Source organism: Brassica napus, chromosome C3 (genome assembly GCF_020379485.1).
Source record: "Brassica napus cultivar Da-Ae chromosome C3, Da-Ae, whole genome shotgun sequence".
Classification (NCBI taxonomy): Eukaryota; Viridiplantae; Streptophyta; class Magnoliopsida; order Brassicales; family Brassicaceae; genus Brassica; species Brassica napus.
The window spans coordinates 68,086,165-68,158,253 of NC_063446.1; the positions used below are offsets into that span (position 1 = coordinate 68,086,165).

Here is a 72,089-nt window from a genome sequence, read left to right on the forward strand (position 1 = left end):
ACGGTCTTGCAATCAACTGCAACCGTTTTATCAATGACTCAGCCATGCCATTTTGTGTATGCACATGGGGAACTGGATGCTCCACATCAATCCCCATTGACATACAATAATCATCAAAGGCTTGCGATGTAAATTCACTAGCATTATCAAGCCTTACTTTTTTAATGGCATACTCCGAGAACTACGTTCTCAACTTTATTATATGGGCAATGAAATTTGCGAAAGCCGTATTTCGTGTCGTCAAAAGAGACACACTTGACCCTCAACTAGATGCGTCAATCAATACCATGAAATACTTAAACGGTCCGCACGGTGGGTGGATTGGCCCACATATATCACCATGTATTCTTTCCAAACACATTGGTGATTCATTGCCTACTTTTGCTGGTGATGGCCAAGTTATAAGTTTTCCTTGAGAACATGCATTACATGTAAACTCGCCCGTTTGCAAATTTTTTCCGTTTTTCAACGGATGGCCATTCGAATTTTGCACTATCTTTCTCATCATGACTAAACCAGGATATCCTAGCCTCTCATGCCAAATTTTAAATGTATCAGTAAACTTCATGTTTACTACAGCATATGACTCAGTCATGGTAATTTTCGTACAATATAGTCCAGAGGATAACATTCTTAACTCTTCCAATATATGTTTCCTCTAGGACTTAATGCAAAGAAATTCAGTGCCATCTTTACTCATAGTCTCAATATGATATCCATTTCTTCGGATATCCTTAAAACTTAATAAGTTTCTATGAGACTCGGAGGAATACAATGCATTTCAAATATTGTTCCCTCTGGCATTGAAAAATTCGCTCTTCCAGAGCCCATAATAATCTTTGCATTACCAGATATTGTACTTACGCTTCCAGCGTAATCTTTTATTTTGAGACTGGAGAAATATTTCTTATCTTTAATTATCGTGTGCGTTGACGCACTATCTGCCAAACACAAATCTCCATCCATAGTCTCAAAGTTTGGTATTTTCTCGGCTGGTTTAAGAACTTTCGGATTGATAAGCCTCAGTTGGTCAGAGACTCGTGCTGATAACGTGTTGTAAATAATTAAGTTATTATATTTGTGGGAGAGATGGAGAGTGGACGAGATGGAGAGAAAAGGAGAGTGATATGTGTGTGTGAAAACGATAAGACAAGAGGAGTAAGTGTTTCAACTTTTCTTCTTCTTTTATTTCACGTTGGTGTCTCTTAAATGAGAAGGGAAAAACCTATTTATAGTAAAGAAGAAAACATAGAATAATAGGTTCAGTCGGTTGGTTAAACCGACTTGACTAATACACTACAAGAAAACAGCGGCATACCGAGGAAAAAAATCGTCGGTATGTCGTCGGAATAACGTTATTCCGACGATATACCGACGAAACAAGTCCTCGGAAATAACTCCTCGGAAATTCATTTTTCCTCGGAAATCCCTCGGAAATTTCCGACCGAATTCCGAGGAAATGAATTTCTGAGGACCACCAGTTCGTTGGAAAGGTCCTCGGAATATACCGAGGGAGAACTTCCTCGGGATATTTCGATGGACTTTCCGATGGTTCAATCCTCGGAAGTTCCGACGAAATGTTCCTCGGAATTTTCAACGGGAATTTCCGAGGAACGGAGCCCTCGGAAAATTCCGAGGAAGGAGTCCCTCGGTATATTCCGACGACTTATTTCGAGGAAATGTTCGTCGAAAATTTCCGAGGGTTCATTTCCTCGGAATTTCAAAAAAAAATTAATTTTTTTTTAAAAAAAATAAATTTTTGAAATTTAAATTCGAAAATATAAAATTAAAATTAAAATTGAAAACATATTAGATAATATTCAAAGTTGAACAAATAAAAATAAAACATTCCGAGTTTTCGAAAGAAAAAAAAACTACGGGTCTTGCACGTTCGAGAACACCTCGTTCGGGTACATCCTCTGCATCATCTCCATCATTTGCTGGTTCAGCCTCTTCTGTGCCTCATAGCCCGCCTGTTGAGCCGCCATCTTGGTCTCCAACAAAGATATGCGATCATCCTTGTCCTTCAACTGAGCCGTAAGTAATTCTGGATCAACAAAAGGCGGTGGTGCAGAAAAAGGAGGAACCGACCGGAAGGGACGACCCAAACCGACCAAACGTCCCTTCTTCTTTGGAACCGATTGAAATAGAAAATAGCCAAATTTAAATAATATAAAAAGATGATAAAATAAAAATCAAGAAATAAATGAATTGAACTTTAAAAAAAAAAGAACTTACCGATTGACCGATTTCGTTAATTCGAACCCGAGACAAGTTGGTCGAAGCCGTCGAATCGTCATCCTCGGTTTGAAGCTGAGACACTTCGTTTTGCACCTGAGTTTGGACCAGGGTGACCACTTCCCTCACAAGACCATCATCAATCTGCCCGGTCTTCTTGTTGGTATACGCCCTCTTCATTAGGGCGAGATCATCAACCGGCTCGCCATCATTTTCTTCCGCCTTGAAAAAAACATAAATTAAACAAACATTAGAAATTAGAAGAAATGCACAAAAAATAAAATTTCAAAACTTAAATAATTGAAGAAAAAGCGGTTGAACTTACCATGCGATCCCCCAGAGTGGCAATAGATTGAGCACCCAAGTTATGCTTGAAGACGCCCTTCCCTTTACGCTCGCTCCTGCGGTTGGTGGAGTTGGTGGAAGAAGTTTCTTTTGTCTCTTCCTTATCCCAATGCACACACAACTCCTTCCAGACCGTGTTGTTAATCGACGTTGGAACGTTTTAATAAAAAAAATAGTTTAATAAATTAAAAAATAGTTTAATAAATTAAAAAAACATTGTTTATTTTCCACTTCTTCTTCCACTCGTGCATCTGCTTCCCATAATTGTCCATAACTTTATGGACGAAGTGGTGATTGATAAAGAGCGTATCATCGGAATTCCAGTTGAATTCTTGCTGGAAAAAAAAACACAATTAGTAGAAAATTTATATTAAAGATTAAAAATATAAGTAAAAAATTAGAATACTTACCGCAAACTGACGAAACCACAGATGCTGCTTGTCGTTAGGGAAGTCTGTGAAAGTCGGATGTCCCTTGTCGAGGGCCGAGTACATCATACGGTTGATCCATGCGCTGATCCCGTTCCCGGATCGGTTGAACCTAATAAAAAGAACAAATTATTATAATGAATCAAATTTTAATGAAAAAATACGTTTAATTACCATGTTTGACCCCGTCCATGTGGATATAGAGTGAGATAGTGAAGATGGTCACGACCGGGCTGTCGAACCAACTCCGCAATACCCATCACTCCCAGAGGACCCGGAGGAGCAGGAGCGGGTGCAGCAGCGGGAGTGGGAGGAGCAGGAGCGGGAAATGGAGAGGGAGATGTATGGTAGGAGCTGTGGGGCGAAGCAGAATCCTGAATCTGGCTGAAATCCCAAGACTGGCTCCTTGTACCACCACGACCATGACGCTGTCGAGGCCGGATCTGATCATCATTAGACCTGTAAATTAAAAAAAAAACATATTTAAAAATTAGTTCTAATAATTTTAATAAATAAAAAAATATATTTAAAAAATAGTTTTTAATCACAAAAATATAAATAGTTTAATATATTACAAAAAATAGTTTTAATAAATAAAAAATAGTATAATAATTACAAAAAATAGTTTTAATAAATAAAAAATAGTTTAATAATTACAAAAAATAGTTTTAATAATATTAAAAATGTTTAATAAATATAGAAATTTATATTACATATATATATATATATATTATTTTTTTAAATACTAAATAATTGTTTTTAATCACAAAAAAAGTTTTATAGATATTAAAAATGTTTAATAAATATATAAATGATTTTATAATGCAAAAAATAGATTTTATATACAAAAAACGTTTTCATATTATATATACATAATTATCAATTAGATTTTTATAACCACAAAATTAATAAAAACTAAAAAAAAAATTCTAAATCAAGTGAATACCATAATCAAACTCGATTTTACACAATCCTACCATTCACCCTAACAAAAATCTATAAATATCATTCCAAAATCATCAAATCTACTTAAAAACCTAACAAATCTAACCTAAGAGAGTGGGATAGGGTTCATACATGATGCAGTGACTGAAATTGAGGAGGATTAGGGCGGATTCGCCGGAAATCGCGAGAGAGAAGGGAGGAAACGCCAGAAATCGCGAGAGAGAAGAGAGAGCTCGGCGGAGAGGAAGAGAGAAATGGGGAAGAAGATCTGGTTCGACCTAATAAAATGAGGTGTCCGACGGAAAATGTCCGTCGGAATTTCCTCGAAAATCATTAATTCAATTTTCGCGAAATATGTGGCGGCTTGGTTTACTTGGTTAAATGAAAATATTCCGAGGAAACAGGGTTTGAGGTTTCAAAACATCGATTTTTTTTGCCGTATTTCATTTCTTAAACAATTGTAATGCATTCCATTGAGGATTCTTTGTATAGATGATCATAAACCATGAAATAACAAAATTTCAAAACGAATTGTAAGTATTCCCTTTACCGTTCATTAAAGTGTATAAGTGTTTCTCTTATGTTGTGGGGATTTCGTTCATACAATCGGAAAAGTGTTTATTATAGGGTAAGAAACAAATTTTTGACTACATAATAAGTCTAAGACACTTAATAAGGGTTATATAAGTGTTATTCAAACCGAAAAACGTTGTTTTCGATTTAAAAACCTTGTTTCCTCGGAATTTCCTCGGAATATTCCGAGGGAATTCCGAGGAAACCCTTATCTTCCTTGGAATTCCGTCGGAATATTCCGAGGAAATACCGAGGAACTAGTGTTTGGGGTTTCAAAACATCAATTTTTTTTTTTGCCGTATTTCATTTCTTATACAATTGTAATGCATACCATTGAGGATTCTTTGTATAGATGAGCATAAACCATGAAATAACAAAATTTCAAACCGAATTGTAAGTATTCCCTTTACCGTTTATTAAAGTGTATAAGTGTTTCTCTTATGTTGTGTGGTTTTCGTTCATGCAATCGTAAAAGTGTTTGTTATTGGGTAAAACACCAAAGTTTGACTTCATAATCTGGTTAAGACACTTAATGAAGGTTATATACGTGTTATTCAATCTGTAAAACGTTGTTTTCGGTTAAAAACCCCTAGTTCCTCGGAATTTCCTCGGAAATTACCGAGGAAATTCCGAGGAAACCCTTATCTTCCGCGGAAAAAGATTCTATAATCAAATCCCTGAATCGACAAGGTCTATTCCGAGGAAATTCCGAGGAAAACCTATCTTCCCTCGGAATTTCCTCGGTATTTCTATTAAAAAAAAAAAGTCGATGCTAGTCTGTTTCCGAGTCATCATCACCAGATGAATCTGAATCTGGATCTTGGTGAAACTCTCCAATCACTGGTTCATCCTCTACGTGAACGACGGCTTCCTTTTCGAAGTCGGTTAAATCGACTACAAGGCCAACTCCAGCTAAATCTTCTGTTGCACTTAAGCTGCCGGATGTGCTTGGTTGTAGTGGGTCTTCCAGCTCAGAACTTCCCTGAACTCGGCCTCTCGGGTTGAGTCTTGTAACAGTAGCCCATGGATCATCTCTGTTCCTTATCCGGGGGTACTTGATATAACAAACTTGTAACATTAAAAAAATTATTAGTAAAATTATAAATTAATACACATGATGATGAATCATTCTGAATAATTAACATTTAATTACCTGATCGGCCTGAGAAGCAAGAATGAAAGGATCATAATATTGCAGCTTTCGCCTCAAATTTACTGATGTAACACCAAATGCATCTGTTCTCACACCTCAATCTAGAGTGTTGTCGTGCCTATCAAAATAGAAAACAGTATAGCGCAATCCAACCATGCCCAAATACTTGATTTCCAAAATCTCATGTATGTGTCCGCAGTATACATCATCTCCTGATGCAGAACAAACGCCAGCATCATAAGTCGTACTCGAACGTCTCCTCTTCTGAGTTGTGAATGCATATCCTCGAGTACAAAATCTCGGATATGACTTCACAACAAAGTTTGGTCCAATGACCATCTCGCGTATCCAATCGTCAAATGTTTCACCTCTGGCCAAACCAGCAGACACCTATTAATAGCACATATATATGTTATATCAATAAATGTGAATTAATATAAATATGTGATAAATGATATTTTAATTTGTTTAAAGCACTCACATAAGTAAACATCCATCCAGCAAATTTTCTCTGCTTCATTTCTTCTAGTTCGTCCTCTGTGGCGTATCTATATTCGAACCGCTTTTCTGCCATGAAAATCCTGTACATATGATGACAATAATGTAATTAATTAAGATTTAAATTTCAACTTTTTAAAATAAAAATTTGTAAGCTAATTTATTTACCTCTCATATTGAAGAACATCTTCGCAGTTGGTGAGCAAATATGTTTGCAAATTACTGCGCTCCTGCTCAGTAAGTCGGCGGTCCTTTGGTTTTCCGCTAAGTCGTCCAACGTCTGTGAAAATGTCTGGAACCGTAACATGATATGTTGCCCGTTCGCCTCTATCATCATGCCGAGCAGGTCTTCTGTTTTTGGTCTGAACTTCTGCTGGAAAGTAGTACTCGGCAAAGTTTGAAGTTTCTTCATTGATCATCTGTGCGACTATAGAACCTTCCACCCTACTTAAATTTTTCACCATCTTCTTCAAATGGAACATATACCGCTCATACAGATACATCCATCTATACTGTACAGGACCACCAAGTTCCAATTCTCTTGCCAGGTGAATAACAAGATGCTCCATAACATCAAAAAATGAGGGAGGAAATATCTTCTCAAGGTTGCACTGAATCACGGCTATGTTAGTCTTCAAATTTTCAATACCTTCAAGAGTCACTGATCTCGTGCATAAATCGCGGAAGAAACCACTTATCCCTGCAATTGCTTCATGAACATTTCGTGGTAATAGTTCCTTGAAGGCACACAGAAGGAGGCGCTGCATCATTACATGCAATCGTGGCTTTTCAAGCCAGTAAACTTTCCTTCCTTTCTGTCGATATAGTTACGCAAATTAGATGCGTAACCGTCTGGAAATTCCACATCGTTTGAAATCCAATCAAAGAACGCATCTTTTCCCTCTGCATCAAGTCGGTATATGGGAAAAGGAGCCCTACCATTCTCATCAACATGAAGTTCTGAATGAGCACATATATCGACTAAATCCAGTCTTGACTTCAAATTATCATTTGTTTTACCTTGAACATTAAGGATCGTGTTCATGAGATTGTCAAAAAAGTTCTTCTCAATATGCATGACATCTAAATTATGCCTTAGCAGAAGATCCTCCCAGTATGGCAGATCCCAGAAAATACTTTTTTTGTGCCAGTTATGTAGGTCTCCAACAGCATCTACCGGAAAATGCTCATGTCCACCGACGTCTGGCGTCCTTTCTGCACCAAAATCTCTTAGTTGTGTCTTCAAATCTTTCCCACAAATTTTCGGAGGTGGACTGTCAAACACCCTCTTGTTCTTCGTAAACAAATTCCTACTCCTACGATATGGATGATCAGGTGGTAGGAATCTCCTGTGACAGTCAAACCAACACGTTTTCCTTCCGTGTTTTAGTTGGAAAGCATCAGTGTTATCTTGACAATATGGACATGGTAGCCTTCCATGCGTTGTCCATCCAGATAACATACCATATGCTGGAAAATCACTTATTGTCCACATTAGTACTGCCCGCATTTGAAAGTTTTCTTTACACGAAACATCGTATGTTTCAGCACCTTGATCCCATAGTTGTTGCAACTCATATATTAGTTGGTGAAGAAACACATCAAGTGATCTCTTAGGATGCTCTGGTCGGGGAACGAGAATCGAGAGAAACAAAAACTCTCGTCGCAAGCACAAGTTTTGGGGTAGGTTGTATGGTGTAAGAATGACTGGCCATAGAGAATATTGTCTTCCACTCTTGCCAAACGGGCTGAAACCATCAGTACATAATCAAATGTAGACATTTCTTCTCTCATACGCAAAGTCGGGATAGTTTGATTGGAAATGCTTCCAAGCTTTTGCATCTGAAGGATGTCTGATCTCACCATCTGTTGAGTGCTCCGCATGCCATCTCATTGGTTGCACTGTGCGTTCAGACAGATACAACCTCTGCAACCTTTCCGTCAAAGGCAAATACCACATCCTTTTATATGGCACTGGAACTCTTTCACTCGTATCTTTATAACGAGGCTTCCCACAAAATTTGCATGTAACCCGTTGTTCATCCGCCCTCCAATAAATCATGCAGTTGTCGCTGCATACATCTATTACCTGATACGATAAACCAAGACCAGCTACGAGTTTCTGAACCTCGTAGTATGAACCAGGAGCTACATTATCCTCGGGTAGAATACCTTTTACAAAATCAGCAATCGCATCCACACAGTCTTCAGCCAAATTATAATATGTTTTAATGCCCATCAATCTTGTAGCAGATGATAAAACTGAATGACCATCTCTGCAACCTTCGTACAATGGTTGCTTTCCAGCATCCAACATATCATAAAATCTCATAGCTTCTGCATTGGGTAAATCTTCCCCTCTAAAATGATCATTTACCATCTGCTTAGTACCTACACCATAATCTACATCTGTTCTAATTGGGTCTTCTAATCTAACTGTTGGCTGAGGTTCGCTAGTACTACCATGTTCATAATCAGTTTCCCCATGATGATACCAAATTTTGTAACTTCGTGTAAACCCACTCAAATATAGATGAGTCCAAACATCTCACTCTTTAATAACCTTTCTATTTTAACAATTAGAGCAAGAACATCTTAACATACCTGTTTTTGCTTCCGGTTGTTGGTGAACTAACCCCATGAATTCGATTATACCTCGTTGGTATTCTTCCGTAAGCAATCTCGTGTTCGGATCCAAATGAGGTCGATCGATCCAAGAACGAAAATAATTTGAAGAAGACATGTTTTTTATGAATCAAATTCGTGTGTAAAGAGAGTAAGAGGGAGAATGAAGATATGGAGTGAATGAAGAGGAAAAGGGGTGCTTGTATTTATAGTTGAAATCCTGCCGACAGACCGAGGAAATTCCGACGGAATTCCGACGCCAACGGCTAGTTCGTCGGAATTTCCTCAGAATTTTTAAAATCCTCCAATGGCTCTCTAACGGCTATAATATATCCTCGGAATTCATCGGTTTTTTCCGAGGAATACATTTTTCCTCGGTATTCCATTAGAATATTCCGACAGATTGATATTTCCTCGGAATTCCGTCGGTATATTCCGAGGAAATTCCGAGGAAACCAAATTTTGTGTTATTCCGAGGATTTCATTTTCCGTCGGAATGTCCGTCAGAATACCGCTGTTTTCTAGTGATAAAGACAAAATCAAAGATAAGCATTATCTCTTCGGATAGATAATCATATTTGATATTATCTTTTTAACATCATAATATTTTTCTAGAATAAGACCTTTGAGTTTAAAAGAAAAATACTAGGGTAATTTGAAAATATAGTATGAAGTTAGGGGCAGATTTCTAATTTCATAATTTAAGAACATTATTATACAATATTTAATGTGTTTACATATAAAGAAGTGCGCCGCACGCGTTTGAGCGTATGGAATTAAATCACCGAAAGGAGGGATTTGCCCCCAGAAAACAAACCTAAAACGCTTCTAATGTCGAAACGCAACGCGCCGCCGTCACAACCGCCGCGTAGACCGCTAATAAAGCAGCACTCGTGGTCACCGGACGCCGATCGCGAAGAGGCGTGGCTTCGTAGGAAAGGCAAACGCCAATCGGATCGACTCGGTCGGAGTAAGAGCGTGACGGACGAAGATCTAGAAGAGCTCAGAGGCTGCATCGAGCTAGGATTCGGATTCGAGCCTGATTCGCAAGATTTAGATCCGAGGCTCAACGAAACTCTCCCAGCTCTGGGGTTGTACTGCGCCGTGAATAAACAGTATAGTAGCAGATTGTCACGGACTTCGTCTCTTTCGTCGATCGCGTCGGAAGGTGACGTAAGCAATTCGAGCACGACGATTGTTGATCAAGGTATGTGATGAAAGATTCGTTTTGTTTGTTAGAGTTGTGATCTGAAACTCGTTTTTTTGTTTCACAGGTGATGATCCCGAGACGATGAAGATGAGGTTGAAGCAATGGGCTCAGGTGGTTGCTTGTTCGGTGCGACAATTCTCCGGCGAACCAAATTGATGTAATAATAATGATTGTTGTCTTGAGGAATTTGTTGTTTGTTTGTTCTGATGTGATTGTACAGAGGAATAACAGTTTTGTGAAATAGCTGTGATTTTTAGAAATTTGATTTTAGAATGTGGTCTTATTACATTTATAATGAATTTAATCTCTTCTTCAATGCGGTTCTCAGTAATTGTTCTTTGTTTGTTCTCACTCGTACGAATATGGATCAGAGACAGTTGTGTAATCTTGAAATTGAGAGTGAGAACAACTGTTTATGTGGAGTAAAAAAGTTCATTAGCACATAACTGTTTTCAGTTATTGTTGCTTGTTTGTTCTCATCCTAACCATCACAATTATGTGCTAATGAACTTTTTTTAGTTCAGTTTTGATGTCACTTTATCATGTTGTATCCAAAACCAGATGTTTATGTGGACACGGGTGGTTTTGCTCTTTAGTGAAGTTCACAAAAACTTACATAATTATTTTAAATCCATGCATGAACATATTAGATAAGAAGTTCACAAAATTACTTAATTTCAGATCAGTGTCGCCATATAGTAATATGCTGTATCAACTGTTTTAATAGCAAAAATGGTATACATGCATTAGTAGTATTCTTAATGATCTACATATAATGTAGACGGCCAATATTAGAAAACTATTACTATTGTGGCTGAGATATTTCTCTTGTTTTGTCAAAATATCTCTCTTGTAAACTAGTATTGCTACTATTTTGGCAAGATATTTTTTCTTGGTTTGGCAAAATAAAAAGGCAGGTATTTTTCTTGGTAAGGAAAAGACGTGTCAGATATTTTGAGGCAACCAGTGCCCACGTCAGCAATTACCTCATCTAATACAAAATATCCATTACCCAAATCAGTGACTAATTTTAATTTACCTTTTTCGTATTTATCCAGTCGACTTCTAACTATTATTACTCCTAGAATGCAAATCTTTAAATAATGCTTTGATCCACGAAGATACATAAGCTTTATGTTATCTAATCCTAAAGTTTATCCAAAATCTAATGAGATTTAATTTAATGTTTTAAAATTCTTAAAAAGTTAGAATTAAAAATGATGTAATAACAGAAACACAAGAAACTGGAACATATATATATATATAAAAAAAAAGAATTATCGAAATTCTGACGTATGTAATTAGGAGAAACAAAACACACAACCTCGAACCTCCTCAGCTCCAAAAAAAAATATCTGGCTGATATTTGTCGAAGATATTTATCACTGGCAATGACGTGGCAATTCTCAAACACGTGTAAAAGCGAAGCCATGTGGACCTTTTCTTCCTTTATTCATCTCTTCTCCTCCGAAGGCGAACAAAGTTTTTTGCTCTTTTCCTTAAAGAGGATAGGATCATCGATGGAGAATGAGTACGGTGTGAATATTGTTTCTCTCGAGATGGATCGCGATGCGGAGGCGTCGGGTGAATCTGAGAGCGAGTCGACTCTCTCTAACTCGCCCGAGTCCGGTCATACGGTCGAGAGCTCGCGTGGTGACGCCGACGCGAAGAAGATGGTATAACAAATCTCCCACTTGCTTGCTTATGCTATGGTTCTCGAACTTTTAATGGTAGAAGTAGTTTTCGTGGTTTTAAAGCTAGATTCGTAATGAAAGAAGAAGTATCGATTTGGAAGTTAGCTTTGTTTATATATATATATATATGGTAGGATGCTTCAGATCTGATGCTACGATTAGGTCATATACATTAATTTGAAAACTGATTGATTGGTTCTCGTAAAAACGAAAACTGATTAGTCGCATTGAAAAGTCGTTATCTTTTATAAAACTGATTTGGGTATGTTCTTCTGAGTGAATAGAATTTTGTGCTTAGTGGTTGCAGTTGTTTCTGCTTTGTCTCATCAAAATGTGTGTTTCTTGTAAAATTGTTTGTGCAGGATGAGTGTGGTGGATGGACGAATGAGAGACACAACTCGTATCTTGAATATTTAGAGAACTCATTCGTTAAGCAGTTTTATTCCTTACTTGGAGGAGAGGAGAGGAGGAGACTCTCCAGAGCTCGTGATCTGCAGTCCAACTCTCACAAATCGACTGATCAGGTTTTGTACTCTTCTTAATACTTCTTCCTCTCTGTAATCCATTTCGTAATATGTAGTTCTCTAGTTGAAACTTACTACATTTCTCTTTATGCAGTTTACGGTACTAAAAAATGGTTGCCGCCAGAAGGTTAACTTCGGAAAGAAACGACCTCGTTTAGAGACGTCGTCATCGAGACAGACTCCTGAAAATCCCAACGGAATTGATATCCATGTTAACGAAGAAATCGAAAACTCTGGTGGTGATAAGAGTTTTACTAGAACATCAGTGACAACTTCTTTGAGACATGAGTATCCAGCTCAAAGCACTGCAGGTAACGTTTTGCTTAGCCTAGGTTAGTCGAACTCTTCTTAGGAGTAGTTGTATGTTTGACGTCTTCCCTTTCTGTGCCTTTTTTTCTGAATTGTCTAAGAACTAGGCTGATACTGTTTGATTAGGTTAGTACTTGAGTTAACTATGCATTGGCTTTTAGAAGGCTTTGCTGCCGAAATATAGAGTTGATATGATTTTGGAGGATCAAAGAAATGATTGTTGCTGCAAAGGTCATATATGAGATCTTGTCTGATATCTGTTCACCCACTGATCCATACATGAATATGTTTTGTTTAGAACTTGTGTGCTTGTCTACCTCATAAACACTCCTATTTCAGTCTAAAGTCTAAACTCTCTGACTTCTACTTTTTTTTTGTTTCTTGCAACTGCAGAGGCGTCAGGGCAGAATTTCAGAGAAGAAGTTGGAGAGAAGGGATGTAACTCAAGGGCGTCCAGGAAACGCAGAAGAGAAGCTAACTATGATGATAGTTCATTGAATGATCAGGTATAAAAATATAAAAAAGAACACATACTAAAACGGACCTCTCTTGTATTATGCTGAAGAGGGTAGTACTGCATTTCTCAGGTTGTGCCGTAAGGATGGTGAAGCCGCGCATAGGAAGTGAAGTGTAGATGAATTACTATGAACAGAGAAAAATAGGAACTGTGAGTGGTAAACCAAAATGTGGAGGGCTTTTGTTTGTTGTATAGAATGAGGCCAAATAGTGCTTTATTATGGAATCGAATGGGATGAATTTAGGGTTGTTTGTTAAATTTTGTCCTTGTTATATTATTAGCATGATCGTCATCTTTCAATCTTTAATTCTTTTTGTTTGTTTTCCCTTTTATATATACGTTCTTTTTGTCTTCATTTTTAGAACAGTATTTATTGTGAATCTTTATAAATTCTTTCAGTCGTATGTCAATTTTATAAACATATCAACAAATGTCTTGCTAAAAGTAACGATCTATAATCTGAATGGTATCTTATGCAAATATAGTGAGTATTCACGAGCAGGGAAACCTCTTTTTAAACTGTTTAGTGACAATTTATGCCCTCTATGAACTTCCATGCAAGAAACAATGTATTTACCATTGTTGGTGTCGTGTTTCCTTGATCTTAGTTTTCACAGCGCCATAACATATAACAATTCTGAGCCCTTATGGATGTAACTTACAGCTCACGTAAAGAGTGAGAGATATAAATAGGGTTTGCGTTGTTGCGCCCATGTTCGCCGATGAATCAACCACCACACTTTTTCAAGACTGTCCTATAATAGTGACCGGTTTTGACACAAAGACATTCTAGAATTTCTGCTTAGCTCCATCACTCCTGTTTCCTTTCTTTAACCACAATTTCTATTATTGATAAATGTACCCTCCGGATCTAAAGCAAAATACTTAAAAACAGAAGTGCGCCCTAAATATAGACAAAGAAATTAAGGAGAACCGTTGCTGATTTTGAAACGTTTGATTATTAATAATACATCATTATATCGTCTTAGAATCCTCTCTCGCCCTTCTATTAGCAGCCTTGGGCGTTTTTCCATGGTTTCTGTTTTAGCCATGGCTAAAACTCCCTCCTTGGGCTGCTGTGTCTTCCTCTTATCCTTCTTCTTTTTGTCTTCTTCCTTTGTCGCATACGCCATATCCCAAACAGAAGCTGCCTTCCTCGTGCGACGACAGCTCTTAACATTACCAGAAAACGGCGAACTCCCTAATGACATTGAATACGAGGTTGATCTCAAGGCTACATTTGCCAACTCAAGGCTTAAAAAAGCTTACATTGCTCTCCAAGCTTGGAAAAAAGCAATATATTCCGACCCATTTAACACCACAGGAAACTGGCATGGTCCTCACGTGTGCAACTACACCGGTGTGATCTGTGCACCGGCTCTTGATGATCCTAACGTCACGGTTGTAGCTGGTGTTGACCTCAACGGTGCGGATATCGCTGGGCACTTGCCTGCCGAGCTTGGTTTGATGACAGATGTTGCTATGTTCCATTTGAATTCGAACCGGTTTTGCGGTATCATTCCTAATAGCTTTTCGAAGCTGACGCTGATGCATGAGTTTGATGTTAGTAATAACTGTTTCGTTGGACCTTTCCCGTGTGTTATCCTCACTTGGCCTGATGTCAAGTACTTCGACGTTAGGTTCAATGATTTTGAAGGTCAAGTCCCTCCTGAGCTTTTCAAGAAGGAGCTAGACGCTATTTTCTTGAACAACAATAGATTCACTTCAACGATTCCTGAATCTTTAGGAGATTCTACGGCCTCGGTTGTGACATTCGCTAACAATAAATTCACCGGATGTATTCCTAAGAGTATTGGAAACATGAAGAGTCTCAACGAAATTGTCTTCATGGACAATGGTTTGGGTGGTTGTTTCCCATCTGAGATCGGAATGTTGTCGAATGTGACGGTTTTCGATGCGAGTAAGAACTCGTTCATCGGTCGGCTACCGACTACTTTTGCCGGGTTAACGGGTGTGGAGGAGTTGGATATCTCCGGTAATAAACTTACTGGATTATTAGCGGATAGTATTTGCAAGTTGCCTAATTTGGTGAACTTCACTTACTCGTACAATTACTTCAATGGACAAGATGGTTCGTGTGTCCCGGGAGGTGGTCGGAAGGAGATTGTTCTGGACGACACACGTAATTGTTTACCTGATCGACCTGAACAACGGTCGGCACAGGAATGTGCGGTGGTGATTAACCGTCCGGTTGACTGTAGCAAGGACAAGTGTGCTGGTGGTGGATCTTCAACTCCGTCGAGACCATCGCTGGTTCCTACTGAACCGGTTCAAAAGCCATCACCAGTTCCAAGTCTGCCTGTTCCGGAACCCTCGCCAGTTCCAACCCGGCCGGTTCACAAACCACAGCCACCGAAAGAGTCACAGCAACCGGATGATCCTTACGATCAGTTTCCGGTGAAGAACCGTCGCAGTCCTCCTCCACCAGCTCCGGTAAACTCTCCGTCCATTCCTCTTCCATCACCTCCTCTACCACCACCGGTTCACTCTCCCCCACCTCCTGTTAAATCTCCTCCACCGCCGGTCCACTCTCCACCACCACCACCAGTTTATTCGCCACCACCACCGCCTGTCTACTCTCCTCCACCACCCGTCTTTTCACCACCTCCTCCTCCCGTTAACTCACCACCACCACCAGTTCTCTCTCCACTGCCACCAGCACCTGTTCACTCACCGCCGCCACCTGTCAACTCGCCACCACCACCGGTATTTTTTCCTCCAGCTCATCCGCCTAAGTCCAGTTCACCACCGCAAACACCAAGCCAACCTTCACCATCGCCAATGATCTTTTCTCCACAACCGCCGCAATCTCCACCAGTAGTCTCCTCCCCTCCTCCAGGACCGCTAAAGGTCGACTGCCCACCGGCTGCACAAGCACCAGCTCCAAGTGATGAACTCATCACACCAACACCAGCTCCGGTGGAGAAGAAACAGACGCCGTCTGCACAAGCACCAGCTCCAGTGGAAGACATACAGACGCCGACTGCACAAGCACCAGCTTCAAGTGATGATTCCACCACACCACCACCCTCTCCGGTGGAAAAGAAAGAGACGCCGTCTGCACAAGCACCAGCGCCAAGCGATGAGTTCATCATACCACCCTTCGTCGGCCACCAATACGCATCGCCACCACCTCCAATGTTCGAAGGCTACTAATATCGATCGAAGAGAGAGAGAGGAACCTACTATATATAAAACGCAATTGTATCGTCTTGGACTAGTATCGTAAAACGAAAGAAGAGAAAATTCGAGGAAGAAGAAGAAGAAGACAATGGAAGGGTAATTAAAATTTGAGAAGCGAAACCAACTCGTTACCAGAGGTGTGATAAATTTGTACAATTACAACTTCTGATGGTCGATAAAGATTTTTTACCTTCTAATCAAAAAGACTTGTTTTCGTTAACTTAGATAGGTTTCAAACATTAATTATGAAGAGTGTGTGTCTCTTGTTCTTGGGACTCTTATACAAATAACTCTTTTTGTTAGCATAACTGTCACGATCCTTAACACATAAACGGAGGATACGTATTAATAGTTACTAAACTCAGTTATCAACTAACAAAACCAATATTTCTTCTACCACAAATACTGAAATTAGATAGGAACAACAAGAAAAAAAAAAAACGATACGGACTTTGAGACAACTAGACTGTTGAATGATAATCAGCATAAACCGACACTTGTGAATAAGAGTATTCGACGTATATGTGAGCTTGATCCAATTAATGTTACTTGAACAACGATTACGGAGAAAGTATTAAGTATCAGAGCCAGATCTGCGGAGAGTGTACCAACGAGCAGTAAGTAGATTGAAAAACTATGAGACAGTAAGTAATTGGTTCCTTTCAATCTTCTGATGTTGGAAGTTGTTCCTAATTAATACAAACCTCAACACCTTGGTTTTTGTTTCTCTTGCTTCTTTAGCTAGAGTAAGTGTATCCAAGTTGACCTTGAATACTCTTGTCCATAGTGCAGGTATATGTATGGGATGTGTCTGAACATATGTCGCTAGAGTGGGTGTCTATATTAAGGAAGTTTCTGCGAGTTCCAGACTTCCAGTGATGATTGAAAACTATCCAAGAAAAAGCGAGCTTGTCACTAATAACCATCACAATATATATATATATATATATCCGATATGGTAATAGCTACGGTACCTAGCGCATGAGATTATCCTGTTACTGTTTTTTTTTTCTGGTATGACTTGTTACTGTTTTTTACTTTCCGTCTCTTGTAAATATTGTTGTTGCAAGCTCTCCGCATAAGTTTTAGCTCAGTTTCTCTAATTTTTTTGGACCTTCTTTAAAGCTTCGATGATAGACTTAGTAGTAGGGAAAGAAAAGAGTTAAAGCATGATCATCAACGCAGAGGAGGCGATGATCGTACGCGACAAACCCTCGTGAGACTGAGAGGGACAGTGAAAGGGACGCAGGTGTAGATTGAACGGGTACCGTCTTCTCTTCTTCTCTTTTTGCATCTGAAAATTGGATTTTGTTGTAGAAGAAAAAAAAACGTCTAGTCTATAGATTCATGGGTTTTGTTTCTGATTTGGTAAAGCAGTCAACTTTGATTATATCTCTGGCAAAGAGGAGGTTTATTTGCATGTAAATGTTCTCAGTGTAGTGTTTGTTGTTGGAGATCATGTCTGTTTCTGTTCTTGATTGAAAGTTTTGATTTTTTTTTTGATGAATTTGTGTAATCTGAGAACATGCTGAATCAAATTTCCATAAATTTCGTTATTTTAGTTTCTGTTTTTTTGCCTCGTGGATCTACTCATATCTCCTTTGCATCCATATTCAGTTACTTAAATCTCTTTCAGGAGCCAAAAGGTTGTGTAACATCTCTTATTGAACAAGGATGCACAAGTGGATCTGTTGTACATGTCAGATACAAGACTCCAATGAAGAAGAACACTTGAAATCTTCTCAGCAGATTGTGGTATGTTGTTGTTATCTACAATGCCACCAATCAAATGAGTTGACATTTGGTCAATGGTGTAGTGGTTGCTCTGAAGAAACTTGATGTCACACCTGAAGTATCAGATGCTGAGTTCTTGAGTCAGGTTATTAATTTTCTTCTTGATTCAGGAAGCTTGTGTTTAAATTGTCTTTTCAAATTGTTATATATTAATACTTTGCTCTTCCTTAGGTTTCCATGGTGTCTAGACTCAAGCATGAGAATCTCATTCAACTGCTTGGTTTTTGTGTTGATGGAAACCTCCGAGTCCTGCATATGAGTTTGCAACAATGGGGGGGGGGGGGGGGGGGAGGGGTGGGGGGTTCTATCCGTTGGAGTTCTAAAGATTCATGTCTATAAGTATATGTTGTATATGTGTATGTAGGTGTGGGGTCCATTATTTTGTGGAGAACCCCACACTTAAGATTCTTAAAACTTTGTTTTCCACAAAATAATGGATGTCATACCTACGTACACATATACAACATATATTTATATACATATGAATCTTTAGAACTCCAATGGTCAGAACCTCCATTGGAGGTGCTCTAACGATGTTCTTAGTGAGGGATTGTATACTATTTTTTTATTATTAGTTTACTTTATTGTTGCTTTGGTCAAAAAAATTTCTACGTAAATCTCGTTGTCCATATTTTTCATTTCTACTTGAGCTTTGAATAATAACTTGATTATGCAAACCAATCCTAAAAGTTTATGTCATTAATGAGAAGTCACTTCATAATTAATTTATAGCTTCTTGTAGAATTCCAGATATGGATGGCTTACCATCTACGTCACGATATTGTAATGGCAAAGTGAATCGCGCAAGGTGTTTTCTCAGAATCTTCATTACTTATCTCACTCATCCAAAACTCTTCCATAAAGAGTTTAGAACTCTGATAAGTATTTACGTTCTATATAACTTTCCAACTTTGAAAAAATGCATAAAGCTTGTTGATTGCCTCTTCGGACGACCCCTACTTATCTATTTGTATATGTTAGAAATTTCATTTTTTCTTCATGAATTTATATATGGTTAGAGTCTTAAAGATATACTATAAAATATAAACTAAAACTTGACCAGCACATCCGTGTGGGTTTGGTTTTTACTTTTTATAAATTGATTAGTGATATTCTTAAAACATATAGGTTATTTAGATATTCTTGAACTTTGTTCGAAATTTTATAATACAACATAGTTTAACTTTAAATCCAAAAACTTGATATCCGTAAAAACCGATATGCATCTGAACGAATACAATAATGACCATGTCTAAATGATTTAGTAAACAAATAAAAATAATTTTGTTAACCGGTTTGACTTCTTATCACTAATGGAGTAATTTCATTTAGACACATGAAATTATTATGGTTAATACGTAAAATAAATGAAATCGAATTATGATAGTAAATAAAATTAATGAAGTAATTTGGAAAAGTAAAAAAAATGTAAAAAATGTGATAAGATATTGTGCTTGTTCCGCGAGTGTAGGCGTAAATGTTTATTTAAGATTGTGTGATTATTCATTTATTATAAGAGTAAAATCAAAGATTTTGTGATTGTTTTAATATTTTGGATTCTAAATTGATGTAGTTCCTTTATTATAGTCCTGGAAATCACATTAGGAAAACAATGTAGTTCGTTTGAGTTACTAATAATTTGTTTCCTTCTTTGTACTTCGTTTGAGTTATTTTAGGAAAACAATGAATATGTGGAAAATAAAATCATTTTTAATGTGAGATTAATTTAATTCTCAATGGTATTTACCTGTAAATATAGTGTAATTTTTAGGGTTATTCCATAAGTGTACTCATGTTTTAAGAGGTTGATTGTTTGTGGTTTTTGTTTTAGTTTTTGGTTTTTGCTTTTGTAAAAACCATGTTTTATCCAATCAAGTTTTAGTTTTTAGTTTTTGTTTTTGCAAAAACCATTTCAATTGTCAATCAAGTTTTTTAACAAATAGATTCCCTAAAATTTAGGGAAACTAGTTTTTCAAAATTTCAACTAATTTATGAAGAAAAGCCAAAAACCAAATTTTGTAGGTTTTCAATATAAAAACGAATTTTGTTTATTTTGAATAAAATATTATATTTTAATTAATTAATAATTAAATAAATAATATTTTCATAACAATAAAATTCTCATACATTTTTTATCATTTAACATTAATGTAAAAAAATTTATGTGCTTCATATATGTAAATAAATATAGATAATTTTAGTATTAGTTTTAGCCAATTAGTTATTAATATCTATAAATAAAATTATTGAATAATTTTAATAATTATTATACACACTAAACAACAACTAAAAATTATAAAATTTAAAATATTTTATTAATACAATATTTTTATTAATTTGAAAAAAATAGCCGTTCAAGTTCTTAAAAAACAAAAAATATTTTATGTAATTTATAGATAGTTTATTAATTATATTTAAGTATAATACTTCAAAATAAAATAATTTAAAACATGGTAATATTTTTATTTTTAAATAACAACCACTATGTTTTGATAAATTTTAGTGGTAATTTTAAAATATTTTATTACTATTTTTTATTATTTTAAAACAATTTATTGCTTATTTTTTGGAAAAAAAATAAGAATACAACAAAACCAAAATCTAAAAACTAAAAACAAAAAACCAAAATTAAAAGCTGAAAATTAAAAACCAAAAACCAAAAACCAAAATCTAAAACCAAAATCTAAAAACCAAAAACTAAAACCAAAATCAAAAGCTGAAAATTAAAAACCAAAAACCTAAATCTAAAACCAAAATCTAAAAACCAAAAACTAATAGAAACAATCGTAACCTTAACAAAGTAGATTTAGTAAACGCTTCCAAAAATCCATGTGGTTTTTGTTGTTTTAGATTACCATTTCTTTCTAATATACTTCACATGCACAATATATATATATCTAAACAGACTAAACTTAAGGATAGTCCTTCCGCGATCTAATTAACAACGAACAGGGCTCTTATGATACCTTCTAGTTTGGATGAAGAGTTTTACCACTGCGGCGTGTTATCATACAATATAGATATATTATAAGATCTAACCTTCCCTTTTCAGGTAAAACGTATACCTAACATTTTTAAAAGGTGAGGCGTAACTTTAAACCCCTTTACATAGAAATCAAACCGTAATTTGTACAACTAAAACTTCTTATGATGGTCAACAAAGATTTATACTAGACCTAGCTATTTCTATATAATTATATTAGATCTATTTTAATTATACATTTTAAGGTGTTTTGATTTATTTATTTAATGATGTGTTGACAGTGTTGCATCATAATTGACTTTCTCGTTTTATTTTGGTTTCATATATATATATATATATATACTAGAGTCGGCCCGTCCTACGGGCGGGAAGTTATAATAAAAATTATTTAATATTAATTTATGAAGTATTTAAAAATTATTATAAACAAACAAATAATAAAAGAATTATGAGATCATTATAATAAATATTTTTGTTTTGAATTATAATGATAGTAACCTTCACTATTCTTTGATAAATAGCATTATATTTTTAATATTTATTTTAGTTTCAATGTTTAGTTTTTATAATATTCTTCATTAAACTAATTTATTAAAAGATCTTTTACAAATATGATTCAAAACTTTAAGTCATCCCTAAAGTAATTCAAGCTTTTTTAGAATTTTCTTTGTACTTTACAAGTAATGTAATTGTATATTTTCTTTGTCATGTGTTTTGTAAACTTTTGATAAGCGAAGTATATAATAATGTTTATGGTTTTTGAAAATGTTATGGTGTTGAAGGGTTATGTATGTTAAGATTAGTTCTATTTGAATTTGATGTTTGTGTCTATATTAATAGATTACGACGTATAACATATTATATTGAGTGAATGAGGTGTACGTGGTTCTCGCCTTGTATGGTTTTTGGTAATTTTGAATCTAAAATTGGTTGGTCAATTGCGGTTTACTATCTTTTAAGTTCTTAAGAATAAGTTTTATCTTTTTATATTTACATTTTATGAAGAATAATATTTTTTTAAAAATAATATTTAAAATAATTAAATAATTAAATTTGAATAAATTTAAATTATTTTTTTTCTTTTTTAAACAAGAAATAGCAATTATCATTATTTAACATAGAATTATGAAATTGCTAGAAAATTAGTTATTATTTTTTGTCAAACACTAGAAAATTAGTTTAAAATTTGAAAATTGTTGATATTTGAGTAGTTCAAAGAAAAATTAGAAGAATTTTAAAGTGTTCAAATTATTACTAGGATCTATTTAATACAAAAAATAAAACACAAAAATTAATAATTAAAAAAAATATAGTGAAAATAATATTTTTTCTATGTCCAAATGAAATGATACTAGTTACTGTAGATAGGCAATTAAAAATGATGATTTAAGGCATAGTTTTTTGTTTAAAGAAAAATGTTTAAACAAAATAATTAAAATTGAATAATTTGGTGTAAATAAAAAATATACAAATTTGACCACTTTTTATTGTTTATAAGATCACAAAATAGCCTTTGACAATAATTGACACATTTTATGTTAGTCTCTCTAATATATTAATCTCTTTATATACGCTTCTTTCTCGCTCATCTCATGTTTCCTTCTCTTTCATATATTTAGCATTAAATTCATTATTTTAATGAGGAGAAACTTATTAAGATACTTGCCACTAATGAGAAAAAATGTTTAAACAAAATACTTAAAATTTAATAATTTTGTGGAAATAAAAAATACACAAATTTGACCACTTTTATTGTCTATAAGACCACAAAATAGCCCTTGACAATAATTGACACATTTTATGTTAGTCTCTCTAATATATGAATCTCTTTATATACGCTTCTTTCTCTCTCATCTCATTTTTCCTTCTCTCTCATATATTTAGCATTAAATTTATTATTTTAGTGAGGAGAAACTTATTAAGATTCTTGCCACTAATGATGCTCTTACACTTATTTTGTAACAGAAACATATAAATCTATAATAATAAAACAGAGTTTTCTCTCAACTTAGCCCTCCACGTCATTCTTTAGGGGTGGGCGTTTTGCGCCACGTGGCATCTAAACCTTCGACTCCTAAAATTTCCGTCTCTCGGTGAATGGGCTTTTATTTTAATTTGGTCTTTAAGTATCAGATGTGTGGGCCCGTGTTTGACTAAGTTTTTATGATTCTCGACTGAGATGCCATAATCCTTTCTGATGTGCCGCAGTCCACGAATCATTATATGGAACAAGCTCAGCGTGGAGTTCAGGACGTTCTGAGCATTTCAACCGAGGTTCATGTTTTTCACCATGCCAGACTTGAGAAGGATCATGCCAGACTTGAGAAAGATCATGCCAGACTTGAGAAGGATCATGCCAGACTTGAGAAAGATCATGCCAGACTTGAGAAAGATCATGTCAGACTTGACTTGGATCATGAGGTTTCACAAAATGATCGAGACTTCTCTCTTTTGGCTCGATTGGCTCGTACCGCATGTACCAACGACCGTGCTGATGATCTCTCTACCTTGTTCGATCCGATCATGGACTTTTCCTTTGGAAATTTCTCTAAGGCAAGGATCCTTAAGCTATCACAAGACTTGGGCTTTGTTGGAACGCAACTTGTCCGTTCAGAACGTCCCGCGGCCCTTGCTGATCGTCCCGCCTATGTGCTGATCCTTACCGCTTTGGACTTAGCCGGTTCGGATGCATCTGGACAGAAGCCGAACGGTCACTTTGACTAGCTTTCTCTCTTTATTTCCGTGTATTGACTAGATCTAGATCTAGTTTTCTATTTAATTCCTAGATCTACAAAACTCTATAAGTATGAAACTCTTTCATTTTAATAAATCAGAAATCGATTTTGTCTAAAGTTTGAGTTAAACTCTTTGTTCTTCGTTTAAGAACTTGTTTTGTTTCTTGGTGAGTCATATCCAAGTAAACACTTCCTCAAATCGTTGGTCTTGTGAGTCATATCAAGCAACGACGAGAGATTCTTCATTTGGTGGACTTGTGAGTCATATCAAGCACCATCTGAAGTCGGGAATATCGAAGGTCATTCCGCAACCTTCGTGCGACCCTTCAATCCATCCAGTTCTCCATCTGGAGTTCATATCCAAATCTGATCCATTCGAGTGAGCCGATCTTAGGGTCCTTCAAGTGGTATCAGAGCCACTCGTTTGATATCTTCTAAATCATTCATCTTTCTCATCTTCCATTTCTAAATCATAAACACTTCTTCTTCTATCTATCTTGAATCCGGGCCCCTCATTACCATCCTCAATCTATCAAAAAGAAAAAAGAAAAGAAAAAAGAAAAAGATCTATCAAAAAAAAAAAAAAATTGAAAAGTTTTTCATTTGGGGATTGGTGGTGGAAGAGAAAGCCTGCTGGCTGAGGAGAAATCCAGCCTTTGAGGTGGTTAAAACGGATTCCCAAAACCAAAAATCTCTTATTTTTCTCTCTTTTAAAATTCCTTTGTGTTTGCTTGAATTTTGTCCATTGAGTTTCTTTGATTTGTTCTTCTTAGAACATTGAGTAGAAACTTGTGTGTGATCACCTAAATCTGAGAGAAACACTTGAGTGGGTGAGATTAAACACTTGAGAGTGTGAGGTTTTATTTCCTAAATTTTGTGTTGAGATTTTCAGGTAATGATGTTTGGTCTTTAAAGGAAAAGTAGCAAGGAGAAATCTCCACAACCAACTATCTCTCAATCTTCATTTAAATATTCTTTGAATAATTTTGATGAGTTTGTTAGTGTGCAAGATAGGCCAAACAGGAAGTGCAATGAACCTTTCAAGTCGTCCCAAGGTGAAGCTGATCCAAAGAGGCGTTTGCTTCAGTTTAATGTCCAAGAGTTTTGTGATAACTTTGTGGAGGAAGTGGTGAAAACTCTAAAGGACGTCAACCAGACCCATAAGAAGAGCACATCCACACGTGCACCTGTAGTTGAGCCATCCTTATTCATCAATAAGAAATCCAAAGGTAAATCTGAAACCCATGTTGAGGAGTTGAAATTGTTTTCAGATTCTTTACCCATCTATGATGAATCTGATGAAGAGCCAATAGAAATGTTCTCTTGTGAGAAAAATTGTGATCTTCCTTCTCTTGAACCTGAGTTTGTAATTGATATTGAACATGCTATTGTAGAACTAACCATTTTGCAACCGGAGCATCCGAGTAGTCTTGTTTTCTCTCCACAGGTTTTGGAGGAAGAGCCACTAGATTTACCAAATCAAGGACCATGTCTTGACACTAGAATATCTTTTGATGAAGATCTAGATCCTATCTTTGATGAGGAGGACGAACCTGGTCCAGTCTTTGATGAAGAAGCAACAAACATCACATCCATCGCTATGGAGAGCCATCTTTGCTTTGATCCCGGCACAACTCCTGCCCCTTTGTCTTTTGAACTTCAAGCGCACTGTGAGCAATCTGATTTGCTTAATTCTCATCCTGATATGTTTGTTACGATCAGTTCTCTTGATGTGATTCGTTTTGGTCTTGACAAGATGAAAGATTTTTGTGTTTCAAAATCTGTTTTTGAAAACATGATTAATTCTTTAAAATTGTTTAAACCTGAGAAACTTCTTGATCAAAAATGTTTTCAAAAAGTCAATGGCATCAAGTATGAACTTAGTTTGTGTTTTTATCAGTTCTTAAAGCATAGCAAAGGCTTTGATCATTTTGAAAAATCTCTTGAGCTTGATTTGAAACAAACTGATTTTTGTGATCTTGATTTTTGTGATTCTGTTTTGCAGCCTGATCTTGGATGTTTTGAAACTCATAGAACTTGGCATCTTCTGAGATCATTTCGTGATAATTGTGTTGTTTTGAGTTTTAATGACATCTTGGTCTTCAACACCTTCTTTGACAATCGTCTAGATCATTTGATAGATGTTGTTCAAACTGAACTTACTCATTTGTGTTCAGATGCTGAGAAGGATAGGCATGTTCTGAAAATGAGTAATATTGTAGCATGCCTTGACATCATTCTGGTCTGCAATGTTTACTTTGATGTGCATCTTGAAAAGCTGAAATGTGTGCTACTTGTTCTTGGAAAAGAGATCTTGATTTTTGAATTGAACAAGTACTTGTCTTGCACATATGATCCTGGTTTTTTAGTGTTTGTTTTGAGTACCCAGGAAAGACAGGTTCAGCCTCTGAGAAATGAAAGCATTGACCGTGCCAAACAGCCTGAGATTTGGAGAAGCTTTGTTGTCCAAACCGGCTACCTTGGTGATGCCAGCGACAGGTGTTCAGTACAAACCGGATATCTCAACATTCAGAAGGTCTTTTGTCATGAATCCAATTTCCCTGGAAAGCCAACTCACAAAAGATTCACGGAGGCTTGGAATCACTTGAAAATCTTCATGGAGGAAGAAGTTATGAATTTTCCAAACCGGAGGTTCTCCAGTCCATCTATCCGCGAGTACCAGACTTCTAAAGGAGATTCAGGTCCAAGAAAGGAGCATCCTGAGCCAAAACCAATCCTCAACGAACCAAAGTTTCCAAGAAGAGCAAGCACTGGTGAATGCCTAAGTACTTGTGTTCGTGGAACATGGAACCAGACATACTTGAGGGAAACGAGTTCAAACCTCCAAGGAAGTTTCTGTCCTAACTTTTCATTCACTGAATTTTGCATGAATTTTAAATCCTTTGTATCTGATTTATTCCCTTTTGATACAGGTACAATGGATTTGAGGACAAATCCTTTTGAAGAGGGAGGGAATGATGTGCTGCAGTCCACGAATCATTACATGGAACCAGCTCAGCGTGGAGTTCAGGACGTTCTGAGCATTTCAACCGAGGTTCATGTTTTTCACCATGCCAGACTTGAGAAAGATCATGCCAGACTTGAGAAAGATCATGCCAGACTTGAGAAGGATCATGCCAGACTTGAGAAAGATCATGCCAGACTTGAGAAAGATCATGTCAGACTTGACTTGGATCATGAGGTTTCACAAAATGATCGAGACTTCTCTCTTTTGGCTCGATTGGCTCGTACCGCATGTACCAACGACCGTGCTGATGATCTCTCTACCTTGTTCAATCCGATCATGGACTTTTCCTTTGGAAGTCTTTCTCAAGTCAGACTTGACTTGGATCATGAGGTTTCACAAAATGATCGAGACTTCCCTCTTTTGGCTCGATTGGCTCGTACCGCATGTACCAACGACCGTGCTGATGATCTCTCTACCTTGTTCGATCCGATCATGGACTTTTCCTTTGGAAGTTTCTCTAAGGCAAGGATCCTTAAGCTATCAGAAGACTTGGGCTTTGTTGGAACGCAACTTGTCCGATCAGAACGTCCCGCGGCCCTTGCTGATCGTCCCGCCTATGTGCTGATCCTTACCGCTTTGGACTTAGCCGGTTCGGATGCATCTGGACAGAAGTCGAACGGTCACTTTGACTAGCTTTCTCTCTTTATTTCCGTGTATTGACTAGATCTAGATCTAGATCTAGTGTTCTATTTAATTCCTAGATCTACAAAACTCTATAAGTATGAAACTCTTTCATTTTAATAAATCAGAAATCGATTTTGTCTAAAGTTTGAGTTAAACTCTTTGTTCTTCGTTTAAGAACTTGTTTTGTTTCTTGGTGAGTCATATCCAAGTAAACACTTCCTCAAATCGTTGGTCTTGTGAGTCATATCAAGCAACGACGAGAGATTCTTCATTTGGTGGACTTGTGAGTCATATCAAGCACCATCTGAAGTCGGGAATATCGAAGGCCATTCCGCAACCTTCGTGTGACCCTTCAATCCATCCAGTTCTCCATCTGGAGTTCATATCCAAATCTGATCCATTCGAGTGAGCCGATCTTAGGGTCCTTCACTTTCGCTTCCCTTCAATCCTATGAAAATTATGGGTAACGGATTCGTTTTTAAGTCCACCATTAAAATGAGCATTTAACACCATCACACCTCTCCTCTCACTCCGCCTCATTTATTTATTCTAATTGGCGACGAAGGTAAGCGATACATGTCTGAGTTCGGTACGACTTCAGACTATAAATGTCTCCGTTAGATGCCATGAACAGCTCCACCGCTAAGATTTCTCAAAGATTATACTCTGCCAAGCATCACCGCCCACTATGTCGACTTCCTACGTTCTTCTCGCAAATCTGAAAGCAGGTCGTTGCTCAAACACCGCCGAGGTCCGTTCTTGACGTTCTACAGAAGAAGAAACTTCGTGATGACTTGAAGAGCGTGAGAAGATAAACTTTTCTTCCAAAGAAAAATCTCACTGTGGTGAATGAGACGATAAATTTCAAGCCTTTTTTCAATATGATTTTGTAAAGATTCTTCCTTCGTTTCACTAATGTGTTTTTTTTTTGTCATTAGATGAAAGCTACTACAGGAGAGGGAATCAGTTATTACTCGAAGGTTAGAGAAATTCACTTTTTTATTTGATTATATGTCACAAAATACATGTAGTTTGATTATATGTTTTCTAAATTCTAACATTGATAGGTACATATTTTCCATTCTTTCCTTCCTATTGCAGTTCATCTTTTGTGCTTTAGAATTCTAAAGATTCTTTACTTGAGATTTAATGCTTTTCCTCAGAGCCCTGGTTTGGGAATATGCAATTGCTTCGGTGTTATCCTTTTCGAGAGTTTTTGATGATTTATATCAACTGAGACTCGCAATTTCCTTTGAGTTATCTTACGATCTGGTTGTCTTTCTTAGATATAAAGAAAGTGACAATGATGAGGATGAGATTGGATCTCTTATGGCTGAACTAAACCAGATAAATAAATAAAGAGGCTCAGGAAGGTATGTGTTCTTGTCTGTGAGATGATTTCAGATTAGAATTATAACAAAATTACTACGTTAGTTTTTTCTAAACACATTGACATAATGAAAGTTGTATCTTAATATTTATTATTTACATTTTTCCAGGAAAAGCATCAGCAAATGAAGAGCTAAACGCCAAAGAAGAGGAACTTCCCAAAGGAAACCCACTGCTTGACAACACTCCAACTGTGTTTAGTGTCAAAAGAAGGCTAGCATCTTTTGAAGTCTTGTTTCTTCATGAGTCTCTGAATTATATGAATTTTTGGAGGCACATATTAATCTTTTAAGTTTCCTCTTTTTTTCAGGTGGGATGATGATGTGGTATCGAGAATCAGGCACGTGGGGGAAATGAAATTAAGCACCTAAGCGCTTCATCAGTAATACAATCAAGAATTACTTCCACAAAAAGTTTCACTTTTGCATTAACGAATGACTCAATGTGTTAAAAATAAATTGAATCGAACTGTTCTCTATTTTTGAGTGCAGGAGGTCCTTGAGATAAAAGGCAAACGAGGAAAGTAGGTTTTTTTAATTAAAATGTCTACCACCAGAAGCAATCAATCTGATTGGACCGTAAGAATCTTCAACCACAGACGGTAATGTTTTTTTCAAATACATATACTAACCAGCTATAGCTTTACATCAATAAATTCAGGACAGTGATCGAAATGTTGTCCCAGTTCATACACATGTATTTGGTTTCTTTAATCAGGCATTGCAGTGAGAACAATAAAAGGACCATTGTGCATGACTTGGATCGCCCAAGGTTGAGCTGGAGACAGAAGCTTGAGATATGTCTTGGTGCAGCTAGAGGCCTGCACTATATCCATACAGATTCCGCAAGAAGTATCATCCACCGCGATATGAAGTCTGATAACATTCTCTTCGATGAGAATTTCATGGACAAAGTTTCAGAATTTGGATTGTTTAAGACGTCCAGATCTTGACCAGACTCGTGTGAGTACGACGGTATAGGAAGATTCATTATTTTGATCCAGACCAGTACAAGATAACAATTGACTGAGAAGTCTGATGTTTACTCTTTTGGGTAATGCTTGAAGTACTTGAGGGAGACCAGATCCATCTATTCCAAAAGAAGAGTCTTTAAGTTACTGTAGTATTGTTAGTTCATGAGGGAGGAAAGCCCGCTTTTCTTTTTTATACCCATTGCATACAGATTATTGTTATACTTTCTAGATATTTATTTTCAAATAGTCTCTTTTGTGTGTTTGTGTAAAAGCTTAAAGCAACTAGGTCTAGGTATATAAACGAGAATCGAAAAACAAACCAAACCAGAACCAAAATGGACCCAAAATTTATTACTCAGTTTCTTCTATTGTTATCCAAACTGGAACAAAAACCAAAATAGCGAAAGTGAAATTCATAAATAACCGAACGGTAACCTATATCTTTAGAACCGGAAAACCAACAAAAACCAGAATCGAACCGAAAACCAAATGGTATAGAGGCAACCAAAGTGTTTCATGTTGCGTTTAGACAATGAACAATGAAACTGACTATTTATGAATTTCAGTTTGTCTGTTAATGTTTTTGTTCCGGTTGGACAACAATAGTAGAAACTGACTAATAAATTTTGGGTCCACTTTGGTTCTGGTTTGGTTTGTTTTAAAACATCATTTTGTTGTTAAATAATATAGATTAATTGTTATTTGTGAAATTATTGAAACTATTTATATATTACATTAAAATATAACTTTTATAATTTTATTACATTACATTATATTTTCAATTGATTTAGCTTGGAAGTGGATTAATTTATAATCGGGAGACAATAATTAATTGTAATAGTATTATAATTATACTCTTAGAATTTTTTTTTTTTAAAATGTTATTCTTACTTTAAATTTTCTTCAACTATATCAAAGTAAAATAGAAATAAAATAAGAAATATAAATCATTACATTTTCTTAATTTTTTAATTTCATAATTTTGTTTTCTATAACCAAAAAATGGTAGAGGTCTTTTCAACTCAAACGAAAAAATATTAATAAATACAATTTGATATTTTTTAAAAATATTATATTTATTATTTTATTTTAAAGTAAACTTTCAAATTTTTTAATAAAATTAATATATATTTTCATATATTATAGTTTTAACGTAAACTTCCCCGCCCGTAGGGCGGACCAACCACTAGTTGTGTCATAAAGTACACATCTACCGAAAACCTGATCTGTAGGAGTATTGTCTAAGAAATTTTTTAACGTTTTAAATTCCTAAAATTATCCTACAAAGTTTGTTAACCTGTAATAAATGAAAGGAGTCGAGGACCATGTATAACGCTTTTTGTCTTGACATCGTGAAACTGTATGTTGCCCATTTTTCATCTATGTTGACTATCATTAATTTTTTGTCGCAAGCACCCTGCTTCTTGTGAAAATTCTGATATGGGTTCGCATATACATCATACTATATTTATCCTTAATTATGTTGGAATTGCGTGAGTCCATGTCTAACTCTATATTATCCGATTAGTAAGATATTGTCTATTTTAGACCTAATTGACTTGTTCGCATGAATTTACTTTTGGTCTCTCTCCTAAAAGGTTTCGTGCTAATTAAAATTGAACATTTATTTATATATTAGACACTCCTTGTCTAATTCTCCAATGTGGGACTTAATTTGATATCTCACATTCTTCTCCTCAAACTAAGGACCATATTCATCTTGTGTCTCACAACTGACTTTCAGGATCTTTTGACTTGATGTCTGCCCCACACACCTCTCATTCCTAATTCAAAGGGTACTCATTCATCTCTTGAAGGGTATTTGATCTTTTTGCAGATTTCTCGTCAACCGCTCTGATACCAATTGTTGGGATTGTTAAACCCCATGTCCAATTCTATATTGTCTGAAAGTACGATATTGTCCACTTTGGGCCTAATTCGCTGGTCCGTATAGATTTACTTTTGGATTCCTTTTCAAAAAGCCTCGTACTAATTAGACGTGGACATCCATTTATATATTAGACACTCTTTATCTAAATTTCTAACGTGGAACTTGACATTTCTCAAATTAACCTACAGCATTAATTACGTAATACAATGTATTTTATTATCCTAAGACTAAAAGACAAAACACTATTTTATTAGAAATAGGTTATCTAGCAATCTAGCATTACATCCAGACCAATTAGCCGGGGAATTTATTGGCAAACATATGAACAAGACGCATGTATTGTACATATGTGGCTTCCTGATTTCATGTCTTAATTTCAACAATTATTCTCAGGAAATACGAACAAGAAATTTCAACTGACTAAAAAAAAAAGGGAAAAAAAAAAAGAAATTTCAACTGATAACGACAGGAGAGTTTGTGTTATTGTCAGCCAACTAATTCATTAATGAGTGATTGTTGTGATGCGCTACTTGCAATAAATGCTTGTATATAATACCAGCATAAAATTTATAAAATATACTAATTTATATATTAAGACGCATGTATTGTACATATGTGAGTTGGCAAGCACGATATTTTAATGGTGTCTTTGTGTACGACAAGTTTGGAGAGAACTTAGGTTCACCCCATTGAGTGAACCTTTAAATTCATTCTACCCTTTAAAATCAATCAAAGTAACACATAGATTATTAATTAAAAAATATTAAATTAAATAAAAAATAGCTACAAAAAATAAAAATGATAATTTTAACGACGCTAACGCTTCCAGCTAAACCCTAAACCCTAAATTTTAAATTCTAAACCCTATACCCTAAATTATAAACTAAAATCCAAACTCCTAAACCCAAACCCTATACCCTAAACTATAATCTTAGACCCTAAACCTATACCCCAAACCCAAAAACTAGACTATAAACCTAAACTCTATACCCTAACCCAAGTCCTAGATCCAAACTGTAAGCCTTAAACCCAAATTATATACCCTAAACCCAAAACCTTAACCATAAGTCCAAACGTTAAATCCTAAACCCAAACCGTAAATCCTAAACCAAAAATCTATACCCTAAACCTAAATCCTAGACCTAAAACTCAAACGGTAAACCTTAAACCCAAACCCAAACTTAGATGCTATAGGGTTTGGGTTAATTTACGGTTTGGATTTAGGGTCTAAGACTTGAGTTTAAGATATAGGGTTTAGGTTTATAGTCTATTTTTGGGTTTAAGGTATATAATTTGGGTTTAGGGTCTAAGATTAGGGTTTAGGGTATAGGGTTTGGGTTTAGGGGTTTGGATTTGGATTTAGAATTTAGGGTATAGGGTTTAGAAATTAAGATTTAGGGTTTAGGGTTTTGATGGAAGCGTTAGCGTCGTTAAAATTAGCGTTTTTATTTTTTATAGCTATTTTTTATTTAATTTAATGTTTTTTAATTAATAATTTATGTGTCATTTTGATTGGTCATAAAGGGTGGGATGAATTTAAAGATTCAACATAAGGGGTGAACCTAAGTTTTGTTCGACAAGTTTTGTGTAGAAATTAACTTGGTCTATGCAGTTGGATATTAATCACAAACCAATCGCACACGTCTTGTTTTTGAATAATAGTACGAAAAAATTGGTTACCGACAAAAAAGGAAAAACTCAATCTGATCCGACAGAAAATAGTTCTAGTGTAGTCAACCGTTGACCAATATCTCATTTAAATCCTTATATTATAAGCTAGCGGATAATTAATACTCCATCGGTTTCATAATACTTGATGTTTTGCCTTAGTGCACAAAGATTAAGAAAATAACTTTTTTCTTAAAAAAATATTTTGAAGATATAATTTTAAAATCAGTTAACCAATTATAAAAAGGACGGTAAAATATAATTGGTTGAATAGTTTTCAATAAAGTTAAAGTTAACCTTAAAATCGCAAAACCTCATGTAAAATGAAACAAAATAATCCTTCTAAAACATCATATATATTGAAACGGAGGAAGTATAAATATTTACATGTTGGAATTGTTAAATCTCATAGTCAACTCTATATTGTCCGATTAATACGATATTGTCCAATTTGGGCCTAATTGGCTGGCCCGCATGGATTCACTTTTGGGTTCCTTCCCAAAAAGCCTCGTACTAATTAGAATTGGACACCCTTTTATATATTAGACACTTCTTGTCTAAACTTCCAGTGTGAGACTTGGATTAACATCTCTCTGATACCAATTGTTGGGATTTATTAAACTCATCTTCAACTCTATATTGTTTGATTAGTACGATATTGTCTACTTTATGCCTAATTGGCTGGTCCGCGTGGTTTTACTTTTGGTTTCCTTCCCAAAAGGTCTCGTACTAATTAGAGTTGGACATCTTTTTATATATTAGACACTCCTTGTCTAATTCTCCAATGTGGACTTAGTTTGATATTTCACATTATCCCCCTCAAACTAAAGACCATATTTATCTCGTGTCCCACAACTGACTTTCAGAATCTTCTAACTTGATCTCTGCCACATACCTCACAATCCTAACTCGATGGGTCTCGTTCCTACTCTAAGAGTATTTTGGTCTTCTTGCAGATTTCTCGTCAACCGCTCTGATATCAATTGATGAGATTTATTAAACTCATGTCCAACTCTATATTGTTTGATTAGTACGATATTGTCCACTTTGGGCCTAATTGGCTGGTCCGCATGGTTTTACTTTTGGTTTCTTTCCCAAAAAGTCTCGTACTAATTAGAGTTAGACATTCATTTATATATCAGACACTCGTCGTCTAATTCTCCGATGTGGGACTTAGTTTGATATCTCATGTTACATATATTTTATTTTTTCCACTGAAAGGTAAGTAATGTAAAGATTTAAAAAAACATGACAATTGCATTACGTACGTTGCATCTCATCTCCCAACCTTTAAATAATTGAGACTGTTCTCATCGCACCCGCTTTCCTTTCGTTTTCGATAGTTATAAAATATGAAATCCTTAGAGCATCAGCAACGACGGAAGCTCTTCTCCATGATCTTTCAGATTATAATAACTATATCAATACATAAAACAAATAAACTTTAAATAAAATATAAATTAACCATGACAACACAGTAGAAACGTCCCTCGTAGCTTTTGCAACGTCTCTAGATAAAGGGACGATTATCTTCCCTCACTTCTTGTTTTTCTTCTCTTTCTTCCTTCTTCAATTTATTTCATTTTTAAATGCTAAAAAATATAGATGAGAAACTCACCACTGCAGGTGTTATTAGAGCATCATTAGAGCATCATTATCCAAGTCTCTTAACGAGTCTCTTAATTTAATTATAAATTAAAAAAAATAAAAATAGCAATTATCACAAACAACGTCTCTTAATTAGCGTATACAAGAGACGTATCTTGTAATTGTCTCTTCTCCTTCGGTCGTAGCTTCTTCTTCTTCATCTCCTTCCTCTCGTGCTTCCTCCAATCTCCACGCTTCGTCTCTACTATCTCTCAGGCCCAAAATAGACAGAAGAGAAAGACGACAGCCACAACTTCTCCGCGATACCTGACGAAGCCACCGGCCCGTTTCCTGAATCCATTCTTCTCAAAGAGGTTTCGCTTTCTCTCTCTCAGTTAGCTCATGAGAACGAAGAAGATAGTCATTGATTACTCTGTTATCCTCTGTTTCTGGTCCAATCATTTGATGCTGAAAGTTTTGTTTATATTGGCGAATCAGAGAAAAATGTTCAAGATATATTCGAAAAGGTATTGAATCTTTCGTCCTCCCTTTGAAGAAGAAGCGTATTGAATCCGTGGTCCCATTTCTCTTGAGTGATTAAACTGGTTTTGTTGCAGGCGAGATCAGCACGACCGTGTGTGATCTTCTTTGATGAGCTTGATTCACTTGCTCCTGCTCGAGGTGCTTCTGGTGATTCAGGAGGAGTCATGGATCGAGTAGTCTCACAGATGCTTGCAGAGATTGATGGACTCACCCAAACTCGTCTCAATCACAAATCATCCTCGAGACTACAGACCAAGCTTCTCTGTTCCGACCAAAACCAGGAACACTTGTAAAGCCAAACCATGGAAGAATCTCGGTCTTGTCATCAACTCTAGAAGGTACGTCTTTCAATCTAGTATCAGATGGGTTCCACTTGAATTCAATTATACATGTCCTGCTATAGATAATACGATTTAAAGTTCTCTGCTTTGCCTGAAAAAACTAAAGAAATTTATTTTTAGGACCAGTTTGATGTTTCTTAGGATATGTCTGGTTCCATGACTTGATTATATGTTTAATGATTGATAGGCAAGAACAATGTGTGTTTATGTATCCATATAGTTTCTTAATAAGTGGAAAGTTGGAGATTTGGTCATTCTCATTAACGTATGGGATGTTTTTGAAGCATATGAGTTTTGATTATGTCAAGCTTTGGGTTGTGTGTGTTGCGATTGATACATAGCTTTTCTTTGGGAGCAGCATTCAGTTCTCCGACGTCTCCCATGATCAGTTCTCCGACATAACCATGTCATTGCCAAGTTAGCTACTGATCAGAGTGGATTACAACGTTGTAAGGTCTCCATCTTCTTTAATCAATGTTTAAGCTCTCCCACAAACTAATCTTTGTTTTTACTTTTATATGTTTTTATTTTAAAATCGATGTTTAAAATGTTATCTTGTACTATGTTTTAATAAAAAGCTTAAGTTTAATAAGAAAAAAATGGTGTTTAATTAAAAAAAAAATTGAAGAACCCTTAAATAAAAAACTTGCAATGGAGCATGTAAATTTTCGGATCTCTTAATATAGTCTCTTAATTCACTTTTACAATTAAAAAGTATTAAAAAAAAATGAGAGACTCATTTAGGGTCATCTCCACGTCTCTCACCATTCTTAATAATTAAAAAACAAAAAAGGAAGAGAGAGAGTGCACAATGAGAAGAAGCGTTTCTTCATGAAAGGATTCTGACACACGGTTAAGGTACTCATCTGTCCATGTGTCGCTGTCAATTTATTTACCTTTTATATCTGTTTTAAATTTAGTTACATAATGATATTATAACAATATTAAGTTCATTAAATACATAATTGAGAAACGGTGCCACTGCTGGTACTCTTATGGCATGATTATTGGTAAGACTAATCTTTGAGTCCTTAGGTTATTCAATTAGTATTTTGATGTTAAGAGTTTTAATTAAGGACAAACCTAAAAATGTAGATTATTGGTAGGACTTTTGTAGAATTTTTAGATTATTTTATTAGTATTTTGAAGTTAGTAAATTAATTTATTATTTTAATTTTATTACATAAAAATAAAACATATTACATTAAATTAAAACATATTACATTAAAATTGAAAACATAATAAAAGTACAAAGTTGGAAAAAAAATTACAAAGAACATAAATAAAAGCAAACAAACATTTTTATTGAATTTGTAGATTGGGCAAACAAACAATTTAATTGAAGATCTCCAAATTTATCCCATATATTTTCTATCAAATCTTCTTTTAATTGTTGATGAATGTCTGGATCCCGAACTTCTTTGCGACGAGCAATTCTATTACCGTGTTTTGTAGTCTTTTTAACGGCAAATGTAAAATCCTCATCTTGAAATTCCTCTAGAGCTGAGTAAAGAAGATGTTGGATGGTTGGGGTTAAATAGGTGCAAGTGTTAAGTGTAATAAGTTCTAGTGTTAATGCTCAACCATAAACTACCGTTGTCTAATCAAAAGTTATTACAGACTACAGAACTTAAAAGCTATCAAGTGGAACTTAACAAGTTGACTAAATTTATTACTGAATTTCGTTTCAAACAAACAACAATTCAATCAACAGTAGCAACAAGACACGAGAAATAACCTCCTCTCACAGTTACGAAGCAGTTTGAGAACAAACTTATTAACACCTATCATAGTTATGAACAAACTTAACATCTTAGTATTCTGTTTAATTGCTTATTAACAACTATACAACTTCTCAGTCAGAAACTATCCAGGAACGAACGAGAAGAAACCAGACACAACATTTCGAAATCGAACACCATCTAGTACTATCAGTTTAAAAAAAACCTAATTTTATCAAGTTTATAGAGTTCAATTAATCATCTACTACAATCAGTTTCAAAGAGAATCGAATTTTATCAAGTTTATGTAGTTCAATTCATCATCTAGTGCTATCAGTTTCAAACTAATCATCTACTACGAGAAGAAACCAGACACAACATTTCGAAATCGAACACCATCTAGTACTATCAGTTTAAAAAAACAAATTTTATCAAGTTTATAGAGAGCAATTAATCATCTACTACTATCAGTTTCAAAGAAAATCGAATTTTATCAAGTTTACGTAATTCAATTCATCATCTAGTGCTATCAGTTTCAAACTGATCATCTACTACGAGTTCCTCAATCACTGATAAACTAACAAGAATTTTTCTTTCACACATCGCCCATGATTAATCACAAACAACCACATACAATCACAAACATCACCCACAATAAAATATAAAACAACCACATACAATCGGTTACAACGACGAGGACATAGGATTGAGTGTTACCTTATTTTGATTCCAACCGGCGGAGAGATTAAACGGCAGAGAGATGACTCAGCGGAGAGAGGAAACGTCGGGAGACAGAGCCGGAGAGATAGATCGGCGGAGACAGATAGATCGGCGGAGATAGAGCTCGAGAGATAGATCGGGAGAGAGAGGAAACGTCGGGAGACAGAGCCGAAGAGATAGATCGGCCGAGAGAGGGAACGGCGGAGATAGAGCTCGAGAGAGGGAACGGCTGAGACAGAGATCGGGGGAGATAACGGTTCGGGTCAGACAGAGATCGGGAGAGGGAACGGGGTGAGACCGAGATCGCCGTCGAGAGAGAGAAGGGAGAGGATGAGAATGGCTCGACTCCGCTTTCCCAACCCTAATCCGCACATTCCCTCGCGCGATGACACGTACCATTAAGGACGGAGACAAAAACTTCTTAATTAACATACGTTTTCTTCATTTTTATTTCATTTCGATTTAATTTTTCGGTTTAATTCAGTAAGGACGCGGTTTGGGACGCCGATAATTGATATCTTGTGAATTTACATGTTTTTAACTTCTTATTCTTGCATGGTTTGGTCATTTAGAGCATCATTTAGGCACATTTAGGTTGCATATCATTGCATTTGTACATATCAGGTGTTGGAGAGCACCATGGATGAGTTAGAGGACCATTGGAGGGATTTTGAGTCCAAAGAATGAAGATGAGTCGTTGAAGGCTCCTAGCGGCCAGGCGGAGCGGCAAAAGATGGTCGCTACAGAAGATAGAGCTGAGGCGCCTAAGTACCGTAGCGGGAGTGTGTAGCGGGTTAGAGAGACCGCTAGAGTTGAAGCGCCTTCTATAGCGGTCTGCCGTAGCGGCATCATAAGGTCGCTATGCGTTCAGGACTTCAAGCGCCTTCTACAGCGGCCAACCATAGCGACTTCATGAGGTCGCTATGAGTTCAAGAATGCGAAAAAATCGTCTAAGTATCCTAGCGTCCACACGTAGCGGGCATGACAAGTCGCTACAGAGCGTAGTGACCTCTGGTAGCGACCTTTTCTGGTCACTACGGAGAAAAATATCTATGTTTTTGTGGGTTAACCCAGGTTTGTTGGGTTAACCCAGCTCGTTTTTAGACATCTATAAACACCTTTAAGACCTAATCTGATGAAGAATCTCATTTTTCTCTCAAGAACATTGCCTCCTTTGTAAAAAAGCTTGAATCTTTATATCATAATCTAAGGAAGTTCTTCATATTATATCTTGTTTCTCTTTCTCATAAACATGATGAGCCTTGAATCCATCATGGGTTTGAGCTTTCTCATGGAGTTTAGAGAGTAGACGCTCCTTGGATTCATGGGTTAAGGTAGATTAGGGTGATTAAGTGTAGATTTAGGGTGTTTTATTGTAGATCCTTCTTATTCCTTGCTTCTTGAGTGATCTTAATGCTATTTTAGAGTTGGCCTCTCTAAAATTGAGCTCTAGACATTTCATACCCGAAAGGTGTTTGATGAAATGTCTGATCCAACTCTCCTAAGCTTTTAACACTCTTTACCAAAGAGATTTGTTGTTAAAGGTGTTAAGATGGCTAATAGGCTTGATTTTAATGATTACTTTGATAATATTCAACCAAAGAGGTTTGATACTTGAGTTATCTTAGTGAATGAACATCCATCTAGAGATAGAGTTTGTTTAGGATTGTGTCTAAGCCTAAGGTTGATAGATTGATTGAAAGGTACCACCTTTAGATTGAAACTTGATCACCCAATGTCAATTCCCTTAGCCCATGGATTCTCCTTAGTATTTGATTGAATTCTTGCACTTATTTCTTGATTGGATCTGAGATCACCTTATTTATATTTCTAGGATATTAGTTTGTTACAAATCATCTATCTTCTTGTTTGCTTAGACTAGGAAGGTTTGTGTATTCTTGGTGTTATAAGTCTTTAGTTCTCTGTGGATTCGATCCTAAAATGCTACAATGACATACCATTCGATTGTGGTATTGTTGGCACATTAGGTTAATTGGTGTGTGCTTGCTAATCATAAGTATTAAAAGGCTGAGCCAATGCACCTTTGGTTTTTCTCCTACAAGAACAAGAAACCAAGTGTGCAAAGAAACACACTACTGTCCATAGAAAATAGACAGATTTTTCCTCAAAGAGCTTCACTAAAGATATGATATGAGTTATGAAATGCTTCTTGAGGTTCAGATGATCATGAGAATCAAAAGCATTAGGTAGAAACACAAAATCAACTACAGGTTCAAACAAGGTTTTAACAAAGTAGTCAACTCTGTCTCCATCAATCAAATAATACACAATGTTCACATTCTCATGATAGTTTTCAGCATGGGGGTTTTCTATCTCAAGCAAGAGCTTATCCACATCAAGTTCATCCCCTAAATCAGCAAGTTCAAGAAGAGGTCTAGAATTCTCAAGCATCAAAAAGTTGGACTCAAGATCAAATGAAGCACAAATATAGTTCTTGACAAAGCAAACTTCAATGTGATCTTTAGCAAGCTTTTCTACTCTCAATTCATCTAGTTTCCTAGTTTCACATATCAGATCAAGACATTCATTTATGAGCACAAGAGAATCAAGATCAGGGGCGTTATCCTCACCACAAGGCAAGCAAATTTCCTCAAGTTTAAGTTCCAAAGTGGAAATGCCTGTACCTTCCAGCTGGGGTGGTGGAACCCAATACATTACCTCATCAAGGGCACAAGCAGCATCAAACTCATACTGGTAAACATCTCTTCCTTCAAACTCTGCTTTATCCCTTATAAGGTGTATCCGGACCATTTGTGCTAGGTGTCTTATTGGCTTGCCCCAATACTCTTTCGTTCTCTGAAGCCGGTGTAACTCCACTCTTTGATCTGGTGTGAGTATGCGTATATCAAAAGGTGGTGGCTTCACATATGGCTGATCTTCAATGTGATCTTCAAATGTCTCTTCCTCTTCTTGTGGCTTCTCAGAGTAGCTTGAAGCCATCTCTACAAATAACAAAAGCTAGAAGAAGAGGTTAGTAGCTATACAAAAGCAAAACAAAGCATAAGAAAATTAAGCTTAATCTCAAGAAAGTTTGAAATCCTAATGACAAATCTACTTAGTTCCCCGGCAACGGCGCCAATTTGGTAATAGGGTTTTTGCCTATTGCAAATGTTGTAGTATAGTGGGGTGAATGTCGAACCAGTCCTAGTGATGTGAATCAGTGAGAATATAAGTCATTTCTTAAGCTAAGCAGATTCAATAGTGGTGAGTGTGTGACAAGTAGCAATAGCAAACAGAGCAATACAACAAGGTTTTAATCAATTTAGACAAGTGAATCCATGGGTATTGGGAATTGACTTCAAGTAACTAAGATCCAATCTAGGCGACAAGCTTTCAATCAGAGTAATCTCTTAAGTCTAAACACAATTTTAGACAAGTCCTATGTCTAGGTAAATGTCCATTTGCTTAGAAATCATTAAACATCAAATGTCTTTGGCTTAATTCAATCAAGCAATCTTTAAGTTCAAGTTTAATAACTATCTAGCAATTTTAACATCAAGTGTCCTTGGCTAATCTCACTAGAGCTTAGTTGAGATGATTCAAACACTTCATCTAATCATGTCTGATGAGAAGTGTTTAGAAATCAGGTTTAGAGTGATCAAGACTAAACAAGCATTAAAAATACTCAACAAGCAAGTTTATACAAGGATCTAATACAATAACACCATAGATCTTCACTAAGTTACTCTAATCTCCCTAACCCATGAATTCTTAAGGAAACTAATAATCATGCCCTTAGAGTATTCTCAATGGAACGGTGCCACTGCTGGTACTCTTAGAGTATTCTCAATGGAAGATTCTACCGTTATAGTTCTGAATTTTTAAAAATACATATATGTGTATATATATTTTTTTAATACTAATATTTAATTATGAAAACTTTAAATTTAAAGAAACCTTATCCAAAATATATGGTTTCAAATACTTTGGATTAAAATTTCCGTAAAATTAAAAACATCACAATTACATATATATAATATATTTTATATATATATATATATTTAGAACTCCGAAGCTAGAACCTTTCATTAAGAGTGACCTTACTTTTCCGGTGTAATACCTATAACAATAACAAGTACATATACGGAATCTAAATAGCTAAACATACCAATATTTTTGTTTTTACCGAAATTAATGGTAACTACAGTTAGTTTGAAAATTGTTTCAAAGAGTCCAACACTATTTTAAACTGGATATCAAGTTTAATATGTGTGCTAGATAGTTATGATTTTTATAGTGTCTATATCATATATCTCTCTACTCATGTAAAAGTTTTCTTAAAGAAAATTAATTTTGAAGATCACAAAGTTTGAAATTCAGCGGTGAAAAGATGAATGAACACGCAACCGTCATCATCCGTGAAAACCTTTGGCGTCCTACACACATGCAAGATAATTATTTTTTCTTCTTGGTCATACATTGCATGATTCATCACAATATGTGTATTAGTTACGTATGTGTATGATTTTAGCTCTTACAAGCTCTTTTGAATATGTGTATTAATGTCTTTGTTTAAATTTTGTAACCGTACCGTAAAAGTCAAACACTACGTTATTAACTTTTTGCAGTATATTAATCAATACTATTCCTAATATATGTTCAGTTGCTATAATAATTTGTACTTCTATGCCATCAAAACTCTCATATTTTCTCAAGGTGAAAAGGATATATTTATGATAGTGAAAGGTTCATAATTTTTTTTTATGATAAAATATAAGAAATAATATATTTATTTTAAGATCGTTGAGATTCCAGTGAGATATTTTGTATTTGAAATATTTAAGAGAAATACCCCTTCACAATGTTAAAAAAAAAACCCTTAACAATTCAACTACGCTAACTTTGGTTACTTATTATAGAAATATACATTGAACTCGATTTTTTAAAAAAGATTTTTCGTTCTCAACTAAATATGAAAGAGTCCAAATTCAAACCCAAAATCCGCATCTATAATCAAAACCTTGATGGAATTACTAATTGTATAACTTGCCGTGAGGTACTGGAGTATCATTATACAGAAAGATGGAATATTTAAACAATTAGGTTGATTGTTTCTGCTGCACGTCTTGTTCTGTTAAACTTTTCTTCAACAAATTTGAGCATTTGATTATTATATTCATTCTGCAAATTGTTTGGTAGCTAGAGATAATCCAAAAAACAGGAGATTAGGAAGAAAAATACTCGACAGAAAACGGCAAATCTTAATGAATATGTCAGTGTACATAGTTACAAATATTAAAAAAACTACATCTAAAAGCCTACAAGAAAAATAGTAAGAGAAAGAAGCAAATGATATTATAAAAAGAAGAAAAAAGGGTTTTTTTTTTTTTTTTTTTTGGAAAAAGAAGAAAAAAGGGTTTTCAAGGGAGAAATCCAAAGAGATATGGAGCATGATAAGAAGGGGAGATGCCTTGGCGGAGGAGAGGAAGAGGAGGCAGAGCAGTACGATGGTTGAGGTGTTGCCGCCAGACAATCTGGACGGCTTCAGCCACCACTGCGACGAACTCCATTCCCATCTTCGTAAGCTCTATACACAGCTCTATCCTTTTTATCATCATGATTTTTTATTCTTGTTTTTTTTTTTTTTTTTTGAGAAAGGGCTTTTTTTCTTCTTGTTTTTATAGATATTTTTTTGTTTTAGTTTCTCGCTTCGTCTTCTTTGTATTTATATCAACAAACTTTAGATTCATCCCCACGACAAATATCCAAAAGCGTTTATAATTTTTTTTTTTGTCAACAAAAAGCGTTTATAATTAATAACGTTTCTTTGATAGAGACATAAGCACAAGAAATTAAAAAACGTTTTTTGAACAAAAATAAATATAACGCGTTTACCTGTGAAACCAAGAGAAAAAAAAAACACACAGAAAATAGTTTTTTTTTTCTCTTTTCATTTATCTTTGCTTCAAAGTTGTCTTGACTTTTGATAATTCATCATTGATTGCTACCCGAGAAGAACTTCTCATTGGTGTTTTCTTCTAGAAATGACTTCAAACTTCTTTTAACAGAAAGAACAGAGTTTTTTTTTTCTGTAATGGGAATTATTTTACCCAGTAATAGTTTGATATGGATTTTGCCTTCTTGGTATTTGACAAATTCTACTATGAAAATAACAAAAAGACCATTTAAAATTAAAAATATAACAAAAGACAAATAAGAGATATATTGATCACACGATCAATTTTTGTTTGTTTGTAAAACCCGGTGAATATTTAAGTTATCAGATCATTGTTTGAATGACTGGTGCAAATGTTACATACATCTAACATATCTATCTACATATATTATATGTAGCTATCAGAAAAGTGTTCGCCAGCTGTATGAAATTCCATGAAATGTAAAAGAAAATGATATTTTTTTTGTAAAATCGATTTTTTCAAAATAAAAATAGTTTTCACATTTTCAGCTCAAATATCTGAAATTTCTTTCTTGATCTTAACATATTCAGACTATTTTTTATTTATTTTAGAAACCTGTTAAAGAATAACAAACAACCCATGAAGTTGTTTTATTTTTTTATTTTATTTTGGTCGTTACTCGTCAATCCATGAAGAGAAGAATAACAAAAGAGACAAGATAGAACAAGATTTGCAAAATGTGTTGGTTGAGCAAGACGAAATTTCAAATAATTATTTCTATTAAATTCAAAAAATTCGTAAAATGACAAATATACATTAATCATTTTGGGGGGTGGGGTAAAATAAACGTTAATCGGATCGGCTTTTGGACGCTTCCAAAAGACGCGCTCTTTTTAAACTACAGTAGTCGAGAGAGGTGCGTGCATTTGGATAATCACACACCCTAATTATTTACAATAACATTATGTTATAACCCTTGTGAAGCTCAGGTACGCCCTTAGTTATTTCGCCGCGCTTAAGAGTCTACAGTTACTCGGCTAGGAGGAGAGCGGGACTTAGTTCCCTTACCGGATTAACCAGGGCGATGGTGATGAGGGAAGATCCGGAGTTACGCCCACAACTTAGCTGTGTGTCCGATGACTCAAAGCTATAATCCCAATAGTTGTACCGTTTTTGCTTAAATTCTAGTTCGATTATAGCCGTAATGATGCCCATTTTGGAAAGTATTAATAAAAATTAAGTTATAAAAAAAAAATTTTAATATTTTTAGACAAAGTAATCGAGAAAATAGTGGCACTTTAATGCCATAAATAACTGATTTAATTGTAAGTTTTTCAACATATTCTACTACCACTAGGTTAAGATCCGCGCCTTTCACGAGATCAACATTATATATATAAATTAGTTTATGTATTAAATACTTTTACATATTATGAAATAATAAATATATATTAAATAATTAAAAATCAGTAACTATTAAATATATAATTAAATTGGTGCGAACATATAAATCAATTTTATTAATCCAAAAAATATTTTTTTTATATTTGATAGGATATGTTATTAAATTTAAATGATACTAACATAGATAATATATTTTAGTATATTTTAATACTAATGTCTATTAAATGATGATTTCTACTCATATAGTTTTTTTGATCATTTGTATCTTTTATAGAAAAAAAATTAAATTACTAATAACAAAATTTTCATTGTGGGATTAATAGTTTTAGTAATTTATAATTTTTAAAAAAAATAAGTTGTCAATGATCGTTCAAAACTTTTATCAAAAAATTGTTCAAAGTAAATTTTGAAACTAAAATATTGTATTTTATATGGTTTATAGTTTAATTTAAAACGATATATATATTAATTTTAATAATTAATTAAATTAGACTTTTTACTTATGTAATTTTTGTAATCATTTGTATTTTGTCATAAAAAAATTTTAAACCATAGATCATAAAATTTGAATGTGAGACTTTTAACAGTTTCAGTAATTTATAGCCGTTTGTAAAAATTCAAAATATAACATATACATAAAAATCTAATTTTTAATTATATGGTTATTGTGGTTGTTTAATTTATTTAATAGTTTAAAATTACACAAATATGATAGAAGATACACTATTTTTTATCAAATTTTTTTATTCAAAATCATTAATTATCTTATATATTTTAGCCACATTAGGCAATTCTGTAAATTTTATTTAATAAAATAATAAAGTACATTAATGATGAATTTATTGTTAGTTTAATAAAAAAAATTATTATATAATAAGAATCATTATAATGATGACATGTGGCTACAAAAAAAGTTGTAATACTTCTTAAATAATATATAGGGGATATATCACAGATCGAAATATTATAAGAATATACTTCTCCGAGAAATTAACTGAAAGGGAAGCTCAACCACTTCGATGTTTGTTAAACTCCAAGTTGACTTACCATAAAAGGAAGAGTATAACATGAACGGGATAAGGTCTCTATTTAGCTTGTCGTTAATCATTATCATATCCATACCCTCAACAGCAAGATGCTTGCTATAAAACGGCATGTCGCATCGCCATCCTCATAATAGAGCGCCCTCTCCCAACAGCACGTTGAGTAAGCCAAGGCCATACGATACCATAAAGTATTTGTTCTTATCAAACAAATCTCAATAAAGTATCTCGACTGTTGATTTTTATGTATATATCTGAATAGAAGAAACGAACGTTGCACAAAAAAAAAAAAAGAATAGAAGAAACGAACAAAATAACAATTACATGATTAAATTATCATATCGTTCAATAAACGTGTGTTATATAAATTTTAATATATAAATATTAAAAAATACGTGAATATCATAAGGCTCGGTTTCCCTATTAACTTGATCTTAAGAAAAAAATTTCTAAACGCTATAAGTTTCGTTAAAAATGAAGATGAATTTTACGAAAAGAAGAAAGAATTGAAAGCACAAATAAAAGAGGGCTTTTGCAAATATAAAAAGTCAAACACAAAATTAATCCATAATTTTTTTGAAACTTTCATTTGTTCTATTCATCCCAAAAGTTCGGATTATTTACGAAAATACCATTATTTTTATTTTTTTATTTTTTCGAAAATAAGTTTTTTACTCTCTCATCTTTATCTTCTTCGAGTATTTATAATATTACAATTGTCATCAATACACCAACCAACATGAACAACCAATTTGAAGCTCTTAATGCACCTAAAAATCGATTTTGACTCCTTTTATCTCATTTCTTATGATCTAAAAACAACATCTATTTCACTTTCTCTCTGTATTCATGGAAAAAACCCAAGATTTTGATTCTAAAATTTTTAAGGTTCATAGAACCATTCAAGCTCATGATTCATGGTCATTAACAAGTAGATTGCTTTGGTGGTGAAGTATTGTTTGGTTGGAGAAGCTAAACAAGTTATCTCACCGGTTAAAGCTATTAAATCAATTTTTTTTCAAGATCTGTCTGCCAGAAGACTTACACGGAAGTCTTCTGGTCAATGCATAGGTTAGTTTCACAATTGATTTTATGTGTGTTTTTTAGAGACGACTTCTCTGGAAGTCTTCCGGTTTTCTTTGTTTTCAAAAAAATTAGAGAAGACTTCTCGGTAAGTCGTCTAGGATAAACAAGTTAGTTTTTCATTTGACCGGACTGTGTCAAAAATTTGACTTTTCTTAGACGACTTACACTGAAGTCGTCCAACAGAAAAATAAAAATTAAATATTTGTTTTTTACTAGATGACTTCCAAGTAAGTCGTTTTAGGTTACTTTTGCAATTAAAAAATAAAACTTAAATATTTGATTTTATCCGGCGACTTCCATGTAAGTCTTCCGGTAGACGGCTGACACAGAAGTCTTCCAGGATTTTATTCTGAGATTCTTATCAAACCTTGGTTATTACAGAAGACTTCCATATAAGTTCTGCCGGAAGACTTATATAGAAGTCGTCAGGATAAAATAAAATATTTTAATTTTATTTTTCAATTGCAAAAGTAACCTGAAACGACTTACAAGGAAGTTATCTAGAAAAAAATAAATATTTAAATTTTATTTTTCTGTTGGATGTGTAAGTCATCTAGGAACAATGAAATTTCTGACACAATCCGGTCAAATGCAAAACTAACATGTTTATCCTAGACGCCGTCCATGTAAATCGTCTAGGAAAAGTAAAATTTTTGACACATAAAGTCAATTGCAAAACTAACCTATGCATTGACCAGAAGACTTCCGTGTAAGTCTTTAGGACGATTTCGTCTACGTCAACGTTTAATAAAAATTCATTTTCTCTAAAACTATAAAGACTTTTTTTACATTTTCTTGTTAATTCATGTATATTAGTCAATATTGGGGCTCCTGAATGAAACTCATATCTTAATTGGTGATAATTATGAGATTAACAACATTCATCCTTATTAATGTTTCTAGCTAATGAGATAAAACTTCCACAGAAGTTTTCTAAGTTAGTTTTTCTAAAACTTGTATTTTCAACTTTAAGATTTATATTTTTTAACTTTTAAAAGTGTTAAGTAACTTCAAAAATATCAAGTCATATGGTTTAACGTGTCTTCTTAGAACATAAGATATACTTTTTAACTTTGATGAAATTTGAAATTTTAATTTTCAATTAGAATTTGAGTTTTCCGCTTAAATTTTAATTTCCCGCTTAAATTTCCGCCTTGTATTTAAATTTTCCGCCTTGTATTTAAATTTTCCGCTTGAAATTTAAGTCTTCCGAAAAGTCTTATGAGAAGAATTCTTCCGGAAGATTTCCCAGAAGACTTCTAGTGAAACTGTTATAGGTTTGAACTAATGTAATGTTTGATCTTTGGTGAATTTGATTAAGTTTTTTTTAGAAGTTTTCTCCATAAGTTGTAGTAAATTTGACTAATTTTTTGTGTTATTGTGTTTTTCTATTGAAATTGTATCAATAACTTCACTAATGTCAAGTACTTTTGGCAAGATAATATTGTAGACATGAACATATTTACCAAATTTTTTCATTAATATTTTTTCAAATTTACAAATGAATTCACAGCTAAAAGAGTATACATACCAATTACAAAACAGACTATAAGCAACACTATTATAGCTCATTCCTCCAGAAAGAGAAGCTTAGACTCCACTTGACATGGGAGAAGACTTCCAGGAAGTCGTCTAGTGCATTAAATGTTAGAAGTCTTCCAAGTCTGTCTCAGATCTGAAAAACCTGCATATCCAAAAGCATTCAAATGGCTTCAAAACATAGAATTTTTTTTAAAAAAGGTAAGAGCTTAAAACAACCAAAAGAATTGGCAAAAAGTAAGAGCTTTAAGCAATAATAGGTTATCAAATAAGAAAATATGATTTATAGATCTACCTTTAAAGGAGTGGAAGATGAGAACCATGTAATGAAAAACCTACAAAACAAGATGAATTAGTGAGAATGACATGAAACAAAAAATGATAAACTGATATAAAGTTTGATGTTTAAATAAATGATAAATTTTGAAATAGATAATAGTTTTAAGCAACCAAAGGTTACCAAATGAAAAAAAATCAGACATAAATTTACTAAAACACTCAGATCTGAAATGAAAGAAGAGACATGGGAGAAGATTTCCGAGAAGACGTCTGTCTCAGATCTGAAAAATTTGCATATGCAAAATCATTCAAATGGCTTCAAAACATAGAAAAGCTTCAAAAATAAGGTAAGAGCTTAATACAACCAAAAGAATTTTCAAAAGGTAAGAGCTTTAAGCAACAATATGTTACCAAATAAGAAAATATGATTTATAAATCTACCTTTAAAGGAGTGGAAGATGAGAACCATGTAATGAAAAACTTGTAAAAACAAAATAAATCAGTGAGAAGACATGAAATAACTATAAATTGATATAAAGTTTGGTGTTTTTAAGTTCAAAGAGATTAGAGAGAGGTTTGAGAGTTTTAGAATGAGAAACATTACATTTTTGTTGCAATCATTTGAGAGAAAGAAAGAAAATGTGTAAATTTTCTTTATAAAGGTAGAAAAAAACTTCAATAAGATTATTTTTTTTTATTCAAAAGACTTTCAAGTAAGCCTTCTATTAGAAGACTTCCTAGAAGACTTTAGAAGACTTAAATACTAATCACCAGAAGACTTTCTCGAAGTCGTCTATACTCTAAATATAAATTCTAAACTCAAATAACTAATTAAATAGAAACAAACACTTCATTAAACTTAAAAAGTGTTTAATATACACAAAATTAAACATATATATGTCAAAAAATTAACTTTGTTAAAAAAATGTTAAGATTCCAAAATCTAACTCTAAGAATACATACAATACTACAACATTTGTTGTTAAACCCTAAACAAAAGAATATCATGACTCACTACTTCCACTCACCTATGTTGAAAACAATTCATTTTATTATATTTTAATTTATATCACTTACAACTATTTATAATTACGTTATTTCAATTTTTTTCTATCAAAATATTTTTTCAAAATTTATAAATTATTTTAAGATCTACTAGAAGACTTACAGAACCTTAGAAGACTTACAAAATCTCAGAAGACTTTACGGAGTTATATTCGTAAAAATGAATTATGGTTTTTTGTTTGGTCATAAAGGGATGGTTGTCATTTTACTATCCTTTTGAGTTACTTTTGCATTTGATTCAAGTTTGGGATACTTTTGGGGTTAAAATCAAGTTTTGAGTCATATTTGGCAAATTCCCTAATAAAAGATCACATGTATCCTTACACCAAGGGTGAGCGTTCGGGTACCCATTCGGGTTCGGTTCGGATCTATTCGAGTTTAGGATTTTTGGGGTCCAAGATTTCCGCCCCATTCGGGTATTTCTAAATTTTGGTTCGGGTTCGGTTCAGATCTTTGAGGGTTTGGTTCGAGTTTGGATAACACATTTAAATTATTTTAAAAATTTTAAAATTCATTATATACTTTGAATTTCTCAAAATCTATAAACAAAATCATATATTACATATACATTTGAATAACATATGTCAAAATACATAAACTTAACATATGAATTGGTTTGCTTTGAATTTTCGGATAGAGAATCAATAGATATTTCAAGTATATTTGGTGATTTGTTTATATTTTAGCTATTTTATACATTTACTTTTGACTATTTATATATATTTTCAAGTATTTTTGGACAACTTAAAAGTATCTTATATATTTTGAATTTTTTTAATATAAAATAATTAATATATTTAGGTATAAAAATCTATGTCAGATACATTCGGGTATCCCAAATACTTCGGTCTGGATTGAGTTCGGTTTCGGTTCTTTAGATACCAAAATTTTGAACTCATTCGGATATTTATTTAATTTCGGTTCGGTACTACTTTTTCGATTGAGTTCTTCGGATTCAGAGTTTTTGCCCAGCCCTATTTACACCAAAAAAGAAGAAGATAAAATGAATCAATTACAAAGAGTACCCAGTAACATTGTTGGAAATTCTTATAAGCACAAACAAACGGAAATTCTTATAAGCACAAACAAACGTAATATATGTTGTGGTTTATTACATGGATTAAGCTACTAACGTTTCAACTACCATTTTCGTTATATATTTTTGTTGGTCACAACGTAATTTTCATTTGGCTACAAATCAATTATATATATTAGTATAACTTTAATTTAGGTTTAGGATCATACCAAAAATCATTAGGTTTAGAATCATCGACCACGTGAAAATAGATCATACATAAGATTACACCCAAAAAATCATGCATAAGATTTTTTCATCTTAACAAAGATTCATGTTTAAGTTGTTTTCAACATACATTGCACAACATACATATCGTCATAAACCACTACTCGGTTTCTAATAACTCTTATGTTTTTGAAACTTGTTTTTTTTTAAGTCTTGTCACAATCGTTTCTTCCTAGCATCAGAATATATGCTGTAGATAGAGATTAATTCAATTTGTTTCTATCCTCTATTGGGTATGTATAAATATGTCAAATAAATGGTAAAACTATTTGAAGTAAGACAAAAGAGAAGATGACAATAATACACAGTTTGGAAGGCAGGCAGACCTAGTCTCAAAATTGTTCAGATAATGTTACAATAAAAATAGGCAGTGAGACACTGTTTCACATAGGTCCATACACAGTGCTTCAATCAATTATGTCAAGATAAAGTAACAGTTTTTGCTTAAATATGTAGTTTAATTTTAGTGAAGGATCAATATAAAGTTAGCATGATTATGCTAAAAGAAGAACAGAATAATAAGTTTATTATTGTTTGTAAAAATATTTAGAAAAAGGGGGAAGCTGTGTGAGTAAGCATCATTTTAAAGCGAATTACCGTACGTACGTCGTTCTAAGTTATTTTTATCTACAAATTTAAGTAGGTTTTTAAAGAAATTGTGAAAATATTGGGTTACATTTCCATGGCCCATCTATTTACTCAGATTGAGAAATATATCCTTTTTTGGGGGCAACACAGGGTGAAGTGAGAAGTTCGGTTTCAACCTTGCTTCAGTGTTCTTTGGTGGTTCTTGCTAGATTTGAAGTTGGCTCATCCTTTATGCTTAACCTACTAGCACTGAATCTTTGTTGTTTTGGTTGATCTTGTTGTATTATCTTGTCTCCCATGTGTGGGCTTTAAACTCCAGGAACTTTCATGTTGTTAGCCGGTTTAAGTTTGCGGGGTTTGTTTACCGCCGTTGTTGTAATCTTGTTTCAGTTCATAATCAAAATCCTTCTGAGGAAAAAAAGCATAGTTGTTAGAAAATCAGTTTACTACTCTTACATTAGAATAAACATCCACTACTTTTTGGAATGTAACTCACCAAAAATATAAAAAGAATTGAAAAAAAATATATGAGGAGAGGTTCTCAACCCAATAATTTTTTTTTCTTTTTACCACCCGGAGATTTATGATTATTTTTATTTTTTCTTTAAGATAAAATTTAATTAATTATCTAAGTTTTGTTAAAATATTAATATTATCTTGTTGAGAAATTATTTTTGAGTATTTTATGGATGGAGTTGTTCTAAAGACAGCTATACTGTCGTATGTTTGAATAGATTGTAAAATACGAGAGAGGGACCACCTAACCATTCAGTTGACAGCTGATAGAAAAACGACAAGTATACATTAAAGAGTTGAAGTACACTTGTGCATCTACGAACGATTATTGTCTACTTATTTTATTAAAAACATTTATTTGGATAAATCGTCTTCTTGTTGGATGAATAAAATCATGGATTAATTTGATGTATAGCCAAATTCTGATAAAAAAAAAATATATCAGTATTTTTGACATAATTAACTAACTAGCATTTAACATTTATTTTAGTCGGTTACTCTCTCAATTTTTGCAAGTAGCCGGTGAAAGAAGTAGAGAGTGGATGAGCTCGTATGTTGTAGATATGGACAAGAATAAAACACCATTATTTACCAATCTCACGTAATACTATCCACTTCGTACACTTATTTATATATATATATATATTGTAGGTAATAAAATAGATGGTTAAAAACGGATGATGTCATCTCAAATAAAGTGATGCGAATCACATTATTTGAGATCAAACTAATTGTGCCTTAAACGACCTAGAATGCACAAACGCTTGGTTTGAAAGTGTATGAGTGTTCTATTTTATATCGCTTAAATAGAATAGAACTGAAATCCTACCTCAGCCCCTAAATACTAAACTCTACTCTAAACTCTAATCACTAAACTCTAACCCCAAATATAAACTATATAATATTTTGTAGTATTTTTTTTATGAATAAGATATAATATGCGCCTTCAATAAATAGTATAGAAGAGATAATCTATTTCATTTATATTAGTTGAGCATCAATGTAAAATAGTATAAAAAGAAATAAAAGTTTTTGTTGATGAAAAAACGTCAATGAACTAGACTCATAACCTTTATCCAACATTTGAACAAAATGAATTCATATCATAAACAATCATACAAAATGATCCTAAATGATAGAGAAAAAAAAACAATCAAATTTAAAAACATAACACATTGTTCCATTTAAAAAAATATATATAGAAGATTATATCTGATATAGTATAATGATCTTACATAAATAGTTGCACTAAAAAATGCATATTATACTATAACTTCCTTTCACCGAATATAATATAGTCGGCGAGTTCACCTTTTCCACCACTTTTTTTTTCAGACATGGTGATATACACAGTGTTAAAACATAAAATAGAAAGCGAAGACGATACTAAAGCAACACCAATCATCAATAGTGTTAATTAAATGGAGAATCCCATTGGTAGCGACAATAACCATATAGTAAAGGAAATTATTGATCAAGAAATTTGTCAACATTCATGCCTTTTTACAAAAAAAGAAATTTGTCAACAATCTCGTTGATCAAGAGATTTTTGAAAATAAAATAAAAACAGAAAAATAAAAGTTGAGGAGGTTGAGCCGTAAAGAGAGTTTTAGTATATAAGACACAAAATATGTTGAGTATCACGGTTAATTTTTTCAGCTATCCAATAAATTTTTAATTGTTTGACGGTTATACAATGCAATTACCTAAATGCATCTCATTATCTGCAAAATTTCGTCACTTTCTTAGCAGAAATATTATATTCTAAACACCTAACGTGATCATGCATTAATATGTCTTCTCTTATCTGGTTGTGGCTTTATTAAAGAAAGATGAGTTTCCTTTTAGTGTAGTTATCAAAAACATATTCCAAGAAGACAGTAAATCAACTACACTGACAAATAGTATTTTGGTTTTAAAAAATATCATTCAATCATTTTTCTAAAATCAATCACCCGAACGTTATAGAAATGAAGTTAGGCCAATTTCATATCAACAATTCAAACTGTGCCCGTTCAGACAAAGTTGGGCCAATTTCAATAGCAAACAACACACTGTTCTTCTTTCATCTTCATTTTTGTATCAGAAACCATAGAGTAACAAAGATAGAATCTAAATGCTTAAAGAAGACAACAGTTTCTAGTTGTTTACTAAGTGCTGTCTATTGGCATTAGTATGATCCTCGACTTACTTGAGAAACAACTGATAGATGGTGTTTTAGACATTTTATATATATGCTTTTGTAAAACCTAAAATCTACACTAAGTATTTGATAGTGATCAGAGTTTGATCTAGAGAAAACAAATGATGTAGGCAACAATATCTTTAGAACACAACGATTTTAAATAGTTTCCAGTAGGTGAAAATGGACTTTATTGATGAATAAGATCGAATACAATGAATTGATCTAGATCGAGTGATACAAACGAGATCGGTAAAGAAAGAATCTAAAAGTGGGAAGACAACAAGATCGATGTAAGTGTGTAGCTATCTCTAGGGTTTTCAATGTGTCCTCCTCTGTTTCCACTCCTCTTCCTTTATAGTAAGTCGACTTCGAGATCTCTGTGGTAGCTCCGCGATCTCAGTTTCTTGTTGCATGATCTCCGCGACCTCGGTGACTCCTTCTCGAGCTCGTATTCTTGCTATGGGCTCCGGCCTTTTAAGGCCCATGCCTTTGATCGCGGCCCATTATGGTATTGACCAAAATTGGGTCCAACATTTGTCCCCCAGCCTCTTTTGATTTGATCGAAAAGGAAAAATGGCGGTTATCTATTGACCTGGGTCTTGTCATTTGGTAAGTGATCTCACTCGGATTCGGTTTTAATGATCTTTTTCGAAAAAAGTCGTTCGTTGGCGCATTTTTTTTAATTATTATTTTAATCGGTAAAGGCTACTTTAGCCGCCGCTAGGGCATAGGCTAGGTCATAATTGCTTTTCTTGATAGCGATGATAGAGCCGTTAAGGTGGCTTATATATATGTAGAGGATCTTCTTTTTGCCTCACCTCCGCTTCTTCTTTCTCGTCTCTTTCTCCTTTGCTCTGAATCTTTCTGTTCTTTGAGCTCAAGATGTGTTCGTCTTTCAATTTCCCTCATCCGATTACTACAGCCGATGATCTCGAGAACCTTTTATAAGGTGTATGGGGTTGATCGTTCGGTCGTCCTTGACTTGGTCGGTACGCATGAGACTCCCGAAACCGTGAGAGAAGGCTACTACGGAGCCTATCTTTCCTTCTTTCACTCATGCGGTCTTATCTTCCCGATCCCAGAGCCAATACCCGAGGTCCTGGCGGAGCTTGGGTTATCGCTTACCCAGCTTCTCTCGAACTTTCTTAGGCATCTTATCACTTTCTTGGTTAAGGCCAGGGAGGAGGGTCTTGCTTTTGGTCTTAGCGAGTTTCGTCAGCTCGTTCTGGTGAAGCGGAATAAACAGAACCCTGGTACTTTCCTCGTGTCTCCGTGCCCAGGTCGCCACGTCATCGAGGACATCCCTTATCGCGACGAGAAGTGGCACAAGCAATTTTTTGTTTTCAAGATGGATCGAGCATCTATGGGTGACTTCGACTCCTCCCAGCTTCCCCAGCGTTGGGCCGAGAATATCGGTTAGTTTTCTTTTGCCTATGTGTTGATGATTTTTTTTTAGAAGTCGAAGACTAAAACTTTTCGTTTATTTTCGTTTGATTCAGTTCCTTCTGGAAGCTCTTCAATGTCAGATGAGATCCGTGGTCTGATGAGGGTCCTTCGTAGAGGTTGTTCGAACTGGTCTACTTTTGATCGAACTCGGATTCAAACTGTCTTCGCCTTGCCGGTGAGGACCGACAGAGCTCCTTTGGTTGAGGAGTCTGAATACGAGGCCGAACATTCCCAAGAGGTCGTAGCGACTCCTTCTGTTAAGACCCAGTCTTCAGATCGGCTAGCTAGACAGCTTGTGAGGAGGTCGTCGTTCCAAACTTCTGGGTCTGCATCGAGGGGTCGAGCTTCCGTAAAATCTCCCTTGATCTCGATTCATGATTCCGACGACGAAGATGTTTCAGGAGAAAATTGACCTCCTGTCTCGTTGAGTCTTGGCTCAGAAGACGAGACAGTTGCGGCGACTCGCAAGCGACGTCGGTCATCGGAGGGTGCCTTGCCTGGTCCGTCTCATCCTAGGTTTGTTTTTGAGGGAGATGGTTCTTCGTTTGCGGCCCAAAGCGACCTAATTTTCTTCGCTGGTCGCATGAGGTCTGCGGGTTGCCGTCTCCCATCTCTCACTTCCTCAGTCGAGAGGGAAGCCTACGCCTAGGTTGTTGTGGCAAGCTCTAAGTTCGTTTCTCGCCTTCATTCTATTTGAAAAGTTGTTTTGTGGTATTTGCTTATTTCGTTTTCTTCTTAGGTGATGGAAGCTTTTAATGAATATGTCGTGACGATGGAAGATCATGTCGTGGCTTCTCGGAACGACTAGGAAATAGAGAGCATTGGTTTTGAGATCAAGAGGCTTTCGAAGGAGCTCGAAGCCACCAAGCAAGAAGGGAAGAAGGATGCCGAAAAGATCGAAGCGTTGACTGAAGACTGGAGGAGAGTTCATCTGGAGAACGAGGCTCTCACGTCCCCGATGGATGCTCAAAGGGCAAGAATTGCGGCGCTCAAGGTCGAGAGAGATCGGGACATTCGCCGCGCTTCTCGTATTGCTCGTCGCGATATTGCGGTTAAGTATCGGGAAGTTCTTGAATCTTTGAAGGATAGGTGGGCGAGGAAGAAGAAGGAAGTGTCTGCTGAGATCCGGCTGCAAGAGGTGACTGCCAACATCGATCTCCTGACCGAGCTCAAGGATGGGGGCCTGACTGTGGATGCGGAGCTTGCTCGATTAAAGGGAATGGAAGGAGACTGCAAGGATCTTATCGCATCCGCCGCCGTGCCGGATTGGTCGATCTCCGAGCTCGGTGTTCCTCAAGTCTCAGATGATTCGGTGGATCAAGTCGGGGGGTCGTCTGTCCCCGATGATTCCGATTCTAGTTAGTTTTTTTTTTTTTTTTTTAATATCTTTTTGTTTTTGACGATCTTTGATCTTGATATCTTGGATATCTTTTAATGTATAAGCATAATATTTTGGAATATCCATGTTTCCTTAGCTTTCGAGATTCTTTTTGTTCGGGTTGTTGAGATATGGCGAGGTTCCGATCCTTATAAATCTTTGGCTTTGCTATAGGATTCGTCATAGTATTTTATTTTGTTTCGTTTTTGCTTGCTAAAGGAACATGACTTCGAGAAGATCCATTTCTCGCGATTCCGATGGGGTATGAACTTGAACTGGTAGTGCTAATGTGGAATGTATTCGATCCCGAGATGTGAGTGATGCGCTCACAGAAGTTCTTCTGAGGAGACCCGACTTCCGCGGCCTTCAACCCAAGGGGCCAAAGATCCCGAGGGTGAAAAATATGTTGCTCGTGTTAAGTCGAGTAGCCCAACGAGTTCGGAGGGGCGTGATCGTCCTCCGAAGAAGGCTAAAACGAATGGTTCAGACCATCGTCTTGGTGTTCCGGGTGAAGCGGCTGTTGCTAAGCCGTTTCATTGGCAGTTCTCGCATTCCAAGGATTGTCTTATTACGGAAGATCCAGATATTGTTGCTCATTTGGTGAGGCACTTCAAAACCTGCTGGATATCTGATTCGCTCTCTGCGTAATATGACGGAGCGCGAGGCTTACGTAAGGATGGCTGTGGCACATTCCAAGGTCGTTCTTTTTGAAAATTTGATCCTTGTCGAATCTTTGGTTCGTTTTGTCTGTACTGATTTGCCATGTTTCAGGTTATGGAAGCTAACAACGAGTTTGCGGCGACTTTAGAAAAACGCCTGCAGGATGTTCCGTGTTCTAACGAACTTTATGAAATAAGGATGGTCGTTCACGAGCTAAAGCTCGGTCTAAATATGGCTCAAGACTGGGAGCGTGCCAATGCTGCTCAACTGGCTGCCGCTGAAAAGCTGGGGAATCAGGCTGATTCGCTCGAAGCTCGTCTGTGAGTTGTGAGCAACGAAAGGAAGTCGGCCCTCGAGCAAGTTTTCTTCTTGGAAGCGAAGGTTGAATCTTCTCCCAATAATTCTCTGACGACCTCCGCCGTGAGACTTATGTCGCCAAAAAGACTATGGCGGATAGCTATCTGGATGTGCTGGTCTCTCTGAAGGAGAAATGGGAAAAGAAGAAGGTTGCAACTGATTGTGAGGCTCGTCTTCGGGAAGTCATGGCGAATATAGATCTTTTGAAGGAGATCATGAACAACATTCTCTTGGCTTTTGATGAGTTGTTGCGGCTTCGAGCGAAAGAGGTCGAGCTTGGGTCCGAGTTCGATGTGATAGTGACTTCGGATTTCTCCGTTGGGAAGCTTGACCTGCCTCAGATTTTGGAGGATCTGCCAGAGTGATCGCTAAGGTCCCTTCCGTGGCGGACGACGTGGCGAAGTGCTCGAGTGATCGCTTTGAGGATGGTGAATTCAGCATCGAAGAGTAGCTTTAGGGACTTTCTTTGTATTTCCCTCTGCTTTTGTTGCTTTATTATTTTTTTATTTAATAAAGAAAGGATCGTGGGTCCCGATTTATTTGTTGCCATTTTTATGTTTTATGCGAGGCCGATCTTTTGGGGCCATGTGCCTATTTGTTGTAGATACTTTTATCGATAGTTTCGATGTAACAAAAGATTTTGTTAGCTAATTTTATCGCGCTTGTTGGCGGAGTTGGCCACGACCGAGGACTTGATCAGGGTCCTGGTTATTGGTCAACTGCTGCAGTTGTGCGATTTTCTGACATGAGAAGTCTGATGTGTTCGAATGTCAAAGAACTGTATTTATTAAGATGTCGGATTCTGTTTCTTTACATATTTGTGAAAAGAAGGCAGTTTTTGATATTTTCGTGTCGTTGTTCCTTGGGTGTTGCGATATGCCCACTTTGAGTTCAGTAGGTGGAAGGTGACTGGACTCGTGTCGTGAGTTGCCTACATACCCTCGTCGAGGGATCAAGTCATAACGTAGTTCGATTATTTTCCCAGGGATAGGGTCTGTTGTTCGATTGTTCGTGTACGTAGGTACGTCTGTCGTTAATTTTGGATCGCTGATTAAGGGTGTTGCTCGATGTCCTTAAAGCTCGCGAGGTAGCATGTCTTGGAGCTCTTATGGCTTCCTCTGATAGTTTTGACTCCTTTCGGGGTTGGAAATTTCAGGCATTGGTGATATGTCGAGGGGATTGCCTTCATGTTGTACAGCCAAGGTGTCCCAAGGATTGCGTTGAATGGGGCTGGACGGTCTATCACGATGAATTCTATCGATTTTTCTGATTTCTCCAGCGGTTACCGCGAGCTTGATCGATCCGAGAGAATAGGTGGTCTCTCCTGCGAAGCCGATGAGGGGAGTTCACTCGTGCTTTAGGAGTGCTTTAGTGAATCCCATTCTTTTAAACGCATCGTAGAAGAGGACATCAGCCGAGCTTCCGGTGTCGATCATTACTCGGGATAGTTCGCAGCCACCGACATCGATTTGTATCACGAGAGCGTCATCGTGTGGTTTATCGAGGACTGTGGTTTCATTTTCGTCGAAGGTGATTTCGTGATCGGGACCCGATAGGGGCTCTCTAATTCCTACGTTGTTTTCGGCTCTCCGTTGGTATGCTTTGATTGAGTTGACCGAATTACATAACTTAGAGCCTCCGTAAATGAAGTCGATCCGTTTTTTTTCCCTTGTTGTGGGCCGAAAAATTCCACCTCTTAGTCAGTGCTGGTCGGTAGTGTCTCTGCCCCCCCCGGATAGATTGCGATAGAGAGTCTGCATTCTGTCTTTTTTTTCGGAATCGGTTTCTCCAGCAGCTCGCGAATCTTGATCATTTTATTCTTTCGCTTGAAATTCGAGATTTTTACGCAAGGAGGCTTTGTGTTTAGGTTGTACTGAGTGACACAGGGAGGGGGAGTGGCTTCGTTGGGATTTTCCAATGTCCGGATCGCTACCGAGATCTCGAAGCAAATTTCCCTTCGGTTTGACTCTTAGTTTCGTTGGTTGCGTTGTCACTTGGTCCCCACGAAATCATGTCGACTCTTTTCTTCGGAGCCGAGGGTGGAGAGCTCGGTGATTCCTGTTCGATTTCCCTACCTCTTTTGTTTGTCGAGACTTTGGATTTTCAGTTGGGTTTTGGAGTCACTGGTTCTTCTACTTCCTCTCTGTTTTCCTCAGTGGTTTTCTTGCTTTCGTTTTGACTGCAAAGTACGGCTCGGCATTCTTCGGTCGCGTGGCCCTTGCGATCATGGAAGGCGCAGTACTTGCTGAGATCGTATGTTGAAGACTTTTGCGGTAAATTATTTATTGCATAAAAGTGCTGCCTTTGGGGGTTGGTTCTTTAAGAGCAGTAGGCTTTTTGGTCATGTTATTCTTGTTCGCGCTATACTGTTCCTTTAACGCTGCGACCTCCTCTTCATGGGTGGCGAAGTAAGAGGCTTGATGTAGGGCATCGTCCAATAAAAAAGGTGTTCGAACCGCCAGTTCTTCTCTAAATTTTGACGAGAACCAGACGCCATTCTTCAATGCCGCTAGGGCGACTACCTCATTCGGGTGCGAAATATTGGCCTTGATCTCACGGAACTTGTTTATGTACGCTCTTAGTGGTTCGAAATGTGCTTGTTTAAGATTACGAAGATCTGCCTCGGTAACTATTGCCTCTATGAAGACTGAGTACTGTTTTAGGAACGTAGACACCAACTGGGTAAAGTTGTCGATAGAATTTTCTTCTAGTCCAGCGAACCATTCTAGGGCGGCTCCAGTGAGGTTCTCGGCGAAGAAACAGCAGTATCCGGCCTCTTTTTCGTCGTCGATGAGGTGTGCTCTTGATATCGCTAGACGGAAGGCTCGCACATGGGCTTTCGGGTCTGTGTTCCCGGCGTATTCGGGGAATTTCACTTTCCCAACGTGATGCAGTCTTACGCTGGCAATTCTGTTTATAAACGGAGTCCTTCTTGTTTCCTCGATGACCATATCGATATCTGGGGCAGAGCTCGTCGCCATATGCACGATCGCATGTATCCTTTTGAGCTCGGCATCATTTCTTTCGATGTAATTCTGAAATGCTCCGGTTTCGCTCGGGATCCCTAAATCTTCTCTTTTGGGGTCGATGTTGACGTGGCCGTGAATATCGTGCCATCGAGCTTGTTCTGTTAGGTTATCGAATCCTGCTTGATAGAGTGTCCTAGTCGCGGATGAAGTTCGATTTTCGGGGATTGAAGGGTTTGGTGGTGGGATCCGAGTTCTCAGTTCCCTGTGCCTTTCAATTAATCCATTATGGAATTGGATTGGAGTAATTTGTGGGCATTGAAGCCCCGTATCGATTTCGTCTGATCCACTGTAGCTTAAGCTTCGGTGGTCGTTGTGAGTTTTCTCCGTGTAGCGTCCAGATCGAGCGCTTGGGATCTCCGGAGTTCTGAACAGACCGGCATTTTGGGGGTTCGATGTACTCCTTAATGGATCGAGGGATGTTTGATTACGTTCTCGAGCGTTCACGGCTGGATGATCTGCGAGCTCCTTCTCAGCTTGCTCTAATCGATTAGTGATGGTTTGATTTGCAATCTTTTGACTGCGAATTTCATCGATTAGGTTCGAGACCATTCTCCAAATTTTGGCCAGCTCTCCTCGAGTCTGGGCTAGAGGAGTCGGTGAAATTGTTCTAAATTGAGATCGGGTCGGATCGTCGGCGGATTGCCTGTCCCCGGGGCGGTTCCAGACTCGTGCTGGGATCGATGTCTGGTCGATCGAAGCGGACCGATCTTGATTCGAAGTCACGATAGGAGGAATTCGTTGCGCCTGGGTTGTTCCGGTTGCACCGCTGGCTCCCGTGTGCCCAGATGGTACTGTTTCGGTCCCTGAGTCGGATCCCGTAGGATCGACGTTGTTGGCTCTCGAGGGTGTGGTTCCGATGGCTTGGCTGGGATCCATATTCGCGCTTAGGAAACTTAGATCGGTTTCTTAGCAAAGATGTTTTTTGTTTATCTTTCCCACAGTCGGCGCCAAAATGTAGGACCTAAAATCTACACTAAGTATTTGATAGTGATCGGGGTTTGATCTAGGGAAGAAAAATGATGTAGGCAACGATATCTTTAGAACAAAACGATTTTAAATAGTTTCTAGTACGTGAAAATAGACTTTATTGATGAATAAGATCGAATACAATGAATTGAACTAGATCGAGTGATACAAATGAGATCGGTAAAGAAAGAATCTAAAAGTGGAAAGACAACGAGATCGATGTAAGTGTGTATCCCTCTCAAGGGTTTTCAGCGTGTCCTCCTCTGTTTCCACTCCTCTTCCTTTATAGTAAGTCGACTTCGAGATCTATGTGGTAGCTCCGCGATCTCAGCTTCTTGCTGCATGATCTCCGCGACCTCGGCGACTCATTCTCGAGCTCGTATTCTTGCTATGGGCTCTGGCCCTTTAAGGCCCATGCCTTTGATCGCGGCCCATTATGGTATTGACCAAAATTGGGTCCAACACTTTTCAATTAGTTTTCAAGTCTTTATCGAGTCTTTCTAATCCTTTTCAAGTCATTAGGTCTGGAGTTGCATTGGATGGGAGATGGATCAACTGAAACAAAAGAGACAGAAAACAGTGCAATTTGGTGATTTTCACGCCGAACAGTCGAGCGGAGCAACCTGAATGCATGTTCCAGCGTCAGAGATTTTTAAGAAAGTTTCCAAATATTTCGGGATTTTACCTAAGGCTTCCCCCTTTTACTCCCATACCGCCATAGACCTGCATAGATATCTTTTCTTATTTTTTATTATCATTCTACGCTAGCTTTTACACAAGAAACCATTAGAGACTTTTATATTAGAAGATTTGTACTCTTGTTAAGGGAGAAGAATCTCTACATCCTTTGGAGAAGATTTCTAAACCCTCTTTGACTTTATTATTGATTCAGACATGTTTTCTTCATCTGTTATCTCTGTGTATTCTCTGTCCATGGCTGAGTAATCCACTTGCTTAGTCTAGGTTTTAGGGTGTTAGATCCGTGAGTTAAACATAGATAAGTGAATCCATTGATTGTCTTCATTCATAACTGTTCTTAATGTTTGCATTAAACTGGCCGCTTAATGTTAGATCCTAGGTTTAACCTGTTCATTAACCGTGTAATAGGTTGCTAGATCTGTTATGAATAAGCATTGCATCCCTAACCAGCGAAAATAGATGTTAGGGTATTTTGTGAACATATCGGACTTGATATTAATGTTTGTCATCGCGTCTCAGTCCAAACGACAGTTTAGGTAATGAGATCGATTGACAAAAGGTGAAGCACCACGACAGTAGGCTGATCTATTTTAAGTGATCCGAGTTCTTGACTAGTGCTAAATTGAACTTTAATAATTGTTTGGCTCACACTTGTTTAACACCCGATCAAACCACCCTAGGCTAGCATTCTTAATCATCTGAAAACCTTAAATCAGTCTCTTACTTGCTTGTTACGAAATCAACTTTAAAACCCCCATATTGTTTTGGCTTTATATTGATCCCATAAAGATAAAGTGTAATCGTTGGTCTCTGTGGATTCGATCCTAAAGTGTTACATCGACATACCATTCGATTGTGGTAGTATGCACATTAAATTAATTGGTGTGCGTATACACGTAATATAAATTTGGCGCCGTTGCAGGGGACCAACTTTTTACCTTTATTTTTCGGTTATTTACTTAATCTAAGACCTCCAACAGGCGAAGACTGCTTCAATCGGGCAGAGAAACCTACCTTGCAACATCCCTACTACTCGTTCTGCCATAGTTCCTCCACCCTGCACCAGGCAGGACTTCGAGATCAAGCCTGCTTTGATCGGTCTAGTACAAAAAAAGGTGTTTTCTGGTCTCTTTACAGAAATTCCAATGGAGCATATTGAGAGCTTCGAAAAAGTCTGCAGTTTCACTCGCGCGAATGGCGTACCACCAGACTACATCAAGTGCATGCTATTCTCATTCTCTCTTGATGGAAAAGCTGCACGGTGGATGAACTCTCTCCCTACCGGCTCTCTCACTTCACGGAAACAGGTCCGATCAGCATTCCTCAGCCATTTCTACTCTAAGGCGAGAACAACTGCATTGAGGAACAAGATCACCTCCTTCGGACAGCTCACTGATGAGCCTTTTTGCGACGCATGGGAGCTCTTCAATGACTATCGCAAAAAATGCCCTCACCATGGATTTGATGATGACTACCTCTTAGGAATTTTCTATGATGGAGTTGGCTGGAAATTTCAGAGTGCTATGAACTATGACTCAGATCACTGATGGAGCGTTTGAGCTGATTGGAAATATGGCTGCCACCTCACCCAATATGAACGAGGTGAGTGATTGCTCCAAGAAAGGGAACAGTTCTGACACCCAGAAGATAAATGAGCTAACTGCCAAGGTTGATCAGCTACTGAAAATCAACCAAGATCACGTCTTCAGCATGGAGCAAGCTACGGCCGGGCAGATTCAGAACCAGAACCAGCGACAACCGCAGAGCAATCGGCAAGTTGTTCCAGCTACCGGGAACAGTCAACTAGATGAGCTGAAGGGTCTGGTTATGATGATGCAACAGCCGTTGCAGGGTATGCAGATTCATGGGAAGGCATTGAATCAGGTTTCTACAGACATCAACACTAAGATGGACAATATGTTCACTAAACTGAATACAAAGTATGATACTGTGAGCAACCACATAAAGAGGATTGATGTTCAACTTGTTCAAACAACTGAGAGTGTCAAGAGTCAGCAAGGTACCCTTCCTGGAGAGAATGTGATGAATCCTAGGGTTGAGCACTGTAATGCAGCAAAGCTGAGATGTGAGAAATTTTAGGGAAAGGAACCGGAGCAACTGTCTGTTGAGACTTTTCCAGACGCAGAAGAGAGAACCAAGCACTCTGCTAGCTCTAAAGTGACTGCTCCCGACGAACTTGCTGAGACTCCACCAGTTCGAGTCTATGTTCCTAAGGTTCCATATCCAATTCCACCTAGACATTTGATGGATCCTATTAGTGCATAGCAGCTAGCTTGGTTTAGGAAGATGGTGAGAAGGCTTCCTCAAAATATCTCATTTGAACATGCTTGGGAGATTCGGCCATTGCATATGTTCTTCAAAAAGTGCAGAGAATCTCAGGAGGATATCAAAGCACTCTTTACTGAAGCACTGACACCATCGCTGAAGGTACTGCCTAAGGTTGATGACCCTGGAAAGTTTGTTTTTCCTTGTTCCATTCCTGGAGTGGAATTCAAGGAAGCTCTTTGTGATTCTGGGTCTAGTGTGAACTTTGTCTCAAAAGCGATTGTAGACGAGCTGGGCATTGTTGATGTTGAGCCATCTCTGGTGACTCTGGCTTTTGCAAACTCTTCCATGACAGTCCATTGTGGCACAATTCGCAACCTTCCTCCCAAGTTGAGAACTGTATTCTCCATACCGAATTTCAGGTTGTTGAGATGAGCAAGGATTCTTTAATCTTTGGAAAGTCATTTATGGCTACAGTAGGAGCAGTCGTCGACATGCCTAATAAGAGAGTCTCCTTCTCCAACATCAACAAGAAGGTTTTCTACAAGGCTGTCCCAGCCAGATCACAAATCCGCTACGCCTCTTGCATCTCAGTGGTTAGTGGAGAACAACTGGAAATTGTTCCTAAGAAGGAGCTTGGTAAAAAGGGTGAGATCAAAGAAGTCCTGGATGGAGATCCTCACACTGTTATCAAGAAACTCAGTGGGAATGCAAGGGTGAAAGAAAAAGTTCAGAAGAAAAAGATCAAGGGTGACCCTATTATGACTTTGATACCTCGCTTGTGTGATGAGAAATCCATTGAGTATGAGGTAAAGTGCAAGGGTGCATCTAAACCTTTCTCTAAAGTCAGAGTAATTCTCACACATGATCTGAAAGAGAAAGGAGAAGCTGCTGTGAAGGGGTTGCTGAGCAGAGTTCTGAAGCTGAACATGTCTGATAGTGGAGCATGTTTTGGAACAAGCCCTCATGATCAACCCGACTGATCCCTTTCACCAAGTCAAGCTATTGACTTAAACCAAGCGCTTGGTAGGAGGCAACCCACTGGTAAGTGTAAATATAAGTTGGTTTTGTTTTTGTTTACTTATTTTTTGTTTTAGTTTATTGAGTCTCAGGTCAAAAACCAAAAAAATCTCAGATACTTCAAAAATTCTAGGTGGCAGCAACGGAACAATCTGCCCTCTGAAAAGAGCGGCTGTTCCAGGTGACCATCTGACGATAGAATACCCAGAATTTTCATGGAGCGCCTGCTCCACTCAGGTAAGTATCTCAACCAAAAAAAATGGTTATTCTTGTTTTCACATTCTTTCTGATTTATTTTCACACCAGGGACGGTGTAAAGTAAGTCTGGGGGGGGGGGGGGTTCGTGGATTACTAACTTTTTTCTTTCTTTTGATTTTCTTTTGAGTCAGTTTGAGTCAGTTTTTATGATCGAGTCAGTCAAAACTTTGTGGGAATTAGGACCTTATTCTGTGTTGATCACTGACCACCTCGTGCTTTAGTTATTTTATTCAGTGGCGAAAGACACACATGTGGACCTGGAACACCCTGACATTATCTCATTTGGTTCTCCAGAAGATTTCGGCTTGTCGAGGTTACACTGGAAAGACTTAGCTCCATTTAACTTGAACCTAATCTTGACTGTAATTCTTCTTATTATGGGCATTAGATCAGAGAAACGAGAATACACTCAGGACTTCTTATTATTTTTATCCATCTTGCTGATCCTGAGTGGCTAGCTCATCTTTAGCTAGTTCCCACCCTACACCTTAGCCTTTATTCCACCTTCATGCATTTGTTTTTCAGTGTCATATGTGCAGATATGTGCAAAAAGGTCGGAGAAGAAATGATCAACGCAGCTTCTTACTCGTTACTGCTGCAGAAATTAATCAGTCAGAAAGGAGAACAAGCAGATTAAGGGAGCAACCGCTCCATCACCAATGAACTGCACAAGAGCAGGGAACCAGAATGGTTGCGAAATCAGAACCACCAGTGGCAATCAGAACCATCATGTATTACTCCTTCTTCGTCACATCACCATATCAGTTTTCAAAAAAAAAAAAAAAGCAAAAAAAAAAGAAAAACAAAAATAAGGTGATGGAGAAGGGGAAGAAAGAAAAGAAGCATGGAGCCACTGGGAAGGTCGAGCGAGAAGTTGGTACCAAGTATTGAAGAGTATGCAGAGAAAAGTGGAAAGCAGAACAATCAGTCGCCTGTTCCATCATCAGAACAGTCGCACCAGATATAGCAAAAACGAGTAGAAGTTGTAGACATCAATGGATCCGTCCTCTCTTGCAGTTTTGCGCGATATCCTGCATCCTCTACAAAAAAATGCTAGCCCCTAAACACTCTTAACTTCACCATTAAGTAGCTTGTTCCACACCTAGACCGTCTATCTTGAATAGCGCATGTGATGAGAAGCTCACACTACTCTTAATTGAATGTAAAGAGCTTTGTCTTGAAAGTGTAGCTTTTGCAGGTTTGAGATGTAGAGTATGGAGCCGATCTTGAATAGCAGTCAGTGGAGTTTTGGTAAGGGTGTGTTGTCCTAGTTTTACTACTTGTATGGTTCAGAGATTTGTGGTTAAAGTATGGTTGCTGAGAATAGGAGAGTTCCCATACTTTCAAACCTTTCTCCCTGTTCATACTTGACATTGTTTGAGGACAAGTCTGAGGGAATTGATATACGGTGTTTTAGACATCTTCTATATATGCTTTTCAATTAGTTTTCAAGTCTTTATCGAGTCTCCATAGTCTTTTTCGAGTCATTACAGGTCTGGAGTTGCATTGGATGGGAGATGGACCAGCTGAAACAAAAGAGACAGAAAACAGTGCAATTTGGTGATTTTCATGCAGAACAGTCGAGCGGAGCAACCTGAGTGCATGTTCCAGTGGCAGAGATTTTTAAGGAAGTTTCCAAATATTTCGAAATTTAACCTAGGGCTTCCCCCTTTTACTCCCAGGCCGCTGTAGACCTGCATATATATCTTTTCTTATTTTGTATTATCATTCTACGCTAGTTTTTACACAAGAAACCATTGGAGACTTTTATACTTGAAGATTTGTACTCTTGTTAAGGGAGAAGAATCTCTACATCTTTTGGAGAAGATCTAAACCCTCTTTGCTTTTTATTATTGATTCAAATATGTTTTCTTCATCCCTTATCTCTGTGTATTCTCTGTCCATGGCTGAGTAATCCACTTGCTTAGTCTAGGGTTTTAGGGTGTTAGATCCATGAATTAAACATAGATAAGTGAATCCATTGATTGTCTTCATTCATAACTGTTCTTAATGCTTGCATTAAACTGGCCGCTTAATGTTAGATCCTAGGTTTAACATGTTCATTAACCGTGTAATAGGTTGCTAGATCTGTTATGAATGAACATTGCATCCCTAATCAACGAAAGTAGATGTTAGGGTGTTTTGTGAACATATCGACCTTGATCTTAATGTTTGTCATCGCGTCTTAGCCCAAACGACAGTTTAGGTACTGAGATCGATTGCCAAAAGGTGAAGCACCACGACAGTGGGCTGATCTATTTTAAGTGATTCGAGTTCTATACTAGTGCTAAAATGAACATGAATAATTGTTTGGCTCACACTTGTTTAACACCCGATCAAACCACCCTAGGCTAGCATTCTTAATCATCTGAAAACCTTAAATCAATCTCTTACTTGCTTGTTACGAAATCAACTTTAAAACCCCCATATTGTTTTAGCTTGATATTGATCCCATAAAGATAAAGCGTAATAGTTGGTTTATGTGGATTCGATCCTAAAATGCTACATCGACATACTATTCGATTGTGGTAATGTGAGCATTAGGTTAATTGGTGTGCGTATACACGTAATATCAGCAACCACGCGGTTATCATCTGGTGTCAAAATAACACGAATGGCATCATACAAATCTTGAATAGTGATTTTACTCTCTCTCTACTTAGCACTTGAAGTCTGAAGAACTTTTGCAATGGTTATGAGGACGTTGTTATGAGGAATCTATGTCTAAGCAAAACAATGCTCCATTTGCAGCACCAGTCTCAACTCTAAAGCTCTAAGTATATGTTGATGGTGAAACGCATGGATGAGCTGGAAGAGGAGTGCATGTTCCTTGATTTGAAACCCGCTAATGTCGGTTCTGAAAAGGAGGAGAAACTTCAGGCTACAAGTGCTTGAGCAAGAATTGACTGAGACTGAGACCAAGAAGGTAGGACAACCATAATATAACTAATTAAATCCGAGCTAAAGCAAAAGAGAGACAAAACTCACATTTCTGTTAACCCGAAAGCAAGATCCAGCATATCATTCTCTTCATCTGTTGGCTCTTTCAGGTTTGTTGTAGTATACAGTGTCGTAATTTTCAATCACAGTTGGGTGAAAACACACTTGATGATCAATTTATTGCAAGAAAAAGACCGTTAGCTTTACCAACGATCACATGGCACGTCGAACACGCTAGAGAACCTTACACGCCCCTGAACATTTAGATAAAAAAATCTGAAACGTTAGTTACTGTCATCAGACCCAAAAAAAATAATCAAATGGAAGAACCTATACCGTTTCTATGAGCAGCTTCAACGATGTTCATTCCAACCCAATGGGGGACCTTAACATGAATTTTCCTCTCCATCTTTATGAACAAAGATAATGTTTGTGTATCTATTTATGAGAGTTTGTGTATCTATTTATTTATAAGGGTTTAAAAATGTTTTGCAAATGTTTATAAACCTATTTATAAAGGTTTATAAATTTTATAAAATCATTATAATTAGATTGATGCATTACTCTATCCTCGAAGTTTACAAGACCATTTGTAAGAACTTATAAATATTTATAAATTATTCATATTGGTTTGTAAATTATTTGTACGGATTTATAAATTTATGTGTAATCTTATAAATAAAGGTTTATAAATCATATACAAGGGATACTAAATACTATAAATGTTAAATTAGTTCTGAAGCCAAAAGCTAGTTGATGGAACTAAGTGTAGGACTTGATTTGTTATTTTTAACATATCACAGCCTAAAGAGTACAGTGGAAACTATTAAAAGGTGGGTTATCTATCTTCTAGCCATAAATAAAACGAAAAACAGAAAGCTTTCATTTACATCTTGCTTTCTATCGTCGCTTGTTGAAGTGTTATTTAAGAGATGTAACCGATAAGAAAAATCCGACTAGTGCTAACTAAGAAATGGAAATGTATCGACATAATAGTATGGTTGATCACTTGATTGAGTTGCTAACATTCATTTAGCTTTCTAAATCCCAATACATGCAAACGAGAAAATTGAAACTTGTGAGTCTAGATCGACACAAAAACCAATAATACTGATAAACAAGCAAATTAAACAATTTAGCAAAACTATCCAATACGACATGAACAAAACTTATGATCATTTGCTAAACATCTTGGGTACCTCTTGCAAGGAAAGCACAAATTGTGTAAGAGTATTACGTGGGTAAAAGCACACTGATATGTTGCAAGGCAAGTACTTCTCGTTGGCACGGTTGCTAGGTGTTTGAACCAAAAACGGTTTGTTTATTGGATTCATACAATGAATACAATGAAGAATTTAAGAAATAGATTTCTCAGATTCTTGAGACTTAAGAGAAATCAACATCGAAATCAAATGGAAAATGAACATCAAAAGGAGTTTATTGATCAAAGATTGTATTACAAGTATGATTACTATTGTAAAATAAATCTAAGAATCAATAAACTCTTTACAAGATGTGTTCTAAATATAAAATGGAGAAGAATTCCTTGATAAAGAGAGGTATCTCTTTATTTATACAAGGAATAAGCTAGGGCTTCATAGTAAAATGGGTCTAGTTAATTGTCTAATGGGCCTTGAGAAAAGATGTAAATCCACCCCCAACAGTAAGCCCCTCCCAGTTCGTAGAGAGATGATGTTGATCTCTATGAATTTTACGAATAGGGTTTTATTAGACAATTAACTAGACATATTCATGTCTATGACGGTTTAGGCGAGTTTACTTTGAACTTGTGCCTAGTAAAAGGCGAATTTGCTTTAAACTCGTGCTTAGCGAAAGACGAGTTTACTGAACTCATGCTAAGACAAAGGTGAGTTTACTGAGAACTCGTGCCTAGTAGAAAGAG

General features: G+C 36.1%; 4 protein-coding genes and 1 non-coding gene across 6 annotated transcripts; 3 read left to right on the forward strand and 2 right to left on the reverse strand.

The window, feature by feature from the left end:
* Positions 1–9,475: 9,475 nt before the first annotated feature.
* Positions 9,476–10,331, forward strand: BNAC03G77130D. The gene is made up of 2 exons (XM_013800777.3): positions 9,476–10,012; positions 10,080–10,331. The coding sequence occupies exons 1-2, from the start codon at positions 9,637–9,639 to the stop codon at positions 10,169–10,171; spliced, it is 468 nt and encodes a 155-aa protein (XP_013656231.2). The 5' UTR covers positions 9,476–9,636; the 3' UTR covers positions 10,172–10,331.
* Positions 10,332–11,391: 1,060 nt separating this feature from the next.
* LOC106361082 (cold-regulated protein 28) lies at positions 11,392–13,463 on the forward strand. Of its 2 annotated transcripts, XM_048750400.1 has the most exons (6): positions 11,392–11,604; positions 11,641–11,691; positions 12,072–12,233; positions 12,328–12,544; positions 12,936–13,048; positions 13,130–13,463. In XM_048750400.1, exons 1-6 carry the CDS (start codon positions 11,407–11,409, stop codon positions 13,139–13,141), a joined length of 753 nt encoding a protein of 250 aa, XP_048606357.1. In that variant the 5' UTR covers positions 11,392–11,406; the 3' UTR covers positions 13,142–13,463. The 2 variants fall into 2 exon arrangements, with proteins under 2 accessions (XP_048606357.1, XP_048606356.1); XM_048750399.1 differs by having other exon boundaries at positions 11,392–11,691.
* A 518-nt stretch (positions 13,464–13,981) lies between these two features.
* LOC106361083 (pollen-specific leucine-rich repeat extensin-like protein 4) lies at positions 13,982–16,547 on the forward strand. Its single transcript, XM_013800780.3, has one exon. The coding sequence runs from the start codon at positions 14,092–14,094 to the stop codon at positions 16,234–16,236; it is 2,145 nt and encodes a 714-aa protein (XP_013656234.2). The 5' UTR covers positions 13,982–14,091; the 3' UTR covers positions 16,237–16,547.
* A 26,912-nt stretch (positions 16,548–43,459) lies between these two features.
* LOC106432994 lies at positions 43,460–43,938 on the reverse strand. Its single transcript, XM_013873839.3, has one exon. The coding sequence runs from the start codon at positions 43,837–43,839 to the stop codon at positions 43,642–43,644; it is 198 nt and encodes a 65-aa protein (XP_013729293.1). The 5' UTR covers positions 43,840–43,938; the 3' UTR covers positions 43,460–43,641.
* A 21,099-nt stretch (positions 43,939–65,037) lies between these two features.
* LOC125584799 lies at positions 65,038–65,144 on the reverse strand. The gene has a single exon (XR_007321707.1). It is a non-coding gene; the product is annotated as a small nucleolar RNA R71 (small nucleolar RNA).
* Positions 65,145–72,089: the final 6,945 nt, after the last annotated feature.

Excerpts from the sequence above, each read along its gene's own strand:
- LOC106361083 (XM_013800780.3), top strand. The coding sequence starts at position 14,092 with ATGGTTTCTGTTTTAGCCATGGCTAAAACTCCCTCCTTGGGCTGCTGT.
- BNAC03G77130D (XM_013800777.3), top strand. The coding sequence starts at position 9,637 with ATGTCGAAACGCAACGCGCCGCCGTCACAACCGCCGCGTAGACCGCTA. Across the intron at positions 10,013-10,079 it reads CACGACGATTGTTGATCAAG|GTGATGATCCCGAGACGATG; the intron begins GTATGTGATGAA and ends TTTGTTTCACAG.
- LOC106361082 (XM_048750399.1), top strand. The coding sequence starts at position 11,407 with ATGACGTGGCAATTCTCAAACACGTGTAAAAGCGAAGCCATGTGGACC. Across the intron at positions 12,234-12,327 it reads CTCACAAATCGACTGATCAG|TTTACGGTACTAAAAAATGG; the intron begins GTTTTGTACTCT and ends CTCTTTATGCAG. Across the intron at positions 12,545-12,935 it reads TCCAGCTCAAAGCACTGCAG|AGGCGTCAGGGCAGAATTTC; the intron begins GTAACGTTTTGC and ends TTGCAACTGCAG.
- LOC106432994 (XM_013873839.3), bottom strand. The coding sequence starts at position 43,839 with ATGATGATAAAAAGGATAGAGCTGTGTATAGAGCTTACGAAGATGGGA.